This window comes from Spinacia oleracea, chromosome 4, assembly GCF_020520425.1.
Source record: "Spinacia oleracea cultivar Varoflay chromosome 4, BTI_SOV_V1, whole genome shotgun sequence".
NCBI classification, from domain to species: Eukaryota; Viridiplantae; Streptophyta; class Magnoliopsida; order Caryophyllales; family Amaranthaceae; genus Spinacia; species Spinacia oleracea.
This window is the reverse complement of record NC_079490.1, coordinates 187,653,160-187,717,517: the sequence shown is the minus strand read 5'-3', so window position 1 is coordinate 187,717,517 and position 64,358 is coordinate 187,653,160. Positions and strand designations below refer to the sequence as shown.

At 35.4% G+C, this 64,358-nt stretch overlaps 4 protein-coding genes across 4 annotated transcripts; 2 read left to right on the top strand and 2 right to left on the bottom strand.

The window, feature by feature from the left end:
- Positions 1-7,300: 7,300 nt before the first annotated feature.
- On the bottom strand, positions 7,301-18,583 carry LOC110782707 (universal stress protein A-like protein). The gene is made up of 5 exons (XM_021986925.2): positions 18,427-18,583; positions 16,662-16,873; positions 15,746-15,867; positions 15,455-15,573; positions 7,301-7,662 (listed from the first exon to the last, which is right to left on the bottom strand). Exons 2-5 carry the CDS (start codon positions 16,840-16,842, stop codon positions 7,554-7,556), a joined length of 531 nt encoding a protein of 176 aa, XP_021842617.1. The 5' UTR covers positions 16,843-16,873; positions 18,427-18,583; the 3' UTR covers positions 7,301-7,553.
- A 2,267-nt stretch (positions 18,584-20,850) lies between these two features.
- On the top strand, positions 20,851-31,619 carry LOC110782706 (uncharacterized). Its single transcript, XM_021986924.2, has 7 exons — positions 20,851-21,747; positions 25,111-25,347; positions 26,110-26,199; positions 27,857-28,006; positions 28,160-28,284; positions 28,949-29,078; positions 31,239-31,619. The coding sequence occupies exons 1-7, from the start codon at positions 21,184-21,186 to the stop codon at positions 31,362-31,364; spliced, it is 1,422 nt and encodes a 473-aa protein (XP_021842616.1). The 5' UTR covers positions 20,851-21,183; the 3' UTR covers positions 31,365-31,619.
- A 2,681-nt stretch (positions 31,620-34,300) lies between these two features.
- LOC110782705 (dolichol-phosphate mannosyltransferase subunit 1) lies at positions 34,301-37,897 on the top strand. The gene is made up of 5 exons (XM_021986923.2): positions 34,301-34,514; positions 36,571-36,670; positions 36,757-36,790; positions 36,871-36,947; positions 37,351-37,897. Exons 1-5 carry the CDS (start codon positions 34,405-34,407, stop codon positions 37,759-37,761), a joined length of 732 nt encoding a protein of 243 aa, XP_021842615.2. The 5' UTR covers positions 34,301-34,404; the 3' UTR covers positions 37,762-37,897.
- Positions 37,898-39,728: 1,831 nt separating this feature from the next.
- LOC110782703 (probable LRR receptor-like serine/threonine-protein kinase At1g53430) lies at positions 39,729-54,548 on the bottom strand. The gene is made up of 24 exons (XM_056843368.1): positions 54,312-54,548; positions 47,661-47,835; positions 46,666-46,737; positions 46,469-46,537; positions 46,284-46,355; positions 46,123-46,194; positions 45,731-45,802; positions 45,583-45,654; positions 45,428-45,499; positions 45,078-45,155; positions 44,916-44,987; positions 44,685-44,756; positions 44,528-44,593; positions 44,363-44,422; positions 44,226-44,264; positions 44,070-44,119; positions 43,242-43,603; positions 42,506-42,701; positions 42,287-42,421; positions 41,908-42,020; positions 41,591-41,801; positions 40,941-41,178; positions 40,646-40,796; positions 39,729-40,554 (listed from the first exon to the last, which is right to left on the bottom strand). The coding sequence occupies exons 1-24, from the start codon at positions 54,418-54,420 to the stop codon at positions 40,129-40,131; spliced, it is 3,054 nt and encodes a 1,017-aa protein (XP_056699346.1). The 5' UTR covers positions 54,421-54,548; the 3' UTR covers positions 39,729-40,128.
- Positions 54,549-64,358: the final 9,810 nt, after the last annotated feature.

Below are 64,358 nucleotides of genomic sequence, written 5' to 3'. Positions count from 1 at the left end.
ATAAAATCAAACAGATACACTTTTTTGGGGAAAGTGGTTTTTGACGGGAAAACACACACCAGGATTTGACACGTGTTATTCCTGGTGTCTCTTTTAGTATATAGTAATAGATTTTACCAAAAACATAAATTGACGTTAAAAAACATCGAGTGTTGTCTAGCTTGTCATGTTAGTAAATTATCGACAAACACATTTTTCTTAAGTGAAACTAATAATGTGACGTTTATGATTAGTTAAAAAGGATATTAAATTATTAATAGTGTTTAAGACACATTCGGAGGAACATATACTATATTCAATCCGTCATGTTGTGTTTGTCATTAAGATTTAAGATGGAACAAGAGAATTTTAGATAAACCACTTTTCATGCTTGGTTGTTTGGAATAAATTTGGTGCCTAAAGTTTCGTTAAGTACGTGTTAATAATAGTTGAGATATTTGACGAACGATGTGGTAATTATTAATCACTAACAAGTAGTAAAGTTGTTGGCCATTCTTATAGCAATTGACACCTTTACCGATTAAGCCAGCATAACATAAAAATAGGGAGGGAAAACGTATACTATAAATAAACATCTATATCTAGTCTATACCTAGTATTTAAAAAAGAAAACCATATACCATTAGATGACATGTGTTACCATTCTTTCATAGATCATTAGATGACATGTGTCACCCCATACTTTTTTAAATACTAGGTATAGACTAGGTATAAATTGCAGTTAGCTAATTGCATATTTTATCCCACATCCAGCTACAATTTTACACTCTTGCACAATTTTCTTCATCAAATATTACACGTAGTATATACTTATCACTTATGTGTAGAGCATATGAACAAAGGTGTAAATTTTTACACCTAGTTGGGTGGTGAAATTTAAGTGATACCCCTGCCGACTAGAAAATTGTCCAAATATAAATTCTTTAGTACGGAAACACGTACTTAACTCCTTAAATTACAAACTACAAAACACAAGATAAACAAAATTATTTCGAATTGTGGGTACCTTGTTGTGTATGTATTTCCTATATGCAATCAGTGTTGCGTTTTGGACAACTTACAATCAATATGAATAAACTTATGGTCGGATTTTGAATAACATTGATTGTACCTATCAAGATACAAATGATTAAGTTCGGATTTTATTTTTATATATATATAGTTTATCCATTAATATAAAGAATGATGGCAAATATGATAGATCTTAGTGATAGATTACAAGATCATTCGCCACTAGGAGTTGAATAGTGAGGTACATCATAATGATTGTCACTATGAATGTGGATACTTGTGTCTAAATTACTCCCTCCGTCCCAAAATTATCTTCTTGTTTTTCTAAATGAGCGTCTCAAAATTATCTTCTTTTTTCTAATTTTGGCTACTAAGATCCCCACTTTCTCATGTACTATATTAATTAAAATTGAATTGAAAACCCCACCCATGTACTATATTCCACTTTTCCCCTGTACTATATTCTTTTTCACATGTACTCTTTTATTCCACTTTTCCATACAACTCAATCATCATTTGTACTTTATTCTACTTTTTCATGTACTATATTCCACTTTTCTTAAAATCCATATTTTTTGTCAAACAGGAAGATAATTATGGGACGGAGGGAGTAGTAGTTAACCCACTTGGTGGATACACAAAAGGGAAAAGGCACCTAAATGTGGTCACATGGCCTAAATCCAAGGACCCCCAAATTAATAATGGTGTTCTTAAAGAAATCTACTAATAGTTTTAATGGGACCTACGATATAAAAAAATAAAAATAAAAGATCTACAATTTTTTTTTAAACAAGTAAAAGTATTATTCAAAATTCCCTAATTTAGGTAAATTTTGTCTTTTTTAGCATAAAATCTTTGAGATATGCTAAATACTAATCACTAGAGGGGCATGCATGCTGCAAACTAACTGCTTGCACTCCAAAACTTGAAACATGACAATTATGTACTTTGAAACACATGATTTATGATCAATTATTTGGCAAAGAATTGCAGATCAACCATTTCTGGATCTATAACAACTACCTATCAATAACCATAAATTCATAACCACTAGCATTTAAATTACTCTGTTTTCTGAATCTATTGCTCATCATAGATCAAAATCAGACCATTTCATACTGTGCATGGATATAAGTTCGAATGCACATGGATAAAACAAAATGGTTCTTATTCATCGATTCAGGATATTTTTTGCCATAAAATCTAACCTTAAATTACCCTAAAAATTTTTTGTGACGTAAAATGTCACTAAGGAGTAAGGTTTACTCCGTATTAACTTACAATTTAATCGTGTTCCCTCATAGGAATGATTGTCAATCTATCTATCTATACTAATATATTAAAAGGCGTTTGTAAGAAAGTATACAATGCCACGTGGCGCCTTTCTCTTTCAATTTGACACATGTCATTACGTGTCATCCAATATTATTCAAAAATTACAAATACAAGATTCGAACCCATGACTTGATTGGAACCACTAATGACTTATCCACTTGGCTATGCAAATTTACGTGTTATATTTTGCAAGCAATATATAATAAAGTGATAGTAAAGAAAGAAAAATGATTTAATAAAAATAAGAGTTAATTATGATTTGTTTTTATTTATTTTTACAGAAAAATAGGCATAGTTACAATTATTTAAGTGATGACTCTGCCTTCGGGGCATCGCCCGAGCCCAAAATCTAGTTAGTTTATTAAAAAGTAGCAAGGTGGTGTTTGATTGACATGAAAAACCATGGGAATTAATCGACTATGACTTTAAGAAGTGGTATAATGTGGTATTGTTTAGTTGACAAAACATGTGAACTCACACTTCTCACAAAATGGATAAAGTTGCTTACCTAGATCCCTTGGTAAGCGGAACTTCCTATGGGATTTATTTCCCATGTTCAACCAAACAAGTTCTTAAGAAATGCTTATACGTGGGGAATTTTTTCCATATGGAGTTCTACTTTGTATGATCAACCAAACAACATCTGCCTTTATTGAGATGACACTAGGTCTAGAAATCAGATTTTAGTGTTGTCAATGTTTTTTTTATGGCTCAGTCATGTATGTAAATAAAATGGGTGTCTTTTGTGGCTTCGCTATATATACCTATAGGAAAAATATATATGCACAAAAAAGGTTGGAGATTATCAATATGGAAAAGTAACAAAATTGTTTAAAGGCATAATAGTGTAAAACTCTAAAAACTTACTCCCTCTGTCTCAAAAATTGTTGTAAAGGAGAAACTTTTCAAGTATGAAAGCTCATCACTTTACTAATCATTTTCGAAATAAAGCTTGAATCTTGCATATTGATATTGATATTGAAAATGTGGTTAGAAAATCATTTGGGGAGAGTTTCAAGAGTGAAAACCTCCCCAAATATGGCACTTTTGAACATGTTTCCTAGCTAGTCATGAGTATGAACACAAATGACAACATCCTTGGAATTGTGTATTGAATTTTAGAAATGTAAAAGAGTAGAAAACATCATAATGATTTGATTAGGGATTCGGAATTACCTATTTAGGATTAGGTTCGTTTTCCGATTAGTGCTCCCAATTGTTTAAGTATTTTGGAAATTGTAGATTTGAACTTGAATTTTGTATTTGATTTTGAGAGGAAAAATGGAGATTACGACGTTGTATTAGAAATCTCTCCTCCTCAATGCTTAGGAAATGAGGGTTTATATAGGGGATTAAGAGGCTAAACGCCAAGACCCACCATCGCCTGGAGCTATTGACGTGTCCCAGAATCCACCAAAACAAGGACGATGACACCGTCCTTGGTTTATTTTGTATTGATGTACCTTCGTACGATTTGTACGAATTTGGCACGTAGTGTTGCTTGGAGGATAAGGCTTGGGTTTGCGTCTAAAAACACGCCTTTTTTGAATTCGGATTTCGTGTTTGGACTCGGTTTTACGGGACGGGGCGCGGCATGCTCGATTTTGTGGGTCGACGCCCGATTTTGGATTGCTTAATGTCATTTTGACTGGAAAGGGCCTTGTAAAACCAATGGAGATTTCCATTGGGTGAGATTGTGTATGGATTTTGAAATTGATTTTTGGAAATTGAATTTTGTACCGAGTTCCGTAATGGGAACGGGCTCTGGAATTGGACTTTGGATTTTGGATTTTGGAATATACTTTAGCAATTGGGACTTCCGCACGGAGTTCCACCAACCACCTAGCAAGGATAATAGTATCGTCATCATCGCATTAGGGGAGACACGAATTAGGTGTCAACAATTGACAAAATGCATCATTTAACCATTAAGGTAAATTTGTCAAAAACTACTTTATAAAATTGTGTTTTGAGGAAAAACTACCTTATAAAAAAATATTATAATTAACTAGCTTATAAAAAAATATGTTTTTGTTAAATACGGGTTTGGGCTGTACCCGTCAACAAGAGAAATAGTCCACTTAACAAGTCCAAAGGAGGTTCCACCTTAAAACCATATGGCAATAAGGAAAGTAACTCATTGACCTTATTAAGTGATTAACGGTCTTCTCTTTTATCAATGTGGGACTTTCACAGGTGATATTTCATGAGTCAGATCTTAACAGTTTTTTTTGGAGAAAGGATAAAATAGATAATTGTTTATTGATAACGTACAAATAAAAGTGGGTGTGGGGATGAAAAGTGGAAAAAGTGTAGAATGTGTAAAAACAAACAATCATGATTTATGGAAAAGTGAAAAAATTGTAGGTCCAAAAATAGAAAGTGGACATTTATTAGGGAACGCCCCGATTTAGAAGTATGAACACTTCTTTAGGAACGAAAGGATTATTTTTTTCCGAATTATGAAGGTTGACTCAAAATCCCGGGATTGACTTTACCATATGCATCTTACATGTCACTTAATTACCATTTTTTCCGTTAGATACCACGTGAGAACATCTAGTTAAGTCAATCCCGGAATCTTGAATCAATGTTCATAATCCTACGAAATGTAGTATCTTACAACATAATTTATTTTTTTTATAAAGTACTCCCTCCGTGCCAACATGTTCTTCACGTATTCCATTTCGGGTGTCCCAAATGTTCTTTACATTTCATTTTATATTATCACATAAATGCTTTAATATTCTATCAATATTTGTGTCAAGGATTATTTTAACTAATTAAATTCATTGCGGTATTTAATCTCTCCCACTTTTTCTATTGGTACATTAAATATTTTCTATTTTTCCAATGTCAAATTTTTGATAAAAGTAGAAACATTATAAATAAACGTAATTTGCCTTGTTTAAATAAACGTAATTTGCGTTGTTTAAATAAACAAAAAAGAATCTCAATGCGCATTAATTAGCCGTCAATTCGCGTGCAAAATACAAACGTAAAGAACATTTTGGACGGAGGGAGTTGTTACTTAGAACATTTTTCTATAAGGTAATTTTCCACAAAAATTCAATTTTATAAGGTAGTTTTGACAAATTTGTCAAACATTAAATATCTCTAATTTCTATTTGTAAACATTGTAAAAAGTAGATATTATGAAAATAATATAGTCACTAATCGAACAACATTTTACATAATAACATTTGATTTTTATGTATTAGCAACAAACTTAGTAAATGAATAATGTTAAGGTCAAAGTAATGACATTTACAAAAAAAAAAAGCGGAGGAAGTATATCTTTCACCTGTAAAATAACATGATTTGAAAGGTTAGGATGTAAACTAAGGGCCTGTTTAGTTCACCTTATTTCAGGACCTTATTACTTATTTTAGATTTAATCAGATCAGATCAGACCAGAAAAAATATGTTCAGATCAGATCATATCATATCAGACCAGATCAGACCAGACCAGATCAGATGATTATTATCATTATTATTATTGGTATATATTTATATCATTGTTATTATATTTAATATTTTATTACTATTATTGTTTTAATAAAAAAAAGAATGTTGTTGTCATTGCAATTAAAATCTATTACTTAAGGCATTAAAGAAACATTAACAAAACATTCAAATTCATATGTCCAAATTAAAATCATTAAGTCCATATCAGAAACGACATGATCAGGTCATGTCCATATCAGAACTGATATTTATAGATCAGAACCATTATATATCTAGACCAGAACTTATAGGATCAGATAATATCCAGATCATAACTGATCTGTACAGATCATGTTCAAATCTGCAAAGATCTTGTCTACATCAGAACCGATCCTTACAGAACCGATATGTTCAGATCAAAACCGATTTGTACAAATTAAAATCATGTCTAGATCAAAATCGATATGTCTAGATTATAACAGGTCTAGATATCGACTCAGTATAGATTATGTTCAGATCAGAATTGATCTACAAATATCATGTCCATATCAGAATTGATTTGTACAGATCATGACTAGATCAGAACTGGTTTGTACATATCATGTCCAGGTCAGAACTGATATGTACAGATCATGTCCAGGTCAGAACTGATATGTACAGATCATGTCTAGAGAATAATTGATCTGTCTAGATCAGAATTGATATGTCCTGTACAAATCAGAACTAATCTGTACAGATCATGTCCAGATCAGAACTGGACTGTACAAATCATGTCCAGATCAGAACTGGTATGTACAGATCATGTCTAGAACTGTACAGATCATGTCCAGATCAGAATTGATATGTCCATATCATGTCCTGATCAGAATCCAGATCAAAACTTATATGTCTAGATCATATCCGATCTATGTAGATCATATCTAGGTCTATCTAATATAAGAAATAGTTAAATCATGAGCAAAGACAAATAAATAATAACAATATTATAAATTTGTGTAATATTTATTTTACAAATAAGTCGTTTAATATTAATAAATGTAGATTTTTGTTTAAACTTAGTTATGAAAAATCAGATTAGATCAAATCAGATCAGATCAGATCAAATCAGATCAAATCAAATCAGATCAGATCAGACCATATCAGATCAGGAAAAATAAGTTCAGATCAAATCAGATGAGAAAAAATAAGTTCAGATCAGATCAGAAGAAATAAGGTGAACTAAACAGGGGCTAATACTCATTTGATGCATTCAGCATAATCTATTTATAAAAAATTTAAATGTTGCTCAACGTTTTTTTTGTCTTTTCGACTAGTGTATGTAAGAGTCTAGGCTTGCCCTTCCAACTCAAGTTTCAAGGACATGCCATTAAAAAGCCTGTGGCATACGAGAGGAAACAAGGATGCCTAGACCTTGCTCTCAGTCACCAAGTCTCCAACCACCTGACTTCTATCAGTGTATACTAATAAACCTAAAGTGATTAAGCCCTGCAGGGATCAGATCAGAGTATTCAGTAAATAGAAAAAAGATATAAAATGAATAATTTACAGTGTGAGTGTGTGACGATCTTAAAGCAGTTGTTCAAGAGACCACAACAATTCATCTTCAATTCATTGTCATACACACAAAATAAAACCTCACACACCCATATTTGACTCGAGATCGTCTCCATAAAATTAACAGAATTTACAAATTGTTCACAATCTTGAAATCAGGTCTATATACAAATAGTTCAGCCACGGTTCGGCCACATCATAAGCACTTAGTCATCTACAGGGTCTTGAGGAGCCTCCTCTGCACGTCGCTTGATTGTAATGACAGGGCATTCAGCATGCTTGACACAGAACTCACTCACAGTACCCACAAAAACCCTGCACAACACACCATCAAGACCGTATTATTCACAGATGTATACCAAGTAGAACTATTTACTGAAAATTGATAATCACCAAAAGAACAGCAGATTCTTTTAGTACAATTTTTTTTTTTTTATCATTCTTCGGAAGTTGGGAAAAAGAAAGGGTGATCGTGTGATAACAGCATCATTTTAAGCATTTTACTCCCTTATTCCCAGTTTACAAAACTATTAGATATCATTTTAAAGATTTGTTTACTTATACAAATGGCAATGTTGTTACTAGTAAGTATTTTACCTAGTTCACCTTAATATCTAAAAGTGTTTTGCAAAAACATAATTTTAGACAAAAAAAGAGTTGAGTCCAACAGAAAAGATAACGCACAGCCCAAGATCAGTTTTTCTCTCTATTCTTGGTCCAGTAGCTTCAATCAAGATATGGTCGACCAAGCACAAGTCAAGAAAAGAAAAAGAATAAGACAACGAAGGATTAGCAGACGGCAGACCACTAATCACGTCTGTCCCACAACGTTCAAAGGCTAGATTAAATACGAAATTAATTTTTGTTTCGGGAGTGGAGGGAAAGGACTTCACATGAATAACTCGCATGGATGATATTTTGGTCCATGTATTAAGGGGTAGCCACTAACAGAGCCGCTCCTGAATAATTCAGACTTGGATCGCCTAAAAGGTCAGATAGACTTTCACTCTCTTGTGAATGTAACAAGTTTGAAGTCAAAGTAGGAGAGAATTAGTTAAACTCAAAATTAGTTGAATTAGGCCAGTGAACCACCTAAAAATAGTCCTTACATATCTTCTAAAATTTAATGAGATTGTTGTATATCTTAGACCCTCGGGGCTAAACATGGGGAATAACTACAAAAATAAGATATTTCTTAGCACGACTTGCCGGATTCAAATACCGCCATAAAGCAGAGGAGCAATAACAACAATACTTCATCATGTTTATTGTTTGCACATTGTTTATCGAGTTGGGCTCAAACTCAATATTAAACATTCAAGCCAAACTCGAGCCAACCTATGTAGTTCAAGGCTATGTTACTCAAACATGGCTAAGTGTCAGACAGCCATCTTACGAAAATTTTGCATGATTTCGGTCCACAACGTAGCGCCTAAGTGGCATAAAAATGCCCAAGTAAGGTGAAAAGAAGAGTCGGAGTAAAATATGTACTCCGTATGAAACAAGCTTGACCATGAGCTAACAGGTGAAGTTGTGTTAAAATGAGCCGAAACATGTAGGAGTTCAGCTCGATTCATCACCGACCCTGTAGGAGTTCAGCTCGATTCATCACCGACCCTTAACAGATGCTATCTATGTAGGATTATGGGTCTCTTTAATATTATGGTTTATAGACTTGTATTATATTATAGTAAAATTGTATACAAATCAAATCACTTACACCTTGAATTTGCCAATAGTCTTGCTTTATACTACTATTCTATACTTCATTATTATAAAGATTCAAATTGTAATGCTTCATAGAACATTTATCTAACATCTTTTATAGAATGTGTGCAAATATCTATCACACAAATGTTATACACACATAGTTGGTAGTTCAAAGATAGCTTTACCATGTTTCTAGACAATAACATTTAAAAGTCCAACCAATTCTGAAATGAGATAGTAGTAGTCATTTTGAAGGTCAATTAACGTTGAGTAACAAGACTAGTATAAGTATAAATAAATTCAGCAGCATTGTTGACTTTTAGCGTAACTCCATCTTAAACCACCCCTCGTGATTCTAAGTTTCTTATATTCCATTTCAAATCACCCTACTTTGTTACCCTACTCGCCAACACTCTGGCTAACTACTGTCACTATGAAAATGACCCACCACTCACAATGCCCACTTCCGACAAGGTCTGTTGTTCCTTTCCTTCTTTCAAAGTCGTAAAGCGTACGGAACTTACCTAGGTTATCAATTAGACCATACCCTTGTCATAATACCCTACAAATTCTAACACATGAAGTTGGAATACTCCTCTTCCTTACAGAAACTAATTTCAGTGTACATGACCAAGAAAGTGAGTGGAGGACTGGAGGTACAATCTAGATAAAATGATACCTACCTCCTTGCTGCTGTACTAGTGAAACAGTCGGTGGTTACTGGCTCAACAATGAATGAGAGCAGTGCAACTAGGAATCAAGGCATGTAAAGCTGGCGGTTTTCTGCAAATGGTGACTTGGGAAGCTAGATATGCAGAAGGTAATACTTATGATCTAGATTTTCATCTAGGAGAGAAAATGAAAAATGGATTCTCAACACTAAAATGCAAGCATAAAATATTGAATGTTTCTTTCCTTCAATCTATGAAAAGACCGCAACACACAATCTACGCCATGTTAAGGGAAAACTAGAAATAGAAAAGTCAAGGTGTATAATTTTGTTGACTTTTGTTGACTTTTGTATGTTTGACCTTTTAAAAACAGATTGTTGAAATCTGTTATAACTGATTTGCCACATCAGCTTTGATAGTTGAAGTTTGTTAGGCAAGCTAGTATTAATAATCAGTTAGATTGTTTTTGGGCGATTATCATAATAAACAATCCTAATTCTTCTCTCTAAATTCTCTCTTAATCTTCTTCTCTAATCTCTCTCTTTTCTTATCTCTTCCTATTCTCTCTCTCTCTCTCAATTTCTGTTCGAAGCTATATTGTGATTCACCATTGTTGAGGTGAATCATAGCAGAGAGTTTTACTCCTGCATCAGTGGTATCAGAGCCAATTGGCTGCGAAGAGTGAGGATACTCACTGCAGTAAGATTTGGGATTTTGGGAACGAGTTCGAATCATTCTTGAACTGAATTGTCAATCTGGCACCATCTACAAGAAGAGCAATGGAGGATCAGATGAGGCAATTGGAGGAAAGATTGATGGACCAATCTCAAAGAGTTGAAGGTCAATCTGCGCAATTAGGGGATCAATCTAGAAAGATTGATGGGATGATGGATATTCTGCTGGAGTTGAAGGATCAGATGAACCAGTGGAAGGATTCATCTTCTGAGAATGGTCAACAGCAGAGAGCATCAAGTAAAGATCTGAATTCAGCCAAGAAATTGGGGTATAATCCTAAACTCAGTTTTCCTCAATTTGATGGTAGTAATACTAGAATTTGGATTAAGCAGTGCAGTAGATACTTCAATTTGTGTCACATTAATGATGATCAGAAAGTGGACTTAGCTTCCCTAAATATGACTGGCAAAGCAGAAAAATGGGTTACAAGTTATCTAACTGCCAGGAAGAATGTGGATTGGGGAGAATTTTGTCTAGACTTAATGGCTAGGTTTAAAGATACTAAGGGAAGTAACACTGTGGAACAGTTTTAACAAGCTTAGTCAAACTGATTCAGTAGAGTCTTATTTGGATGAATTTGAAGAGCTGAAATCTGATGTGTTGAATACTCATCATACCTTGCCTGAGGAATTCATTTTAGATAGCTTCATTGGAGGATTAAATCCTGTAGTTAAGCCTTTTGTTAAGGCTTTCAAACCCACAAGTATTGCAGAAGCAGTGGAGTTTGCAAGGTTACAGGAAGAACAAACCAGTGCTTTGAATCAAAAACAATATTTTACCAGAACACACTTTAATTCTCAAAAACCCATTTCAGCCATTCCAATAAATACAAACAAACCAGCTTTACCAGCCTTGTTGCCAACACCTGCTGTCAAACCACAGTTGCCAATGACTAAGTTCAATCCTAGATATGCTAGAAATTTTAGGCATGTTCCAGCTGATGTTAGAGCAGAAAAAATAGCTAAGGGACTTTGCTATTATTGTGATCAACCCTTTGACAGAGGCCACAAATGCCAATTCAAAGAACCCCAACTTTTTACTGTGGAGATTTCTAGTACTGAAACTGGATCTAATTCAGTGAGTGATGGAGATGTTAGTGAAGAGTTTGAAGAGGAGTTGGTAGGAGATCCTATTCTGTCCTTGAATGCTTTGTCTGGTAACCAGACCTTCCAAACCATGAGAGTTAAAGGGATGAAGGGTAGCAAAATGTTTCATATCCTTATTGACTCAGGCAGTACTCATAACTTCTTAGACCTAGAATTAGCTAAGAAGATGGGATGCAATATTGAATCCATTCCATCCCAGGCAGTTACAGTGGCTGATGGGAATCATTTAGCCTGTAAGCATGTGTGCAAAGCTTTTAAGTGGGAGATGCAGGGAAACAGTTTTGTAGCTGACATGATGCTGATATCCCTTGGTGGGTGTGACATGGTTTTAGGAGTACAGTGGTTAACTACTTTAGGACCTATTTGTTGGGATTTTAAGGAGTTATGGATGAAGTTTGGTCAGGGCAGTGATGAATTGGTTTTACAAGGGGAACATCCTCAGAAAGTCAAGGTCCTAAATGGGGCACCAACTGCAAAATTGATTGATAGTGCAGTACAGTTGTGCTTATTGCAAGTTAGGGATCTTTCTTACATGGAAATTCAGACAACTGACTCACCTGTTGGTTCTGTATTTCCTGAATTGGAAGAACTGAAAGTCAAGTACAGTGATATATTTGCAGACCCTGAGTTGTTGCCACCTCATAGAGGAGTGTTTGACCATAGTATTCCCCTAGAAGCTAATGTTAGGCCAGTTAACATTAGGCCATATAGATATCCATTGAAGCAAAGGGATGTGATTGAACAATTAGTCCAAGAAATGTTAGACAGGGGGATAATCCAAAATAGTGCAAGCCCTTTTGCATCACCAGTAGTTTTGGTAGGGAAAAAAGATGGGACTTGGAGGCTATGTGTTGATTACAGGGAGCTGAATAACAGAACCATCAAAAACAAGTTTCCCATTCCTGTTTTAGATGAGCTTATTGATGAGCTGGCAGGAGCCACTGTGTTCAGCAAGCTAGACTTAAGGGCTGGTTATCATCAGCTAAGGGTGAATGACAATGATGTATACAAAACAGCATTTAAAACACATACAGGCCATTATGAATTTTTAGTCATGCCATTTGGACTAACAAATGCACCAGCTTCTTTTCAAGGATGGATGTATAGTGTGTTTAAACCATTGCTTAGGAAATGTGTCCTAGTTTTCTTTGATGATATCTTGGTTTACAGCAAGACTCCACAAGATCACTGGAAACACTTAGCTCAAGTGTTTGAACTTATGAGACAGAATTTGATGTTTGCCAAAAGTAGTAAATGCAGCTTTGCCATTAAGAAGGTAGAATACTTGGGTCATTACATTTCTGAACATGGAGTTGAAACTGATCCATCTAAAATATCAGCTGTAGATAGTTGGCCTGTACCTAATTCAGTTAAAGAGCTTAGGAGTTTTCTAGGCTTGGCTGGTATTACAGGAAGTTTGTGAAGCATTTTTCCATCATCAGTAAACCACTTACTGATCTTTTGAAGAAAGGAGCTTTTGAATGGTCTGACTGCTCCCATAATGCCTTTATCTTGCTTAAGAAAGCATTAGTATCTGCTCCTGTTCTAGCTGTTCCAGATTTTTCTAAGACATTTGTGGTAGAGACTGATGCCTCACAAATGGGAATTGGTGCAGTGCTGATGCAAGATGATCACCCTGTGGCTTACATCAGCAGATCTTTAGGTCCTAAATGGCAAAGACTGTCAGTGTATGAGAAAGAGCTTTTGGCAATGATTTTTGTTGTACAGAAATGGGAACAATACTTGATGAGTTCCCACTTCATCATAAAAACTGACCAAAAGAGTTTAAAGTGGTTGTTGCAACAGAAGATATCCACTCCCTTTCAGCAATTTTGGTTATCCAAACTGATGGGATTCAGTTATGAAATACAATATAAATCTGGGAAGGAAAATATTGCAGCTGATGCACTATCTAGGGTTCAAGGGTCAGAGATTTTGTACTCAGCCATTTCTGTGGTTGCTTCTGATTTGGAAACTCTCATCAAAGCCAGTTATATGTTGGACAATACTCTTCTTCCTTTCTTACAATCAGCTCAACAAACTTCTGTGAACACAGATTACAGTGTGGTGGATGGTGTGATAAGAAGAAAAGGGAAGATTGTGGTTGGACCTGATTCTAATTTAAGAAGTAAAATCATTGGTTGGCTTCATTCTGCTCCTGAGAGTGGACATTTTGGTAGAGAGCTTACTATCAGAAGGGTTAGAGGCATTTTCTACTGGAAGGGTCTCACTAAGGATGTCAGGCAATTTGTCAGAAATTGTCATATTTGTCAAAGTTCCAAATATGATTCTTCAGCCAAACCTGGTTTGTTACAACCTTTGCCTATTCCAAAGGCGGTGGCTTGATATCAGTATGGATTTCATAACTGGTCTTCCTAAATCAGCAGGCAAAGATGTGATCTTTGTGGTAGTGGATAGGTTGAGCAAATATGGACATTTTATGTCTTTGTCACATCCATTTACAGCTGTTCATGTAGCACAAGCATACTTAGATAATGTGTTCAAATTGCATGGGTGGCCTAGGACTATAGTCAGTGATAGGGATGCTGTGTTCCTAAGTCAATTTTGGAAGGGTTTATTCAGCTTGCATGGAACTGAATTCCTTCTTTCTTCTGCTTATCATCCAGAAACAGATGGTCAAACAGAAGTTGTTAATAGATGTTTGGAAACATACTTAAGGTGTATGTGTAGTGATCATCCTAAGGAGTGGAATGCCTGGTTACCCTTAACTGAGTGGTGGTATAATACACATTTTCACTCATCCACTCAGTTAACTCCTTATGAAGTGGTGTATGGACAACCTCCACCACTACATTTGCCTTACTTGCCTGGTGATTCTGCCAATGTGGAAATAGATAGGAGCTTGCAGAGGAGGGAATTGATGATAACACAACTCAAACATCAGCTATTGAAAGCTCAAAATAGAATGAAGAACCTAGCTGATAGACACAGATCTGAAAGATCTTTTCAGGTGAATGATTGGGTGTGGCTTAAACTTCAACCTTACAGACAACATACTGTTCAGGTTAGAAGTAATCAGAAGATCTCACCTAAGTATTATGGTCCATTCAGAGTAATAGCTCCTATTGGTTCTGTAGCTTACAACTTCAATTGCCAGCTACTGCTAAAATACATGATGTTTTCCATGTATCCCAGCTCAAGGCTTTTCATGGATCTTTACCTATGGTGGCTCATATTCCTCCTTGGTTTCATGGTAAAGATATCAGTGCTAGCCCTGTTCCTGCTGCTATATTGGGCAGAAGGGTTGTCAAGTTCCAAAATCAAGCTCAGGTTCAGTATTTAGTCCAATGGGAGGGACTTCCTGCTCATGAATCTTCTTGGGAGATTGCTTCTGTGTTTGAAGAACAGTACCCTTCTTTTCTAGCTGATTCGAACTTGGGGTCAAGTTCTTCCTAAGGGGGAAGGAATGTTAAGGGAAAACTAGAAATAGAAAAGTCAAGGTGTATAATTTTGTTGACTTTTGTTGACTTTTGTATGTTTGACCTTTTAAAAACAGATTGTTGAAATCTGTTATAACTGATTTGCCACATCAGCTTTGATAGTTGAAGTTTGTTAGGCAAGCTAGTATTAATAATCAGTTAGATTGTTTTTGGGCGATTATCATAATAAACAATCCTAATTCTTCTCTCTAAATTCTCTCTTAATCTTCTTCTCTAATCTCTCTCTTTTCTTATCTTTTCCTATTCTCTCTCTCTCTCTCAATTTCTGTTCGAAGCTATATTGTGATTCACCATTGTTGAGGTGAATCATAGCAGAGAGTTTTACTCCTGCATCACGCCATATATTAGAACCGAAGATTAAACCAAGAAAAAAGAACAACATTGGAGAATAAAACTACTCAGAGAGACAGAGAGTCTAACATACCTCTGGAAAGGTCCAAGTCCCCTGCATCCCACAACAAGAAGATCAGGCCGAACCCTCTTCACCTCATGGCAAACAATATCTTGTGGATCACCCTTCCGAATCCAAGCTTCACAAGCAACCTGCAGGAATCACGTAAAAGCCAAAAAAACATGTACATCAAAAAAAATGAAAGGAAAAAAAGCGGTACACAAATATTAGCAAGCCTACTCAAAAAATACTAAAGCATACAAAAGAAACCCGTGCAAGGGTGATAGCTGATAAGTTCCAAACTTTGAAAAAATATCACTTTACCCCAATTTCATGACATCTTTGGACAAAGTACTCCAAGAGATGCAGTCCTTCATTCTTTTCTCTGGTGTTCATGCTTTTAAAATCATCAGGTGATGCAAATATGCTATCCATATCATCAAAACCTAGCAAGAACAAAATGTCAACAGATATGTGGGATATTCCTTAAAAAGTTCATAGGCAAAGTAGAGCTTCTAAAGTTCTAAAGGCGACCCACATATATATAACCAAACGCTTGGAACAGAAAACCTTTGCAAATACATTAGGGAAAATATTAGGCAAAAAAATTATGCATGCATCAGGATTTACTACTTCACTGATATGCTCCCAAAAAAATCACTTGTAGTCATATGAATGCAGTTTTAAATGGTAAGTCATGTGCAAAATTACGATTCCTCCATTCAAAATCACTAACCCCCTTTGCTATAAAAGTGTGTTTCATATCAAGAAAAAAAGAATACAAAGGGAAAAGGTGGCATATTCCCTTTAGACGTCATAAAAAAGAATGTGCAGATTTTATTATGTGCAAAGGGTCGGAGTATGGAAAGCCTACAATAAACCTAATGAGTTGTAAGAAGAAGAATGAAAGCACATGTCGATGACAAACTCGATTCCAAACATCAGAGCAAAAATGCAAGAATATCATTGTATGTTTCAAACAAAGACAGACTTAAGGTAAAAACATATGTAGTAATTCTTCATAACGTAGGTAATAAACACAATGCAACATCAATTAGGCAAACCTTAAAGCCAAAAAGACCGAAAATACAATTAAATACATATGCTGAGAAATAAAATGCCACATTAATTTACCCCCAAAATGCGCAGCTATAAAACCTTAAGAACACCATGAATAGAGAAATCAACAATCAGATACTAAAAGAAACATATATCAATGAGTTGGAGAGAAAGAGAGAACCATCTTCATCGGGGACTTGCACATGGAGAAAGAGGAGCTTGAAGCCAGAAATATTGTCTCGAACAATCTTTTGGAGAGTCCATTCAAAAGCACCTTTGGAGCTGATGGAGGCATGAGGGTAGCCTTTAATGCTGGATTGATTCACCCCTATCAGCACTCGAGTTGGCTCACTCGCACTCATGTTTTCACTTTTCTCACTTGTCAAGAAATATCTGCAAGAGAAGGTATCATTCAGATGTTGGAAACAGAATGGAACAAAATCATGTCTGGACAGAACAATAATCAGGGTCTAAAATATACCAAAAGCATAACTTGATTCGATTACAGAATTGAATTCAGTAGTATCTTTTGGTGCGGAAATTTTCAAGTGACAACCAAACACATAAGCAAGTTCCTGGCTACTAGTTTGTTCATGGTCATATACTCAAATGCCTAAAATAAGTATATACTGTGTCCCTCAAGCTCAAAAAAAAACCTCCAGCAAAATCAACAAACCAACTCAACCAATAATCAGAACAAGATAAGCAATGAACACTATAAACAATCAAGCAAAGGACACAAGGATTTTGAAATGGGAAAATCTGTCGTTTGAAGTGAAGATTAAAACTCTAGAACACAATCAAACCCAAACTCCGGAACACAAATGTAGCAGACCAATCAGTTTTAGAATATAACACTAAAGATATGGTGTATTGTTGTCAACATTACTATATTGGGTTGAGCACTCAAATTCTAGATTAGAATGCGTCATAGGACGGGCTTTGAGCGGGCAGCTTTTTCTGACGAATGGCCGGGCTTGCTCAAAAGAGTCACAGCTTGTCAAAATCTGGAAACTCCAGAATACAAACGTAATCCAATCAAATTTAGCAGGAAACTAGAGAGATGGTGTATTGTTGCCTACATTCGTGTAGTGGAATGAGCATTTGAATTCTGGATTAGAAAGTAACACTAGAGAAACCGTAGACTATTGCATTGAAAAGCATAATTGGACTCCTACATTTCTAATCTAACTCCGATTGGACTCTACATCTGAATGCTAGTTTGCTACATTCAAATGCTCACAACTTGTCAAATACATTCATAAATACAGCCTTCTCAGTCTTAGTTTTTTCTATAAAACATAAAACACCCCGATAATTTCCTCGACAAAAGTAGACAGGAAATTCAGTCAAATCACTCAAACGCGTAATCAAGAATGTGCTAAGTTTTAAACTTTCAATGAAACTAGCAAGGCTACACCCCAACTTTAGTTAATTGAAGCACCGAAATTAAAGTGTCGACTGTTTAATCAAATTAAGCAAGTTCGTCATCATAAATCACGCAACTGAGATTAATCAAGACAATAAAATAAACAGCACAAATTAAGAACAAAATTAACAAATTAAAGAAGATGAATACTCGTAAACAGAAACAAGAACAATTTTATCCATAAATAAGACAAAATATCAATAATAATATTTGGGGAAAATTAAGTGGTAAATATAATCACAGAAATTAGAGTTTCAACTGTTAAATGAAAGAATGCAAGTTCGTCAAATCCGCATAAAAAAGAACAGAACAAATTAAGAACAAAAAATTAACAAATTAAAGAAGATCAGTATCAAAATCCAAATTAACCATGAACAGCAAAATGAACGCGAAGCCTAAAACAAATTGGGGTTTTGTTAGTGAATCAAACAACAGCATTTCAGATCAAATAACAAAAAACGAAATCAAAATTTAAGAAAAAAAAAGAGTCAGATGACGATGTAAAATGGAAACTTACCAGGTAAGGATTGTTGTGTAGGAAAGAGGAGAGAGAAAATGAGAGTGAAATGAATGTAGAAGAAATTGAAAAGGAGAGTGTTCTGGGTTTTGGATTTATATCGTAGACCAGTATAATTACGTTTTAACGTTTACGCAAGCAAACAATTCAAATTCATAAACGATATTTTATTTTATTCTGACGAGGGGTTGGAGTTTTTGGAGGGAGGATACACCGCTGTCCTCCTGGCAAAATATGGTTTATACATTCGGATGCACAATGCTCACTGTGCACCCTGTTTTACAAAGAACATATAGTGTAAATACGAAGAACATATTGTTCATACACAAAGAACATATAGTCAATGAACATATAGTTCAAATCCATAGAACATATAGTTTAAATACTTCGCTAGTACATGTACATTGAAATCGTTCTCAATGTTCATTAGATTTTCAATAAATGTTCAACAGGGTGCACAATGAGCAGTGTGCACCCGGGTGTATAATCCAAATTGCGGTCTTCTAGGAGGTATGCTAGGTCGCTGGTAATCAGTGGGTAAATATATTGTTGGTTACTTTTGTAGTTTTGTACAATTTTGACAGTAATTAGTCGAATTTTGACAGTATAACTATAATTATTACAGTAACCCAAGATGTTTGACACAACTAGCTACATAAACTTCATATCAAGTCATGAAGGCTTCAAAGAGGTGCTCTTTGCCTTCAAAGGATAAAAACTTTCCAGCTTCTACGTTCTCTAGGTACTCATGGAGTGGTTCACTATGAGTCATGCCTTCTTCAAGGTACATTTTCATCATCATTGGAGCTACTACTGTGGTGTTTCCCCCATGAATTATTATAGGAGGAACTTCAATTATGCACAAGAACTGATTGAGATATTGAGCTATGTAGAAAAATCCAAATGCTCTTGCTTTAGTAGGATTTCTCACTCTCCTTTTAATTTGTTTAACACGAATAGGATCCTTCATTCTATATTTCTCCCTTCCGAAGATCATTAGGTAATGAGGAGACCCTACTTTTCCTTCAACAACTTCTATATTAGCACATTGTTTCGTGACATCCAAGTAGTTATAACCTTTGGCAAAGTGTTGAGCTCTTCTGAATACATATTGTTGGAACTTTGTTAGTCTAGGGAATAAATCATCATTCGGACTAGGAAGTGGACTGATATTGCAAACCATTCCGTAGCTCCATGCCTTATAATGTTCTTCCATATATGGGATAATATTCCCATGAATATCTCTATTACCGTTCGGATAAATAGGTAACATAGCCACTCCAGTGCTGTTAGGGAAATAGACTCGTTGTCTCCAAAGGTCTAGAATATCATAATAAAGATTTGACCTTGATACTACTATCTTGTACCAAGCTCTAAAATCATTATCTCTTATTTTGTTAATTATAATGTTTTGTAAATCAGGGATAAGTCGGAGTATCATATTTAATACTTCGAACATCAAGAATCTCATGACTTCTCGATGACAACCTTTGACAAGGTCATCTCTCGACCTCTTTTTAGAGGATATTTTTATGGCATGCATTAAGGCCCAAGTGGAGGGTAAAACCCACTCCTTAGCTTCAACAGTTTCTCTAATGAGAGTGTTTCTCTCTGCAACCAGTTTCTCCATCTAGTTCGCAGGAGTTTGTTGTGTCTTCTTGGATTTTCTTGCCATTTGCTAATTCCCTGGTTAGGTTGTCTGCTAACGAGTTCTTCGATCCCTATATGTGTACAGCAGTAAAAGAAGACTGATTACGCCATAATTGCCAACGCAAGAGTCTCTCTTGCGCTTGCAAATTAGACCAATTTTTCTTAAAAAATCCAAGTATGCCTTTACAGTTTGTTCTCACTAAGAACTGCTTTGGGGATAAGAAGATTAAGAACTTCTCGATCCCTCTTATGACTGCAAGGATTTCTTTCTGCATGGTAGTATAGTTTAACTCAGCCTTGTTAAAACCTCCATACATACCTAATAACTACACGATGATCCTCTGCGAATTGGAGTGAAGATCAATCGCATGAGGGAAATTGAAGCTCGAATTTGCAGAATTTTATTACCTTTTGAATCCGATCGCAATTTCGTTAACAAATCTTCTTCAATCTCGTTCTCTTCTTCAATCTTATCGCCTTATGAAAGCATTCAAATCTTCTTCAATCTTCTTCAAGTGCGATTGGAAATTCGGAATTGAATTTGCAAAAGTTATCAAGTTTTCTCTCTCCTCTGGTTTTAGGTTTTATTTTTTAAATTTATTTTCTCTCTCCTCTTCTTATTTTGCCAGGTGTAAGTCAAATTTTGTGAAAGACGACAGTTTCAAAAAAATTCGCTACGTTAATATTAACGTATACCTGTTGCGCGCAAGACCTTTTGTTCTCGTAAACAGTTTTCTGAGTCCACATAAATTTATGTCGTACGTGTCAACACCGCTTAACCCCTCTTTCTGTCGCCGACTTTCTGCGCGCTGCGCCCATCACTCCCTTCTCCTCACTACAATCAAATCCTTATCTTCTCCTCTACTTTCATCTTCCGCTTTATCCTCCACAATTTCCTCCGAATCCCCCCAAATCTCCATCATCAAAACCCTAATTTCCGCCATTTTAGGTCAGATCGTCGGGTTCAGTTCGATATTTGTCAAATTTGGATGTGTAATTCGTCGTGTATGGTTTTTGTGACTTCCTGACGAAATTCAGAAACCCTAATTTGATTTGAAGGGCGGGGGAGAGGGAAAGAGAGAGGAGGAAGGTTGAGTTCCGCGGCGAATGTCGGTAGAGAGATCGTTTGAAGCATGGGAGGAGGTGCAGCGGCACGGCCAAGACTTGGCTGATAAGCTAGCACAAGGTTTTACAGGTTTGATTCAATCTCATATTGCCCCTCCATCATTTGCGTGGCCTAATCCTCCGAGTACCAAGATTTTCGATGTCGGATTCGATTTTCCTACCCAGAATTTCATGCCCAGGGACTTTGGACTTGCAATTGATAACTCGGGTATTAATGGGATTTTTGATATTGGGAATAGGATAGGGCAAGCTGGGGCTGATTTTGGGGCTTGCGTAAATGGGTTGGTTCAGCAGTTTTTCCGGGTGATTCCTATTCCGTTTATGCACTATGATAGTGATAAGGGAACGGTGAAGCTTCATCATGGTGAAAATGGTGGGGAGAGGAGTGATATGAGTATAATGGCGAGGGGGGAGTTAGGTTCTTTGGCTGAGCAATGGGAGGATTTGACCTTTTTTGAGAACTCCGAAGCTGGCGTTGATGGAGTTGCTGATGAAGAGCTTTCAGGGTTTAACCTTAAGATTGCTGGTCTCTTTGGTAAATCTCAGGTATACTACTGTCTATTATATATTGGTATGTCTATTTATAGTTTTGATTTGACAGTAGGGAAGTAAGTCGTTTCACCTGTTTTCTTCTTGCCCATTCATGACGATATTGCTGTGCACCTGTGGGATCCTGGTCAAATGCACGGATGCATATTGTATGAAATTATCATCCATTGTAGTTATATTGTGGTGTGCGCTCACACCAATATCAAGTTCTTAAGGTGACCTGGATAGGCTTGTTGATGCAGCGGCTTTGCAAAGTGCTTCTCCCTTTGCTTGACCAAGCATAAGCATTGTAGTTTTTATGTGTTTGGTGATTGGAATTAGGCTGATATAGATTAGACTGCTAGGTACTACTCAACTTTTCTCATGTGGTGTTTGATGTAGTACGTTTATGCAGGCTTTAAAATGCTTTTTGATCTCTTATATTGGTATCACGATACATTTGCTTATGCTTTTATCTAGAAGTTGCTATATAGCCCATGTGATTTTCAATTGTTTGACCAAAATTTTAAGAAAAAGAAAAAACATGTATTAATCCTATGAACCCTTTCAGAAATGAACATTTGGCAATCTTCCATAACCTTGGTCCAGGCTGTTTTCTGGAAAACGTGTGGTCTTAATTAATAGAGAAAAATCATTTTTAACTACCTTTTATCACTATTTTGAAATGACTACCTTTTATAATTCTATTTTGATTTAATTACCTTTGTTTTTAACTATGTGCTACCAACTAATGTTTTCTATCTGTTTTTCTTTTTTCTGTCATCCCTGGCCCACATATATATTTCCCCCTTAATTGCTTGCATTTCCCGCTTGATTTCTATACAAAGAGTTGTAAGTTCTTTGTTTTGGGTTAACTTAAGTTATTTCATTAAAACTCAAATTGAAATATTACAGCCATAATTTCCATTCATTCCATCATCTTGGGAATCATCCATAACATTTAAACTACAAGTACTACAACCAACCTATAGAGGACTTCCAAAAGTAGTTTTTGTACTAAGGGAGGGGGTGATTAAATTGAAAATTTGGTCCAGCTTTGACCTATCTTACTCCCTCCTTGCTTGCCTTGCTAGCTTATCAGCCACTATGTTCTTCTCCCGCCTTTGAAAGACAACTCTCACCATCCTGGATTTATGGTTACTCAACCTCATTTAATTTTCTCACTCTCTCAATTGAATAGACACTTGAAACTGAAATTGGGGAATTGTCAGTCCAAGGTAAGGTCTTCCCACAATTACCAAAATTAGGGCAAGAAATTGGGATTTTCTTAAATTTGTTATTTTAGACAATTTGAATGAAACAGGAAGTATGTGTTGAATATTTGGTATTAAAAGAATTAGCAGCACTATTCCAATTTAATAGTACTTAACTGGAATATGTAGTTTGTACATGATCAATTTCAGAACTTTAACTAAGAGTATTAAAAAAGAGAACTTTACCTTCAATCGTTGATTTTATGCCGCCAATTACCATAACTTAATGTTAATATGGTTCTTTCCCATGAAAGTGATGCACCACCCCCGTCAGATTCTCTGGTGTCCCTTTTGCTACTCTTTCTTCTACAGAAACTCCATACGTGAGACGGTGAGAGAGGAGGCATTCATGGAGGTGAAAAGATGATGGTGGTTGTGAGAAAGTGAAAGTGGAGTCTCAGATGGATATTGTGAGGGAGATTCAGTTGGCAGGAAGTAGTTAGGAAGGGCATCTAATTATACGAGGGTATAATGGTCAATTCATAGGTATCACAGGAAAAGAACCGTATTTACATCAAGTTTTGGTAATTAGCGGCATAAAAGTGATGCAACTCCCCTGTTAGATTCTCCTTGTGGTCCCTTTTGCTACTGATTTTTACAGAGAAAGGAAAGGTCCATACGTGAGAGAGAGGAGGCGTTAATGGAGGTGAAAAGATGATGGTGGTTGTGAGAAAGTGAACGCAGAAGAATAGAATGAAGGGCTAAGCAAAACAATAGCGAGGGAGAATGAGAGGTAATTCAATTGGCAGGAATTAGTTAGGAAGGGCATCTAATTATCCAAAAGGCCTTTCAGGAATAAGGGGTACAATAAATTTATTATACACCTGAATAACTTTTACCCAGTTTTTTGTAACTTTTATCTAGTTTTTTGGTAACTTTTAATATGTTTTGATTAACTTTTTTGGTATTAAATTGTTTTTATGGATACACATTTTAAAGGGTTAAACTAGTTTTTGGACCCCGGACGATGCCCCTGGTTACTACATTAATAACAATTACATTACTTATATATATATTTTTTTGCAATGATAACATGAAACATGTGATACCTTAGTGGTAAAAGTTTTATTGTTTAAACTCAAGGTCAGGGGTTCAAACCTTACGTAAACCATGTTTGACATTTTTTTATGTATATAAAGACTACTTGGAGCGAACGACCTATAAGCAGAGCGGCATGTATCACGTATACTTTGCCTTTTATTATATAGTATAGATGATTAATTTTATACATTTTTAGTGATTTTGAAAAAATAATTTTTATTAAATAAAAAAAAGTTATCATTAAAAACCATATAACTTTTAGATATATAAGCTTAACTTTTAAGCATTTTGAGTTAACTTTTAGTACGGTGTACAATATTTATTGTACACCACTTGTAAATAAGATTTTGTGCTAATTATATGAGGGAATAATGGTCAGTTCTTAGGGATCACAGAAAAATGAATGAAAAATGTTAATTGGTAGAACAATCAGAAGTTAGGTTATCATTTTTTTTTAAAAGGTACTCCATCCGTCCCACATTAGTTGTTACGCTTTCTTTTATTGTCCGCCCCACATTACTTGTTACACTTTTAATTAGAAATGGCCCCACAATTATTATATTATCTCCCTCTTCCCACTAAAAAAGTTTGGTCCCCACACCACCTCTCATTCCATTAAAAAAAATACCCCACTAACTCCCATCACACTTACTTTTCAGTAAAATAACAATATTTTTTTTTTGACAACAGTAAAATAACAATCGATAACCCAACAACTGCTTATCACCTAAAACTTAGTGCAAAGGTAAGTGTTACGAGTAATGTGGGACGGAGGGGCTAGTTATTTCAAAAGAATGATAAAAAATGTAGTTTAAACAACTTTTCGCTAATTAATACACCAAATCAAATGCGCATTTTGTTTGTTGTTTTACTTCTTCTACCTTTTGCCTAAGTGATACACAGAACTTATGCTTGTTTCTCACTGTTGTGATTTCTCCTCTGATATCTCACATTTCCTTCTGTTTTATCGACATTTTTAGTACCAACTAAGGAGCATATTCCTATTCTGAGCATGCCTAATTCTTATCTTCGTCTAATGAAAAGGTCTTTTCTTTTGTAAACTCAGGGGACCATAAATGTCACATCCTCATATGACAGTAGAACCTCTGACGTACAAAGTTCTGTTGTTGCACGTGGAGATTTATGGAGACTTGAAGCATCAAGTGGTAGTTCCACGTCTGGAACTCAAAATTCATCTCTGTTTCTTGTCCAGCTTGGACCTCTTCTCTTTATTCGTGATACAACACTTTTGCCAGTACATCTGTCAAAACAGCATTTGCTTTGGTATGGTTACGATAGGAAGGTGCGTTAAGACTTAAGATTCTTATGTGTATCTTGCTTATAGAACATAATTGAATGGTGAATTTAGGACTTCATGTATATCATTGGTTTGAAGTACCGCGTCTTAAACAACTCCAATTTATAATTAGGTTGTTATGTCACTTTAAAAAGCATTCTTGCTCGCCTTTCTGGTGGCGACCTTTGCACCCCTTGGGAGTGTGGCAACATGCGTCATTGCTCCAAAACAAGTCATGTTCCTGCCATCCCTTCAATTTCTTCCCTTCCCTTTTTACCTTTTTTTTTAAATATTTTATTTAAGAGTGATTAACTCATTGATTACTGTGTGTGCGATCCTGATGTCCCAGTATCAGTTAACCAATTAGTTCTTGCTTCGGAGAAAGTATGTACTAAAATGATTTAAGCAATCTTGCAAAACTCTGCACCTCGAATTTTTTATGCATCTCTCTCCAGTTTCAAACATTTTACTTGATTTTCTTTTGTGCCTTTTAAACCGATAATTCTAACTTTGTAACTTATAATCAACATAAGTAATGATTTTTTCGTACAATTGAGTATTGACTCCAATTTCCTTCAGCATGATCAGGGGGTGGGGAATTCAGATATGTGAAGGGTTTAACCTTTTGTTATCACAGACTCACCAGTTTCAAGTGACCCTTAAACAGTAATGTAACAAACATATTTATGAATTTAGGTTTTATCTTTATCACGTTTCTTATATTTTTCTAGATGGATTTTAATCACCTATTTATTTCATTTGTTTTAGAATGGTTTGCACTCCCTTTGTCCAGCCATTTGGACTAAGCACAGAAGGTGGCTTTTGATGTCGATGATCTGTCTCAATCCTTTGGCTTGTGTAAGTTCATCTTTTCTGGCGTAAATTTAAAGACATTGCATTTGATTTGTTACTTTTGTTGTATTTAGAAGGGAGTTCTATTTCATCAAGCTGTAGTTAATCACTTAACCCTATCTTTATAAGTTGCTATATATCTTGAGGCATCATCTTTCTCTTAAGTTTAGGTGTCGTTGTATGTTAATAGAGAAGAGAGGATTGAATATCTTGTGAAAAATAACGCTAAGCAGGTAGTTTTTTGCATTTCTTAAAACAATTATTTTAATTGGTGAATGCCGCAATTGGCCTTGTTAGCTTAATAGGATTTATAGACACCTTAAGTAATATAGTTTAGTTATTTCACAATTAGTTGGTTAAAGGTAGCTTGAGGAGTAAGATAGTCCACTACAAATAAGGGAGTGTGGGCAAAGAGAAGTCATGCAGAACTATCGAGTTGTTATCTTAGTGTTGTTTAGCATTTTTGGAGTGAGACGAGCCACTCAAAAGCTTGTGTGAAAGTGCAACAAGCCACTCGAAAGCCTGTATCTATCAATTCGTTCTTCTATTTTCCGTTATAATCAATCAAATCTATTTAGTCTTCCTTTAATTTCTGTCCAGTTATGTTAATTCATAGCATAATATCAACCAGTCAGTTTAGCGATGGGGTGCGACAAAATGCGTAAGTAGCACCCCTAATACTCCTTTCAGTTAGAGATGCTTTCTGGATTGTGCAGTGGTCACATTCAAAGGTTTTGGGTGAAAAACGTTTGGTGCTGGTTGAACCGTTGAAGTGTTGAACCCTTTGTTGACTGAAAAATAGTTAAAATGCTGGTTGTTTTCTGGCTTTTTGGTGGGGTCGTGTAAGTTTTTATGTTACTTTATTTTATGTTTCCCCTTATTTTATTTACTAATGTGAAGTTTCAGTGCACGAAAGTTCCTAGCAACTTCTAACCGTAGGCTATAAAGGTGATCCAAATGCCCTGAATAACAGTTTTCTCTGAAAAAAAAATGTTATTTCGCTGGCAAAAACTGCTGAGCGTCAATATCTAAGGGGAGGGGCACTATAGTAGTAGAATTATTTATTTAAATTTTTTGTAGCTTAAAGAATAAGATAGGTATTTTGTTAGTGGAAAAGCTCTATGTAGCATATTACAGAGAGAGAGAGAGTTATGCTGAATATTGATTAATGTTGTGGTTAGCTTTTAGAGAGTTATTTGTGAGAGAATAAGCCTCACGAAAGCTTGAATGTCATCTACATTTTCTGTAATTTCAAGTTTGAATATCATCAGTCTTCTTCTGCCATTAGTTTGTGTCTAAGCGAAGTTAATTTTTATAAAAAGCCTTGCATTTGTACCAATAGCTTACAACTGTATACGCTGTGTGGTTATGTGAAGTGGGTGTTCAAAACTATGTTTGGTTAATTTTCTTCCCTGCATCTATACACCAGGAAAGCCCATCAAGATGCCTGATCCAATAGCTTATTACTTCATTAATTTCTTGTAAATAATAAATGCTTATATTGTCTTGATAGCTTCTTTGAAACATTTTTGTAATAGTGTACCTTTTGTTATAGATGCAGCTATTGGATGATGATGTATCCTGAAGGATGGTTAAAGTGTAATTTGATGCTGCCTAGTTAAATAGAATCTAAAAGTGGTTCTGTATGTGTGTTTCCATGCAGTCATTCATGGATCTACAGTTCCCAAATGGGCAGCTTACTTATGTTGCGGGGGAGGGACTAACCACTAGCACATTTGTTCCTATTTTTGGGGGTCTGCTTCAAGCTCAGGGTCAGTACCCTGGTGAGATGAGGTTCAGTTTCTCTTGTAAGGTTGGTTAGGGACTTTTGAATTTATTAAATATGTGAATTTTGTCAATGTTTACTTTTACTTTTCCCCCCAATTTTTGCTATTTCTTTGAATGTTCTGTTTTTTTAGCTGGTTTTTTGCTTACGTTCTTCAATTTATTTTTCTGGTTTTTGCAGAATAAATGGGGAACTCAAATTACTCCAATGATACAGTGGCCTGATAGGTCATTTACTCTTGGTTTCGCTCAAGACTTAGCTTGGAAGCGTTCTGGTCTGTTGGTAAGGCCAACCATCCAATTAAAGTAAGTACTGTAATAATATAGTTTCCCTCTTGTTTTCCTTTCTTTTATTTCCCGTCTGATTTCCAGTGGAATTTCCCATTAATGCCTGCTTATGATATTTTGGATGTTGTTCCTCTATTTTGAAGATCATGGCTGCATGTGCACATGCGTGGTTTCTCAATATAATGCGAATTAGGGTGGATAGTGGGTTATGAGAAGATAGAATGGTTTACTCTTCTCATAATAAGATAGTGGATAATATTTTGGCTCATGGTCTCGTACTAATAGAGTAATAGGAGAGATAAACAAGTGTTTTGAAAACCTTAATCTACAGTAAGAAGTAATATCTAAGTATGGATTTTATTTTATTATAGTTTCTTAAGCATTGAAGTAGTAACTAGTAAGAGTGATTTCTTATTTGTCAAGTAGTTGTAGGTCGGAAATGCTGTCGCAATACTAGATTTTTTCAAACTTTGGGTTTCGGAACCTAACCTAATTGAAGGGTATATTAGATTTTTAGATGTATCTGGGCAGATGTTTCTTATCACTATGGCTAGCTTCACATCAGGTTTTAGATAATAAGATCAGAAGTGCTGTATATTACCGCTTCTTAAGTATTAGGGCCCAAATTGTGGGGGTTTCTGCTTTGCTGTATCAACTAAATTTTCTCTATTTTGTGTGTCAGCCTATGTCCTACTTTTGGTGGAAGTGATCCTGGAGTACGGGCAGAACTCGTTCATTCGGTTAAGGATCAGTTGAATCTAATATATGGGTGCTCGTACTCAACATATTCGTCAGCATTTGCATCTGTATCAGTAAGTTGTTTGATAACCTTTGTTTTCCTATTCTATTTCGCTCCTGCTTTCTTCTCAACTCTTTTCTCCTTGGTTACATTCTGGAATTTAAGCTTGAGGTAGTTCAGCGAAATGCGAAGAGAATAGAGCCTTAATCATCTTGTTAAATTCTTGTGTATTTATGTAGAGGTCCTTATTAATCCTAGTTCTGAACTCAGAAATGTTTAATCATCAAGTTGTATCGTAGAACCTCTTCTTTCGACGACCCCTCTTAATTGAGACTCCCATCATTCTACATGCCGTCAAATTAGAAGTAATTGATGAAGAAAAACATCGCTAATGGCACTGAAGATGTGGATGTCTTCACATAGAGTTGTGCTATTACTTTTAATATCTGTTCTCTTCCCTATCTGAAGTTTGAGGGTGAGTTGCAGTGTTACCTAATCCTCCAATCAGCCCACGAACCGCGAACCGAAAAAGCGAATTACAACATCAAAATGGTATAATTTTGGTCTAATTTAGCAAATTAGGTAGCGAATTGCGAACCCGTACCCAATCTCATACTAGCGAACCAGGTAACACTGGTGAGTTGTATATTCAAATGACTGTCGTGTTACAGTTGAGATTATGATGTGGTTGGACACTTTACATGATATTCTCTTGGAAATATTGACAAAGACAGTCCCAACTATGGATGTTCATCTTTAAAAGGGCTCAACTACGGATTAATACTAGAAGGTCCCAACTTTTGGGAGTCTCGATTTTCATTGCGTTTTGTGACTTACAACCTGCTGAACAAGTTTTTCTTTTAAAAAAATAATCTTTCTAATATCACTAATTTTATTTTAACTTTTTTCAAAAAGAACCTTATTCAATTTCCAAATTCCAAACCACGTCTTCATTGCCGGAATGCCGGCCTTACCTCTTCCTCTATCAACTTCAAGAACTCAACAAAGTCCCATCCCCTCCATCAACTTCAATTTCCAAACCACTTTCTGCATCACCTCCTTAGTCTAACACTTTGTTACGAACAAACCAAACTCGAATCACCTTGCAAATACGTAGTCCATTCCCACACCAATCAGCCCCAACCCCGATCACCCTGTCGCCGACCAAACCATCCGGTTGCTGCTCTCTTACTCTAGCTTCTCCTCTCTCTTCCGCCTTCCGCACATCTATGATCTGACTTCCAAATCCAATTGCCAACATTAGACAAGTAGATGGGTAAATTGGGGATTGCCGCAATTGCCCCGATGTTCTTCCATTTTCCGACGACATAACTCGATTTTTGTTTTCCCATTTTTCGGCAATATCTCTTGTGATCGAATTGCCTTCCCGTTATGTTCAAAATCGAGGTTCGGGGTTTTAGGTAAATTTTGATGTTAAATGCCGACGCATGGTTAGGTGGGCTAAGGAGGGAGGTATGGTTCTGGGTTTTTCGGAGGGAGGTATGGTTCTGGGTTTTTCGGAGGGAGACTGCAATTGTTGTTGGGGAGGAAAAATGAGTAGCATGTTGGTATTGATGATGAGGGATATGAGTTGGTTTTTTGTGTGGAAGAGGTTACCAGGTACAATTGGGTGGCTAAGGAGGTGGTCTGGATGTGTTCCCGATTGCCATAAAGGTGGGTAGATATGATTAAGGCGAGGGTGGGTTGGGGTGGTTTAGTGGATGGGGTGATGTTGAGGGTGAGCAATGCACTGGTTTAGTGTATAGGGAGGAAAGAGTTCTTGACTGGTGATGTGGGTTTGTGGGTGGGCAAATGGTGATACAGTGGAGACGACGATTGGAGGAATTTGGGGGTGGGTTGAAGTCACCAATCATCATTGATCTTTTCTGGTGGGTAGAGAAAGAAAAAAAGGAATATTTGTTTACAAAAAAGAAAAGAAATAAGGGAATATTTACAACCAACTATAACGTGACACATGCCATTTTAAGGTTGCACTAACCGTACACATCATTAAATTTATTTGTTGCAGTTGGTCATTTTCAGGATGGGACCATGCAAAGTTGACAATCCATATAGTTGGGACCTACCAGTAATAATTCGTAGTCGGACCCTTTTAAAGATAAAAGTCGATAGTTGGGACTTGCCTTTGTCAAATTATCTTATTCTCTTTGTAATTTTCATGCAGAGTTGTAAACTTTTCTATGCTGACTCTTTTTATGCTGGCAAATTTCAGCTAGGTAGGTCTAAGTGGAACGGGAATGTCGGAAGCACTGGGATCGTCCTTAGAGCCGAGACTCCTCTGTGCAATGTGGGCAGACCAGCGTTCTCTTTACAACTGAACAGTGGCATCGAGTTTTAGCCTCTCCTTGCCATATCATGTATCAATGTGAACTGTAAATAGTACCACACTTGTATACATAGCTCACAACCACCTGTAAATATTGACATTTAGTAAATACTGGTAGCGTGTATCATCTAAGGATCCATTTTATGTCTGGATTCTAAAATTTTGTGGAATTATCACTTGTCATGCTTGCTTGGAAATGATATGTGTAATATGATTAATTTCCAAGCAGCTTTAAAAGTAATAATGTAAGGTAGTGTTTGGATACAAGTATTTGATTTCAAATGACTCATTTTAAATCTAGAATTTCAAATGTTGACATTCAAATCCAAGTTCTTTGTTTGGAAAAACTAAGAATTTCAAATTTGTCATTTCAAATCCACTATATCTTTTGGAAATAATGGAGATTTAAATTCCAAAATTTGATAAGTTGAACTATTTAGTTCGTATGTAATCCAAATTAAATTATGCTAGTTATTGTATACATTTTCAAATTCGGTTCAAATATTTAATTAAATTACATGTTACAATTATTTGATTCATTTATCATTATCATTACCCCATTGCCTCATTCTCTCGTAAGAAGCGGGGTAAGAGGGGGTCGGGTATACACAACCTTCTGCAATTGCAGAGAGGTTGTTTCCAATTGATCCAAAAGTGATAACGGGACGATAATGTGACGACCGTCTTATACTTCATGGAAAGGAAGCAAAGAGGTTTTAAGAGGCCATTTTGATTTAGTCCATTACATCCACAACAAAAAGAACAAATGAATCTTTGGCTCCATCGGAAATGGACAAGTTACAATTATTTGATTGAATTCAAATAATACTCGAGTTCAATTATGATTTGACAACTATCTTTTGTAATTAATGTAATCCATCTCCATCAATTAATTAAGATTGCGACTCTCTGTCAGTAGCTATATAATTTCTAAAGCCTTATCTTGCCGTCCACCAAAACTGCCGCAACCTCTCATCCTTGCAGCACCATTCCATCTGAAGAACTCCATGAACTCCAGCATCTTCATCACTAGAAGAAGAAGAGCAATAGCATGAAGAAGTAGCTCACGGGGATTCACATCATACGCGGTAGGAGGAGGAGAAAAAGTCGGCGAAGTCTCTTTGTCGATTGTTCAATTGCTTCGATGCTTTTAGTGTTAAGCATGTATTTGATGTTGGTTTTCAGGTGGGTGAAGTAGAAAATTAATTGCAAAAGAGGAAAGAGATCGAGTGGCGTAGTACAAGTGGTCGAGGCGAAAGAGAGGGAGGTGGTTGAGGCGGAGGAGAGAGAAAAGAATTGAGGTTGAGGATGAAGCCAACGTGGAGGTCGTGGTGGTTACACTCTTGGTGACGGCGAATCGGTAAATGGTGGTTGGCCGCCAAATGACAGCTATTCATATTGCATTTCAAATTCCAAGTCCAGACTTATATTTCCAAATAGCTGGATTTGGGCAAAATCCAAATACAATTCTTTTTCAATTCCCAAAAATGTCATTTGGTCCCATCATTTGAAATGAAATGACAATTCCTAAACAAGCCATAAAGCTCTCCCTCGACTGCTTTTGCAATTTTTATAGTTGAATAATCTTTGTGAAGCTTTTAGACACTTGTTTGCAGGTTCAAGTGTTTTATCAGAGGCATTGGAGCAGTTGTTAGGGCTCAAACTCTAAACTAAGTTCCGATTACTCTGAATGTCATGCACAAGTATTGGAATTTATTGAGGCATTTCCCTAAGTTTTTAAAACTATCAAAAGCTCAATACTTTGTGGTAGTTGTAAAAAGGCCGTGGAAGACGGGAGGAGTTGTAAATAACATCAAAAGCCCTGCGCCAAAATCAGAAGTTGAATCGGTCTCTCTTGCTGTAATAACTTCATAGTGAGAGAGTCGTGTGAGAGAGTGCTTGCGTCGTGCTTACATAATGTCTTATTAGGAATTTAAGCTGGGAAATTAAAGATTCTTGGAATTTGGAACCAATCCATGTATGAGAAATATACTTCATATTTTTTACAATGGTGAATCATATGGAGCACGAAGTTAGGAGGTGGAGTATTCAGCTTGTAAAAATGTCAATTGATCATCTAACTTATGCATGAATTAGTAGTTCAATTCATATCTACTGCTGGGTGATTTGAAGCGGGGCTTTCTTCACCTTATCCCCCTCATCTCTTGAAGCCTTACTATCTTCCCAATCTTAGGAGCACATAAGATTATAAGCCTTAACTCTCATTAAAAAAACAAGAGTTCATAGCACAAAATCTTATTTACAATGGGTGTACAATAAATATCGTACACCGAAGTAAAAGTTAACTCAAAATGCTTAAAAGTTAAGCTTATATATGTAAAAGTTACCTATTGTTAAGTGATAAAATTTTTCATTTTAGTAAAACTTATTTCTTCAAAATCACTAATAAGGTATAAAATTAATCATTTAACCCTTTAAAATATTTATCTATCAATTTTTTTTACTAATATAAAAGTTAAACAAAATTAGGTTAAAGTTACAAAAAAAAGGGGTTAAAGTTATCTTGGTGTACAATAAATTTATTGTACACCTTGTGCGCGCAAGACCTTTTGAGTTCATCAATAGATCTTGCGCGCACAAGGTGTACAATAAATTTATTGTACATCAAGATAACTTTAACCCTTTTTTTTATAACTTTAACCTAATTTTGATTAACTTTTATATTAGTAAAAAAAATTGATAGATAAATATTTTGAAAGGTTAAATGATTGATTTTATACATTATTGAAGAAATAAGTTTTACTAAAATGAAAAAATTTATTACTTAAAAATAGATAACTTTTACGTATATAAGCTTAACTTTTAAGCATTTTGTGTTAACTTTTACTTCGGTGTACAATATTTATTGTACAACCATTGTAAATAAGAATTTGTGAAATCCATCACAAAGCTAAACCAGTCAGACCCCCACCTAATCTTATAGTTCATTTTGGTATGAACAAATAATCAAAATTCAAAAGTGGACTTTGTTCTCGCTCGCAGAAAGGCTTGAGCCAATCCAGAATTCTAGGGTTCATCCTCCAAACTAAAAATGGCAGAAAAGCAGGAGAGAGAAAAGAGCAAATTCAGCATAATCGTGCCTACTTACAACGAGCGTCTTAACATTGCCCTAGTCGTTTACCTCATCTTTAAACATCTCAGGTTAACCCCTTCCCCTTCCTCATCATCCAAATTTCTACTAGATTTCGCTTTTTGACAAATTTGTTTCATGAGTTTTGCATTACTTTTTATTGGTGTAAATCTCCCTTGATTGAGATCTAGATGCTAGAATTATGTATTGTATAAGGCTTAGGTTTGACTGTTTGAGTATTGATCTGATCAGAGATTTTATAGATCATCATGTGATCACTGATGAGCTCTTGATGGATATAACTTAGGGTTGCCAGTACTTCAGAGAACTTTTGTGGATTATTGGATGTCTGATTGATTGAATTCAGGCTTGAGACCATTTTTTATATTTTGTAAAAGACTTGAGGGGGGGGGGGGGGGGGGGGGGTTTATGCAAGCTGGTAGGGTGACGGGTGTTAAGCAGGTTTAACTGATAGTGGGCTGGGATGGGGCACTATTTTAGGAATGGCTTCAATTGGGTGGTAGTCCGGCTCAGGTTTTATGAACTATAGGATGTTAAATGGAGTTTTAAACTATATATTGATTGTTGATGGTAGGTGTTGTTCTGTTTTGGTCTTTAATAGGTAGGCAGTTGGGTTTTGCTGCGGTGTTTTTGACCGCGGTATCATTTTCTCATGATTTAGTACCCGTGATTGCTGTTTCCTTAAACATTGGTTCTGTTAGTGTTATTGCAAGGATGAAGTTTGTGTGTGTGTGTGGGGAGGGGGGAGGTTTGAGATAGAAATGGAAGCCTTATTAGCACGAACTGTGTGACAGATTGTACCTATCAATGTCAAAGTTTAATGAGTTATAGAAAAGATAATATGCCAATTCATAGAATCATGTTGTCAGGAAGAATTTTTAACTTGTGAGCTTAAGATTTTTTGTTCATTTCCGATGGAGCCAAAGATTCATTTGTTCTTTTGGCTGTGGGATGTAATGGACTAAATCAAAATGGCTCTTAAAATCTCTTCGCTTCCTTTCCATGAAGTAGAAGATGGTCGTCCCGTTATCGCTTTTGGGTCAATTGGAAACAACCTCTCTGCAATTGCAGGGGTAAGGTTGCGTACATTGGACCCCCCTTACCCCGCTTCTTGCGGGAGCCTCTTTGAGGCAATGGGGTAATGATAATGAATGTGAGCTTAAGATTTTATTGAGTTATCTTCCTTGTAAAGTGTAGTTAGTTCTCTGTTGTAAACCATGTGTTGTTATGTAATGCTGTTTTCAATTTGCAGTGCTCTATTCATCTGAAAGTTTCCTCTTTTTCTTTAATTATACTGGACCAGGGATGGGGTGTTGTTTAGAGTGGGGAAGAGAGCCCGGGAGTCTATTAGGTTTCAGTTATGATGTACATATTATCTTCCATGCTAACAAAGTGTACATTTTGATTTTTTTTTTGTTTGTCCGGTGTGCTTTTTTTTTTTTTCCATTAGAAGAAAGGTGAAAATAATGATGAAAGAAAGTGGTTACAACTTACAAGCTTTAAGAGAAGCATGTATCCTCTTAAAAAAAATTCTCTGGCGAATTAGGTCTTTCAAGGGTTTCATTTTTGGTCTTATCTCTCCTATAAACTTACAGTATTCAGTGAGCTCAACTAATCTGAGGGTCATTATAGCTTCAGCAACAGCGCCAACAAGTTTGGTGGCCCCTCAAAACAAGAAGTAATATCTGCTCAGAAAATACGAAACGGAGATCTTATTTAGAAATCTCCCTGCTATTCATCATATTATCCAGGGAAACAGAGGAGTAGCACATTAGTACAAACACTACCCATCTCATAAATCCATCCAATCACATACCATGTTTGTCGGATTTGTACTGGGTATATTTTGTGACAGAAACTTAATGGACTGGGGCTTTTCCATGCATTATCCTCCCTTTCTAACAATTCATCTTTGAGTTTTTTGCTAGCTTATTTGTGATTTGAATATGGTAAGCTGCATGCCTGCATGTAAGCTAGGAAATACTTAGTTGCTGTGGAGATTTTGAGGAATTGTGAAAAGCGCAGAACAGCACAATTGGCATTATTACTTTGCATTCTTCTGAAGTCAAAGTTCATGGTGTAGTGTTTGTGGATTCCTGTATGTAGGGATATTGACTTTGAAATAATAGTCGTGGACGATGGGAGTCCAGATGGTACTCAAGAAATCGTTAAACAGTTGCAGCAAGTGTACGGGGATGATCGGATAGTAAGTGCAATATATTCCTCCAAATTATATATTCGTACTGGTTTGATTCTGTTGTTCTGATCAGTTTTGTTCTTTTTACCTTCCAGATTTTGGCAGCTAGACCTAAGAAACTTGGGCTAGGTGTGCACAAACACTTTATGTCTTTTTACACTTGTTGTTTAATTGAAGGAGAACCGTATCATATTTTATGATTCTTGCAGGAACTGCATATGCTCATGGCTTGAAGCATGCATCTGGCAATTTTATTGTAATTATGGATGCTGATCTCTCGCATCATGTATGTTTCTCTTTCCCATGTTTGAAGTTTGTTATTTGGACCCAGTTTGGATTTAAGTTTACCTTGTCGGGAGAGGTTTCTTTCATTCCTTCTATGGGACATAAATGAGAACATTACGCTGCATCCGTCTTACCTTTAAGAAAACTGATGATATTTAAGGCGACAACTGCTAAGTGCTAACTGCTGAGTCATCCTTTTGTTTTCTAATTTTCTTTCAATAATAGGATCTTGTCTTTGTGAACTCATAAACCTTAGATCATTATCATAACATTTTACCAGTATACAGCAATACTGGACAGTGGAATATCTGGTTGGCTGTTGAACAAATTTCTTTATGTGTTGATTAATTGTTATGAAATTGAGATTCTTGAATAGGCCTGGAATTTTATGTTTTCTCTTTCAGCCAAAATATTTACCAAGCTTCATCAAGAAACAGATGGAGACGGGTGCAAGCATAGTAACCGGAACTCGATATGTAAGCGGTGGTGGTGTACATGGGTGGAATCTTATGCGCAAACTTACAAGCAGAGGGGCAAATGTACTTGCACACACAATTCTTTGGCCAGGTGTTTCAGATTTGACTGGATCATTTAGGCTTTACAGGAAATCTGTTGTTGAAGATCTCATTAGGTCTTGTGTCAGTAAAGGTTATGTGTTTCAAATGGAGATGATTGTTAGAGCGTCAAGAAAAGGCCATCATATTGAAGAGGTTCCAATCACATTTGTTGATAGAGTATATGGAAGCTCAAAACTTGGTGGATCTGAAATTGTGGAATATTTGAAAGGCCTTGTATATCTTCTGTTCACAACATGATACCTGTAATTAATCAGTTTTTCGGGATTCAGTATTGGAAATGCATATGATGAAACATTAAAGCAGGGATGAGAATGGATGATATCCTGTCCTTGGAAATTTTATGCCTTATCATACAGTTTTGTTTCTGAGTTAAGCCCTGTTATTTAACCTTGTACCATTGTGGAAGCTTTTCTAACTTATACTTTGCACCTTTGGTATAAGTTGTTTCTTCTATTTTTCAAACACAGCTGGAAGTGTCTTTTCTTTCCTCATCTTGGATTCTCGAGGGTAACTACTTTTTTACAAGTTTTCTAACAGCTTTGATTTTCTTTACTTCATTTTAGTTTTAGCTTTGAATGAAACATTTATATATATAATACTAGATTAGGTCCCGTGCACGCACGGATATTTGAAAATTATTATTTGACCATCTTTTAAAAAAAAATTAATTGAAATATTTATCCCTTAAAGCTATTGCGTAAATAATAATCTCGAATGTACTCATTTTATCATATTTTAACTTACTACGTATTATATATTTTATATGTTTAATATGATGATCTGATTAAATATTTGATATATTTAATATGCTAATTTGACCAAAATATCGAGTAAGAATATTTTATATTATTGATATGACAGTTTGACTAAAATTTTACCTAAATTTTAATAATGGCATATTTCATAATCCTATATTTTTTTCCATGTATAAACATTTATACAAAATGAGAGAAAATAAAAAAAGAATAAAATAAATATGTCTTTTTAGGAAAGAGTTTTTGGCGGGAAATTTTTTCACCAGGAAGTGACACGTGTCATTCCCGGTGTCTCTTTTAGTATATAGTAATAGTAATAGATGATTTCGTCACATGCAATGCATCTATTAAAGGTAATTGATAATCCGTACTTGAAATAGGGAAATGTAGCAATTGGTTGGTGTTGAATACCTCATAATTTATATGGTTTCACAACTGATGACAATATTGGCCTGAGCGGGTGCACAATAGAGCATTAATACAAGCGACCCGTAAACCAGAAAACTATAAAGCTAAACAAAGCTGATACTCAATAGCTAACCATTTCAATAATTTGTCATACAACTATTCTTCAATCCATTTGTGGTCAAAAATTTACATCTTATGTACAGTATGAAGTATAATATGTTACATCAAATGAATAGAGTGGTTAAACTAAGGCTCCGTTTGGTAAGGCGTAAAACGTTTTCATTGTAAAACGATTTTCCATGGAAAATATTTTTCAAGGGAAAACACAATTCCAAACTAGTTTTCCTTTGTTTGGTAGCTTAAAGGAAAATGGGAGAAGATGGTGAAGATTGAGGGGAAGAAAGGAGAGGGAGGTAATGAGGAAAGAAGGAAAAGTGGTTTCCCTCCCTTTCAAATGGAAAAGGGTTTTCCACCTTTGAGAGAGTCATGGAAAATTGTTTTCCACCCCTTATCCAACCAAACAACATAAAATGATTGAAAAAGGGAAAATCGTTTTCCATAAAAACGTTTTACGCCCTACCAAACGGAGCCTAAATGATTGCGTTATATTACTTCTAAATCATCACTGACCAGAACAACACAGCATGAGCTTAGCAGCAAGACAAGTGGCAGACCACAGACATAAAGCTTCACCATAATTTCTTTAGGCAAAAAACTGTTCCATTTTATCACACAAGTAAAGCCAGAGAAGAACCCATAGAGGATGAATTGGTGGGCATCTCAGATAGTCAGAAGCTTACCAAAGAATAAACCAGAGAAAATCGGACAATGTTATCACCATTAAAGACTTCAAACAGGCCATCCAGGAATAATCTATACAAGACTGACTAATCTGATTTCAGATTGCAGGGAATGGATTGGTCAAATGTGGGAGCAAAACTGCAGTTTGGATCAAACACTGTTTGTAACAAACTATGGTTTCTATTAATTAAGTTATGATGCTTCATATGTTACTCCAAAAAAGAAGCCAGAGAAAAAAAAGGTTTAAATCTTTCTACAATTTCAAAAACAGTTTTACTTGAATTATCGCAAGAATTCAAAAAAAGAAAAGAAAACAACCATATCCACTGGTGTGTCCAGTCCTTTGATAAAGAATGAGTTCTCAAAGGTTCAGAGAATCCAGAAATCTTATACTGTGTTATTCCTTTAAGTACAATGCTACAGAATAAGAGTACCAAGTGGGTATCAAGTTAAATGCCCACCATCTTTCATGTTACAGAAATCAAAATTCCAGATGAGTAACTATTTCATGAGCTTTCTTCTCTCCACTTGCAGTAATTATGATTTATGAGCAGCACCTTGATGTGCTTTGTGGCTATGGCACGGCTCAGCAACGACAGGCACCAACCCACCAAACTGAGTGTAGTAATAATTGGTAGTGTTACTCTAGCTTTACATCATCAGGAAGTAGCCTTGAAGTTGAGACAGACATTTCAGTGATCCCATCCTTGCTTTGCATGGAAACTGAAGTGTCTGACCAAAGACCATCTATAGATATGCTCCTCTGCACTTGGCTAGACATCGAGCTCCCTGACACATGAGTTTGACTGTCTTGTGACAGTCTTTCGAAAGCCTTAAACCTTAAATCATCGTTTGCCCCACTACGTTTCACAATTGGTGCTTGGATCGGGGTTTGGCCTTCAATCATACTTGTAACTGAAGACATTGCGGGTCTAAGACTAGGAGATGGATTTGTACATAGAAGAGCTATATTCAGCAATCTCAATGCTTCATCTTTTGGGTAACTCGACTCAAGAGTTGGATCCACAAGCTCTAAGAGGTTTCCTTGTTCTTGTAACACATAGGCCTTCATATTCCCAAATGGTAAACACAAGTCAAGTCTTAAACAACAAAATTATCAGTAAATGATACACAAAAGCTGTTTAATTATTACATACCCAATCAAGAAGATAAACAAACTCTTCCTTTGGCCTATAACTTGTGTTGCTAGTTCCACTCACAACCTCAAGTACGACAACCCCAAAGCTGTATACATCTGCCTTATCTGTTAGATACCCTCTCATTGCGTATTCAGGGGCCATATAACCTCTGAATAAATCCATATACAATATAAGAATTATTTCGAAACACCAGTTATTATCTTAACTTTCAGATTCAGAAACACAGATCCTATATTCCTATGTATGGGACATACTGTTAGTTAACATAACAAGAGGGAGGGATTTAACTCACATTGTTCCGGCAATTCTCGTGCTAATATGGGTATTTTCATCTTCGTCGAGTTTTGCCAAACCGAAATCTGATATTTTAGCGTTCAAGTCTTTATCAAGCAACACGTTTGTTGCCTTAATGTCCCTGTGAACAATCTTGAGTCTTGACTCCTCATGAAGATATGCTAACCCTCTTGTGATTCCCAAGCATATCCTCTTTCTTGTTTGCCAGTCCAAGTGCAACTTCTGGTTCTCTTTACCTATATATATATATATATATATATATATATATATATTATATTAATGTTCAGAATAAAACACTTAAAGAGTTACTCCCTCTGTCCCTTAATACTTGCACCGTTTTGACTGGACACGCTTGCCAATGCACAACTTTGACCACCAATATCTTTAACTACTTATTATAAAAAATTATAAAAATATTAATATTTTGAAAATATATATTAAGTTGAAGCCAACAATAAATTATATACTAACATTTGTTTTCATATACTAGAAATAAAATAGGGTCAAAGTGAATTATGTGAATAGTGTAGAAAGTCAAAACGGTGCGAGTATTAAGGGACAGAGGGAGTATATTGTCAGTATGGAATCAAGCATTCTAGTACAAAGAAACAAGTTGATATAATATAAGATGCTAAAAAAGCCACTTGCCAAACAGTGCGCGGGCAAGGGAGTTGTTTTCCATGTATTCATATACGAGCAACAGCTCTTTTCCTTCAATACAACACCCATAAAGCTTCACTAGGTTCGGGTGTTGGAGAGCAGAGATCATGCCTATTTCATTCACAAACTCACGATTCCCTTGCTTAGATTTCGAAGAAAGCTGCTTCACAGCAATCACTTTACCATCTGGTAGTACACCCTAAATTCATTTTTATAAATTATGAGAATATATATCCCAATACTACTAATTAAGAAAATGGAATTTCTATTTGCAGTAAGCTAGTGTAAGATGATTCATAATTTACCTTGAACACAGGCCCAAAACCTCCTTCACCTATTTTGTTTCTGTGATCAAAGTCATCAGTTGCTGTTTTAATTTGCCTCAAGGTAAAATATCCCGTACCTAGCCTTCGGAGTTCTGTCATATCAAGTATATTAATGATGTTATCCTAGACAGATTGCTAAAATTATATACTCAAATGATCAAGGAAATATGGTTTAGTCTTAGTAAAGTTGTATCAGAAAAATTTATGGTAAAAAGTCATGTCCAAAAATAGAAACAAGAAGATCAAATAGGAACGACATTTATAGAAACAGGAATATCAAAAAGGAATGGAGGGAGTAATTGGTTTCAGTCCCAAACCTCACACTCTCAAGTTTCAATAGAATATAACACATATTTACCTTCATTTTCTTCGCTTTTCCCACCAAAGTAACCCCTCTTCCATAGAACTACCAGGACTAGTACAAGAATGGCACAAGAAGCAAGCACGATTCCAACAATGGCTCCAGCAGACAACCCTTGGTTAACTTTGAAGTCTTCAAAGTGATAAGATTAAAACGATGAGCCCATATAATTTAAGATGAAAAAAGTAACTCTTTCAAAAAAAAAAGTTTACTCACTAGGTGTTACTGCAATCCCAGATATAAGAGGTCCATATACACCTCTGTCAGGAGAACCTGTAGTTCCTCTTCCAGCCCAGTATAAGTAAATCTCAAGAGTACTCCCAGTTACATTGACATCAAACTCCTTAACTACCGCCTTGCCTACCCCTCCAGCTTCACTTTCAATATTGAAGTCCTTAAGCTTTACATCCCCCTATCAGACCCCCCAAAAAACAAACATATTAATTAATACTAGATTAGATCCCGTGCACGCACGGATTATGATAATTTTTACAAAATATTTAACTAAATATCGCCAAACTACTGCATAATTATAAAAAAAATTAAACATACTCATTTATATTTATATTATCTAATATGCATATAATATATGTGTAATATGCTACTTTGACCAGCATATCGAGTGAATATAATTTCCATTATTAATGTACCGATTTGACTAAAATATTATAAAAAAAAAAGTATTTAGCAAAATTATTTTTACGTGGTATCTATTATTGCCATAAATTATAATATAATATAATATTTTTTCCATACATAGGTAGTTTATAAAAGGGTAGAGAATAAAATAAAATAAAATAAACTATATATTTTTGGAAAATATTTTTAGGCGGGAAAATTTTACACCAGGAATTGACACGTGTCATTCCTGGTGTCTCTTTTAGTATATAGTAATAGATAGATAATATGAATTAAAAAAGGGAGAAAGGAAAGGGTAAACCACTTGATTCACCTGTATTGCTACATCAAAAAAACGCCTGCCAATGTTGCCAAAATTCTGTCCATCAGAAAACATTATCTCTGCAAAGTGGAGTTTCACTTTGTAACTTCCTTGTAGTAAGCAAAGGCCATAATATTTAAGTGATAATGGTGCCAAGCGAGCTGTTTGGTAAATGCCTGTCACATTGTGGTTGGATGTTTCCATTGCCAAAAAGTTGCCATTGTCATCATAAAGAAAAGCTCCAGTACTGCTATAAGCCCACTTTTCACCATCAGCGAAGAAAGTGGAAGGGCTTCCAGGAGAAGAATCCTCGTCATAATTATTCCCTTGGAAACTCAACTTAGTTCCACCACAATTGATGAACAATGAATAATCTGTACAAAAGTGGATGATAAAATTCAGAGTTTTTCTCTTTTGTTTTTGGTTTTAGTACACTTGGAGATTAAAGGTTATTGATAGAGTATAAAACTAATCTTGGGGCTTCAACCATCAGCTTAAGCTTTTGGTTGAGTTGGTCCTTTGACATGGTATCAGAGCCAACATGACTCAAAGGTCACGGGTTCGAATCTTCATCCACCCCTCCTTTCAAAGTGGAATATTTCGCGCTGGGTATGAGGAGGCCTATGCTGCATCCACACTTCAATCCCAAAGGGCTTTCATATGAGGCGGTGTGATAGAGTATAAAACTAATCTTGGGGCTTCAACCATCAGCTTAAGCTTTTGGTTGAGTTGGTCCTCTGACAGTTATGCTAGCAGCAAAATTTAGAATTTAAGGTAAATATGTCAAAACTCAAAAGGAGGTTAGCTGATACCATCTAGAGTTCCTAGAATAATACTTACATTGAGGCTTATTGGAGCATGGAAGGTCCCTCCTCAAGCACCAATTTACTCTGCATGCATAAACAAAATTCAATTCCATAAAAATCAATATCATATGAATATTGATGGCTCTTCTAATTCGATGGAGAAGAATTAGTAGTATTAAGAAGAGCTTACGAATTGCTCTTTGCAGATGAATAGCTAGCAACAAGGTTCCTGTTTCATAATTGAAAGGAAACAAGATTACATCGTGGAACAAAAGGTTTAACACTTAAAAGCATAAGCTGCAAGGTTCCTGTTGCAGATGATCTTACACGTTTGACTGCTGACAACTAGCTGGAGATGAGCCTGTGAAATTGTTATAAGACACATCGCTGCAACAGTAAAGTTGGAATTATAAGATTTTCTTTCATTGGAAAAATTCACTACTACTAGTACTAATAAGTCGCAGCTAAAAAAGAGAGACGAGAAAAACTGACAAGTTATGCCTGCTGTTTAATATCCAACTTGGTAATGTCCCGGAAAATGAGTTGTTTGTAAGGAACCTACATCAATAATGCCAATTTGGGAACTCAAAAAAGCATATGGTAAGAGAAACTAAAATGAAACAATCAATAGGCAAGTATTTTGGCTTACAGATTTTCAAGTCTTCGCAAGTTTTCCATTGACTGTGGAATTTGACCACTCAACTGATTGTAACTGAGGTCCCTGCAAAAGAGATATGGTCATATTACCATGTTTCAATTAGTATATTAACTTGTAGTGTACGGAGTAGGCATTTTACAGTTTATATCACGGTGTGCATTAACATATACAAGTTGTCAACTTTAATTCATGGTAGACATTCAGCCAGATGCCAAAACTCACATAAGCTTCAAGTTTGCCAAGGTTCCAATAACATCAGGGATTGAACCAGTAATTGAGCAGTTCCTCAGTACCCTAAACACACATTTTAAAAAAGGGTGTAATCAACCTGCTAATCTTACACGCAAGATTCATGCTAAAAGGACCATATAAATAGATACTCACAGATATTGTAGATTCGCCATGTTTGTCAGGTTTGGGAAAGTGATGCGAAAACTTCTAGTATTGATATCTGAAATTCTCCTGAAAGTCAAAATGAATCAATCACAGGTTTTCTACTTGAGTTTTATCCTATTTCTAGCTTTTACATTACTGTCCTGAATTGTGTTCAAGTTCTTTACATTGTGTTCAAGTAAGGTTTAGTTGTCCACAAAAAGATCCTAAACATTTTGTTATATTTACACTAGCCAGTTAGTACATTCAACTGAAGTTAGTCGTGTTAGTCAATCTTTGTCAGTCTTGAGCCATTTTAAAAGTATAAGATGAAAATTTTAACCAGTAGAAGTAATACTCACAAAATTGTCAAATTTGTCAAACTGGATATGGTAGACGGAATAGGCCCCTCCAATGAAGTGCCTTGAATATCACTGTAAGGGTAATCCATATAAAATAAAACGTACACTACGTGTGAAATCAAATTTACTCCAAATATAAACATGTTTTCACTCACATTGAGTTAAGATTTGTTAAATTGCCAAGAAAATCAGGTATCTTCCCAGATAGCACGTTTCCACTGAGTCTTCTGCAAGCACATAGCAACTCTTTAGCTACCAGAAGTGCGGAGAAATTAAATTTTTAAACATGAAACAGGAACTCACAGTTCGGTAAGGTTCTTCAGATTGACAAAAGTTTCAGGTATCGTGCCATTGAAAAAGTTTGCAGCAAGCACCCTGCAGAACATAAGTGAAGTGGTCTAAAAGGCATTTCGAAATAGCAATATGAAGTGTAAGCAACAAACCCAAAAGATGTAATGAATGTTGTGAAGTAAGCCTCAACTCACACCAAGAAAGAAAACGGAACACGTACCCTTAGAACTAAACATACTGCACAAGGACTAAAGTCACTAAACAAACGAGTAGCTAATACCATCTATGTTGAAATACAATTAGAATTAAAGCTTGAGTAATGAAAGATGACTCTGGTTCATTTCTTTTTTGAATGTTTAACGCCACAATGACTAGGAACAGATTTATGCAGAAAAGGTACTAACATTCTTCTCAAACTTTTCAAATTTCCAAGGCTCTTGGGTAATGGTCCTCCTAGTTGGTTATCTTCCAAGATCCTGGAAACAGCCGTTTAAAGATAAGAAAAAGGTTCATATTGAAAGCTGAACATGAGAAATATTTGTCACGGTTAAATAAAACTTCTTACAACTCCTCTAGGGTGGAAATTTGTCCAATTTCTGTCGGAATGGGACCAGTATTCCGGTTCCCCAACAGTGATCTGCGTTGCATAGAAATATCATTACAAAATGATTGCCTTGAAAGTCTATCATTAAAATGTTCAAAAGATACAACTACACATAAATCAAACTAGAATTTGCAACTTATACTTACAAAGTGACAAGTGGGATCTTCGACAGACTTTTAGGGATCGTTCCATTAACATAGTTTCTAGAGAGGTCACTGCATTACATGTTAACGGTCATTAGGATCTTCAGTGCTCAATGTTATAGAGAAAATAACAATGAAGAGAATAATCAGAGAACAGATATCTAAAATATTCAATTTCACTACGAAAGAAGTTAATTTACATTTCTTGCAGCTGAGTAAGGTCTCCGAATTCTTCAGGCAAAGATCCAGTAAGATTTAGACCCTTCAACTGGCTGCAAAGATCCAATGTTAAGCGTTTTTATGAATGAGTTCTTGACAGTATCTTGTAGAGAGATAATGGTAGAGAGAGAGAGAGTGGAATCAACCAATGTTAAGCGTTTTTATCTCATGATCATTGCAATCACAAACGGATGTAAGAAAAACATTTGAATGTAGATTATGCTACTTTGTTTGTCGATTTAACAGTTTAAGTCAAAATTCAAGTTTGAGGTGTAATTTTTAAGGCCACCTTGTAAACTTCTTTTAACAAGTCCATTTTATATGAAAGTTATAAACTTGGTGACTTAGAGGCAACTATTGATGGAAGGTGATTCTTTGAAACATAAACAAATAATTATAAGATGAAATCCGATAACTATCCACCCTCTCACATGTTTTCAGATTTCACCCAATTATTCCAAGCCCCAGTATAATTTGTCACCTAACGACCTGGCAAACATAAGTGAAGAACCACAAAGCAGTCAATATGATTTATGCACCCGGGTGCACAATGCTCACTGTACACCCTGTTTTTAAATGAACATATAGTTCAAATACAAAGAACATATTGTTCATACTCAAAGAACATATAGCCAATGAACATATAGTTCAAATGCATAGAACATATAGTTTAAATATTTCACTAGTACATGTACATTGAAATCATTCTAAATGTTCATTAGATTTTCAATAAATGTTCAACAGGGTGCACCATGAGCACTGTGCACCCGGGTGTATAATCCAAATTGCGGTCCATACGCCTTGTAATCTTACCTCAAAAAATACATATACTTCTATGGAAGACAAGTACACTACAAGCGCGCGCGCACACACACAAATAGAGAGATCGTCAAATATGTCATACTTGCATGGTAGTTCAACCAAGAGATAGTAAATAATTTAAAAATATGAAAAGGGAGATCAATGAAGAGCTTACATATGTGTGACATGGCAAATCTTGCCGCTGTTAAATGAACAATCACAGGTAACGTTGCTTAAAATGTTGACACCGATGCTTATATTGAAGCTTCGACCTCCATCACTGCAGGAATTTTGAGTGACTTTCCAGTATGTATTCTCCAATTTTTGAGATATTATTTCCAGAGTTTTCACTGCTAGGCCACAAGTATCACAGTCAAACAAAATATTATTCCAACAAAGTCGTCTATTTTGCACCAAAAATTTAACTATGTTTGATCTTCTAGTTCTAAATGTTGGAAGTTCTTGTTGGGAAGCATTGGAAACACTCTTCATATTCTCATGTTTATTTATTTATTGGGGGTGTAGGTGTAGCTCTTGTTTGATAAAGTGTGAGAGTGGTCGCGCGCGCCAGGTTGGGCCTTGTGCTCTTGAAAATGCGGTTCGCGGGCGTGAGGTGGGTTTTGTGAGCCTTACCCATTCTTTTTGGTACCGCGTTGTTTTGGTTAAGTCATTGTTACGGGAATCTGTATTGATTACGTAATCGTTGGATTAATTAGCATTAAGACGACTGTTACAGCATTGATAATTTTTGTCTGTTTTTTTCCATTACAATCTTCACTGTTTCAGCCGTTTATGTCTGTTGCTCTACTTAATTCTGATTACTTAATCAGAATTTCGGTTCATTCCAAAACACATAAACATTCAAACACTTTTCCAGAAAACTCAAAAACACATTACTCTCTCTCACACAATATTGCTCCCGGTTTTGGGCATATATTCTGGCTCCATTCTGATTTGTGAGTGCACACAAATCCGGAGTTGCGTTAATCCTGGAGGGCGACCGCATTTTGTTCTACTAAACCGGGAGGTAGCGCTGAATCGTCTTTTAGGACAGTGGGTAGACCTGTCAAAAATTGTCTCGACCCGAAAAACTACCTAAACCTGACCCGAAAATACTGGTCTTGAACAAGATTTTGTTACCCGTAACCCGATTTTACCCGAACTCTAGCAACCCGAAAGTAATGGGTCAAAACCCGACCGAACCCGTTTTTGACCCGACCGATTGAAAATCGTTGAATTTATAATAATAAATGTGATTATGAGGAATTTTAAGCATATTAAACACATTGTCTTTTATTATTGTTGGGTGTAATATGATTTTGATTTGAATTATACATCATTTTATAGTTGAATTTGAATAAATATAAACTTGTGTAGGAAAAATTGTAATTATGTACCCGTATTTGGTATATGTATTACCTAAATTAATGAAAATATATTACGCGTTTTAACATCTTTGAACCCGAAAGTTCTGAGTCTTGAACAAACATTTGCAAAACCGGAACCCGAAAGTGACCAACCAGATTTAACCCGAACTCGAAAATAATTTTTTAGAACCCGACCCGACCGACCCGTTTAACAGATCTAACAGTGGGTGTCCACGACGCAACAATTACTCATCACATCATATAAGTTTGTTGTAATTTTCGTATTATCACAACACAAAAAATAAATATTACGTATATACTCCCTTCGTATTTATTTAAGAGATACACTTGGTCGGGCACGGGTATTAAGAAGAAGAATTGAATGAAATAAAATAATAAAGCAAGTGGGATTGGATAGATATTTTAATAATTAAACAAGTGGGGACCATGTCATTTTGGTGGGTAGGAGGTGGGTTTATGAAATTATTTGTTTAATAGGATGGTGGGTCATAGGGTAAATTAGATGTATTAGTTAATTAGATGGTGGAGTTGATAAGTTATTAAAAATGGCAAGTGTATCTCTTAAATAAATACGGCCGGAAAAGGCAAGTGTATCCCTTAAATAAATACGGAGGGAGTAACTTATATGATTTCACTAATAAATTCGTTACATTGCAACATATTTTCAGTATTTCTTTATAGAGAAATAACTGAAGTTACATTAGTGAGTAAAAAATGCTCTCCGATTAATAATCCACAAAATTAATTTAAAAAATCGATTCCAGACAAGAAATTATTGATACTTTGTACTCCGTAGTCCATACATCAGTATCTAACTTAAAGATTGTTTGAGCATGAATTTACAAACAGCAAACTCAGCTGCCTGTGTAGATAAACAATAAATTAATTTCTAAACGAAAATGAGTCTTGTTTTATTAACTTATTTAAGTCTAAGTCTAAGGATGCCAATTTGTTGTGGAATGTGGATTGACTACGCGACGCAAGTGTTATGCATTTGATGCTGAAGCCCACAATTTTGAACAATGTGAAAAATAATATGTTACTTTTCTACAATTTTATGCATTTGATAAGGATAATTGGTAGGACTACTAGTCCACTAGGAGTATTAATTATTGGAGTAATGCACACAGTTTTGAAACGAAGTCCGCATATTCCTTCCTATGTATTGTACAAAGGTCAGATTAACTCTAACTGAACCAGCACCTAACACAGGTGAACCAGCCCAGCTCCGTAGGTCATCGCTTGAGCCACTTCCAAGCATTTCGCAGTTGATGGGGCTCGAACTTGTGACCTCCAAGTCACAAGGTGAGTTCCCCACCAACTCCACCAACTTATGTTGGCTGATGAAACTGAACAAGTGTTTTTCATACTTTTACTCCGTATAGCATGTAAAGTCAAGGAAATCTTTTATACAACCCGGAATATCTAGTTTGTTTGGTTGTTGATTGGTTTCTAATTTAAAATAGAATCACATTTCATTTTCTGTTAAATACTGTACTTTGAAATATAAAAAACGAAAATTTAAAAACTAGATTAGGACGAGTTAATCTCTGTCCTTAGGGTAATATTAGCTCCCACTATATTGCTGATGGGATTCAAAGCTAATCTACCCCCAAGATTCCCTAATCAAGAATGGAATACAACAAATTAAACTATTCTCCATGAATATGTATTTTTGGAAGAGACTGACATTGTGAGAGATGTGAAGAACGTAATTAACTTTAACCTAATGCATTGGATTAAATAGGAAAACCAATATGACAGTTACTAAATAACTGCCCTTGTTATTATCCTATTTAAATTAATTAATTAATTAATTAATACCGAAGTATTAATTAATTAATAACTGCAAAAATAATTAATGTTAAGTATGTCATTAAATGGACCGTGTGCGTGCCATGCAAAGTGCTAAGTCTTGATTAATAATATATAGCTATATTACTAACCCAATACTAGCAAACCAAGCCCAATGCTCCGCTAAGGCCCAATAACCCAAGCCATCTCATATTCAATATATGAGACGCATGGATATATTTAAAGACAACCAAAACTTCATTTCTCTTCCATGTGGGAAAATACTCCTACTCACACAACTTGAAGACTAATATCTAATTCCACTCTTTCTTGTAGAAAATATTACTCCGTAAGATTCTTTTTTGGAAATCATCACCATCTTTGTTACATGTCATTTTCAAAAACTTATTCCAAATATGGGAACACATATGACTTTTATAACACTACATAAACAAGTGACAGCCGTACAATTTGTGATTGGTATTAAATTGGCCGACTACAATGTGGACCTTTTTCTACAACAGAATGTAGATTTAATACTCCATACATATATTCTTTACAGATTGCTCATTAGCTCTAAGATTGTATCTAAAGATTAAAGATTTCTCTTTTTTCTCACCGTTTTACGGAGTACTCCTTCTGTCCCTATTTATTTGCCCCACATTTTATTTTAGTTCGTCATTTAAAGATCGACTCATTTCCTAATATAGAAATAGGTTCCACCATTTACACCAATTTTTTTTACACATATCACACCCAGTTCTCCATTTACCCTATTTTACCCCACTTGCATAACCTAAAAGTTAGAAAAGCAATGTCACCCTTGTTTCCATATAAAGTTTTGGCTCAAACCTTAATAAAGCGCATTTTATAAGGATCCAGGGAGTATCAATTATTCTTCGGCCACTACTAATAACAAATTTACAACAAGTTGTACTCACCCCGTATTTAATTAAAAGATACAGTTTGCCCGGCAAATAGTTTTCTTAAAGTGAGTTGAATTTATTAAATTAAGATTAAAGTGGGGTATTGAGTTATTATATATTTTAAGAAATTGATAGTAGGTTAATTATTTAATGTAGTAAAAAATGATGTAAGTGTGGGGACTACAAGAAGAGAGAAATATTAATTCAATTGAAAGTGTGGAGACTATAACCTGTCAAAAATAGGAAATATCTTTTAATTAAATACGATCGATTATAGAAAGTGTATCTTTTAATTAAATACGGATAGAGTAATCTTGTATTCGGTATGCTAAAAAAGTGTATCGCTATTCGAAGTACTCGTACGCTAAAAACGCCCGTGTATTTTACATGAAATGACATTTGTGCCCTTATAAAATTAAACTTTCACCCTCCGTCTTTCTCCGGTTTGTGAAAATATTTTCCGGCAGCCCCGACTCCACCACCACAAAAATATTTTCCGGCAGCCCCGGTTGGATAGGTAGTGAAGCGGCAGGAACGCAACGACGGGGGCGCACGAGCAGGGCCTCAGCAATTCCGATGCGGTGTGTGTAGTGGTGGTGATTGAGGTGTGGTGCGGTGTGTGAAGTGGTGGTGGTGATTGACGGAAAGTGAGGAGCAAGTGTAGTGGTGGTGGAGATCGACTGCATGAAGGGTTGAGGTGAGAGGGAAAGGGAGGGAGGGGGGATAATTTTCATAAGGGTAGGTATGTAATTTCACCATTAAAATGAGGGCTTTTTAGCGGAATAAGACGTCAAATAAAAACCCCCATAAAAATTGTGCACACCCGTGTAAGACTAAGTACTCCAGTTAAATCGTTCATCTTATCGAACTTAAAATATCTCTTTTTGTATTCGATAGTGTATACTATTCCAACCTTTTCACTACTACAGTAGTACTACTGTCATTAACTTTAATAATGTTGGTTTCTTTTTGGTTCAACTGAATTCGACTATAATTAACTTATTTGAATTTATTTTTACTGAATTTTTTTTATTTATACGTGAAATTGTTTGAAAAAAAATATTTATTTTTTTGTTAAAACTTATACTCCCTCTGTACCAGATTAGTTGTTACACTTTCCTTTTTCGTCCGTCCCAGATTAGTTGTTACACTTTTAAATTAGGAATGACCCCACAATTATTATATTGTCTCTCTCTTCCCACTAAATTATTTTTTATCCCCACACCCTCTTTACTTTTTTAATAAAATAACAATCGATAATCAAACAACCACTTATCACCTAAAACTATGTGCAAAGGTAAGTGTAACAACTAATGTGCGACGGAGGAAGTACGTATTATTACAAAAGGTCTTGCGCGCACTAGGTGTACAATAAATTTATTGTACACCAAGATAACTTTTACCCAATTTTTTGTAACTTTAACCTAGTTTTGATTAACTTTTATATTAATAATAAAAAAGTTGACAGATAAACTTTTTAAAAGGTTAAATGATTAATTTTATACATTATTTGTCATTTTAAAGAAATAAGTTTTACTAAAATTAAAAAAATTATCACTAAAAAATACATAACTTTTACATATATAAGCTTAACTTTTAAGCATTTTGAGTTAACTTTTACTCCGGTATACAATATTTATTGTACACCCATTATAAATAAGAATTTGTGCGTATTATTATCTAAACTTATCTAAATTATACTCAACTTATTTTTACTTATCCTGGTCCAAATGAGTTAAAACAAACATGCCTTCTGTAATTTTGTAGTCTATTTTGAATCGAATAATAGAGGAATTGAGGAAAACAGTCGGATAATGCAAATGTGGTACACAAACTATTTCAGTACTTGCTTTAAAGAAAAACTATTATTCAGTACATTATTGAATCAAAATCGACCGACATAAATGGGCCCATTCTAGTATTCCCTCCGCCCTAACTATTTTCTCCGTGTGTAATTTTACGCTATTATTAAGAATAGAATACTACACGATTAACTATTATTGTTGTATTTTTATGGAAAATTATTGCTTTTTGATTCATTTTCACAAGAAAACAAAATAGTTGTAAGGATTGTAAGCCAATAGAATTTAAGGAATAAAAATCTCTAATTCATCGTTCAAATTTAAAACAACCAATAAGTGAGCTCCAACCAGTCAATCCCCTTGATTGGCAAGTAAACATATCAAGGGGTATTTTCGTAAATAAATTATCAAAAATACAATGTACGTATTTAAGTGTACAATATCTTTTTATATTAAAATTATTTTCTTTTATTTTTAATTTTTTTAAATATCAAATATGTTGTACATTGTAATTTCTAGATTGTATATTTGCTTATTGTAATTACGAAAATGACACTTGATATGTCAATCAAGGGGATTGTTTTGAAATTTCTTCCAATTAAGTGGTCTTTTGTCAATAAACCAAAAGAGTTACAATAGAGTTACAAAGTTAAGATTATAAAGGAAAGAAAATAAATGGGAATATGATGATGGGAACGGGAAAACGGACGGAGGTAATAGAATGTAACAGACAAAAATATCATTTTACCAAATTTTAAACTTTTTAAAAAATAAAACAAATAAAGATAGAAATTGATCACAAATTAATCAGACATATTAACATCAAATTCTTTCTTATTCTGATAATTTACATGATTAATATGTAATCAGTACGGAATTAGCAAGAAATGAATGAGTAAAATTGTAAACATCATACCTTCAATTTGAGGGATGAGTTGAGCGTCGGATCCGAAATTAGTGAAGAAAATGATGAAAAGTGAAGTTAATTGAAAGAATAAGAGAGAAGTGAAGAAAAATGGCGCCATTTTTAGAGATGAAGTTCAACTACGAAGCCGCCATTGAAGAGAGGGTTCGGTTTGATGATGGAGAAGAAGAGTGACAAAAGGGGAGAGAGAGAGAGAGAGTGACGATGAATTTAAAGCAGTTTTTTTGAGGACTAGGAGAACGTATTAGTTGACGCGATTATTCAACGGTACTCCCTGGAGGAAGTATTTTCGGATATCAGATATGTGTGGACAAATGCATATCATAGTAAAAGACAAAATAAGAAAAATGACAAAAAAGAAATTAAATGGTATTTTTTAAAACAAAAATGGTACTTTTTTTAACTGAATGGTACTTTTTTTTACAGAATGGTACTTTTTTAACATAAATGGTACTTCCTTTTTTGTCTTTTAGCTATTTGTCTTTTAGCTGATATCCGAAAAAACAACCTCGTACTCCCTGCGTCTCTTTTTGTTTTTTACGTTTGGTATTTTTCACGCGTTTTAACGAATAATTAATTTGCATTGAAATCCCTCAATTTTTTTTATTTAAACGAGATAAGTTACGTTTGTTTATAATGTTTTCACTTTTATCAAAAATCTGATATTGGTAAATGAGAAAAATTTAATGTTCCAATGGAAAAGTGTGAGAGATTAAATGACCAAATGAATTTGATGGTTAAAATAATGATTGAACACAAAATTTGATAGAATACTAAGTTATTTATGTGATAATATAAAAGAAAATGTAAAGAACATTTTAAAATACCCAAAAAGTAAAACGTAAAAAACAAAGAGAGACGGAGGGAGTAATTTAGAATAAGGAGTAAAATTTGAATTGAATACAAATATTAGTTAAAAGAGCTTAATTAAAAATGGGAAGATGGCAGATAAATTTAGACGCAAATTTTTTGCTGTACCCTTATCCAAAACGAACATTTACTATTTTGGAAATGAACATTTTTTATTTATTTGAAAATGAACATTTACTATTTTTGGAAATAAACATTTACTATTTTGCAAATGGACATTTATTTATTTATTTGGAAATGAACATTTATCTACTCATTCGAATATGAACGTTTATCTAATTACTTTGGCAATCCTCATTTATTCAGCCAATTTAGAAACGAACATTTATCTAGCTACTTATTGTTAAATGAGTAGTTACTAATTTTAAAATCAACTTAGTTATTGCATTACTATGTTATTACTTTGAACATATATTTACGGAAAATTTATTTTAAATAATCCAACATTTAAGCCATTTTCCATTAGAACATGCACCGAGCTTCAAAATTAGTAAATTTCTTATGCTTATTTTGGGAGCAAGGGTTTGCATTTGGTGTACAAATCCATGCTCTATGAATTCTTGATTGGTTGTTTAACAACCCTACTGACATTGACGACCCGTTTAGTAGCCGGTTATAAATGATGTCAATGAGAATAAATTTGTATGTAAATTGGTAAGGAAAATTAATAATCATTCCCATGATAATGCTAGTTCACTCAAAATTATCTTTTTTTCTTCACAAATTTCCATAAATATTCATTACCATTTGGGGAGTGGTATTAGGTGGGAATGCAAATTTATGAAGAAAAACGCGAGTTTAAGACAAAATTCATTACCATGGATATCATCATGTCAATTCTTGCCAAATAACACTTAGATTTATTTTCATTTCCATCATTTATTACCGGCTACCAAATGGGCCGTGAAGGATACATAAGCCTGAATGTATTATTTTTGTTAAAACGGATGCAAAAAAAGATTAAATAACGTAAATAAAAAATACAGAGATTTAACGTGGTTCACTAACAATGTGTTAGCTGCGTCCACAGGAGAGGGGAGGAAAGTTTTATTGATCTTGACGAGTACATATTACATAATACGACTAGGTTATGACCTAGGGAGTTTATATAGTACTCTCTAGACAAATGCTGAAAAGCCTATAAAATAGGCCCAAAGCAGATAATCCTAGTCCAGAATAACGTACACGTACCGTAAAGTTCAGGGGAGTTGACAGTAGAAGATCTATGGAGGAGATGTACCGTAAAGTTCGAACATATACCGTAAAGTTCGGGGGAGTTGACAGTAGAAGATCTATGGAGGAGATGTACCGTAAAGTCCGAACATATACCGTAAAGTTCGAACATAAACCGTAAAGTTCGGTACCAAACACTCTGTATCACCTCCATAAGTCCCTTTTGTGATAAGAAAAGCTTCTTCTTGCTTCTATCCTTATAAATCTTCATCCCTAGAATTTTTCGAGCCGCACCCAAATCTTTCATCTCAAACTCAGCACTAAGGAGATCATTCACCTTTTGAACATCAGACTTGTTCTCTGCAGCTAACAACATATCATCCACATACAGACCAGATAAATCAAGGAACCATTAGATGCCTTGTAGTAAACACAACAATCATACGGACTCTTGGTGTAGCCAATCTTTATCATATAGATGTCGAATCTCTTATACCACTGGCTCGGAGACTGCTTTAGTCCATACAAGGACTTCTTTAACTTGCAAACATAGCCTTCCTTACCAGGAACCTGAAAACCATCTGGCTGAGTCATGTATATCTCCATTTTCAACTCTCCATGCAGAAAAGTTATCTTCACATCTAGTTGTTCAAGCTCCAAATCCTGATGTGCAACTATTTCTAGTAGCACCCTGATGGAAGTGTGTCAAACCACTGGTGAAAAAATCTCATTGTAGTCTACTCCCTCGCTCTAAGTGAACCCTCTAGCTGCTACTCGAGCTTTATACTTGATACCCTCAACATATGTTTCTCCTTCTTTCTTCTTGTAGACCCATTTACAAGTGACAATCTTTCTGTCTCGAGATCGCTTGGTCAATTCCCAAGTCTGATTCTTATGAAGTGACTCCATCTCATCTCCCATTGCAGTAAGCCATTGGGTAGACTCAGTACATGTAATTGCTTCTTTGTAGGTGGGTGGCTCATCAGAGTCAGGATCCACCTCTTCAGCAACCTGTAGTGCATAGGCCACCATATCTTCAAAACCATATCTATTGGGAGGCATCCCATAATTAGCTCTCTTTGATCGATCAAGAGCCAAACTGTGCTGATTCACTACTGGTAATGAAGAACCTGATGGTTCTGATTCTAACTGTGGTTGGTTGACTTTCATCTTGTGGTTCACTCTCATCTAGAGTGACTTGCTGCTCTACTTGTTTCTCAACACCACCACTTTCTGACACAACAATAGACTCTACAGTAGGATTAAACATAGAATTTTCATCAAAGACTACATTTCTACTTAGTATAACCCTCTTTTCAGATGGGGACCAGATTCTATACCCTCTAACCCCATCCCCATAACCTACAAATACTCCCTTTTTAGCTCGTGGCTCTAATTTACCCTCATTTACATGATAATAAACAGTATAATCAAAAGCTCTTAAACTAGAGTAATCAACAAGCTTACCAGACCACACCTCAATAAGAGTTTTAAGATGTATACGTGTGTGATGTTTATGATTTATCTGATAACATGTTGTACTAACAGCTTTTGGCTAAAATCTTCTAGTTAATCCAGCATTAGAGAGCATGCACCTATCTCTCTCCTTAAGTGTTTGATTCATACGTTCTGCTACACCATTCTGATGTGGTATATCCCTGACTGTATGATGCCTAGCAATCCCTTCATTCTTGCATAACTCATCGAACTCAGACGAACAAAATTCCAGATCATTATCAGTTCGCGGCCTTTTGATCTAGCTTCTCCCCTGTTTGATTCTCCACTAACGACTTCTACTGCCTGAAATTCTTAAAGGCTTCACTTTTATGCTTCATAATGAACACCCAAGTCATCCTTGAGAAATCATCAATAATTGACACAAAATATATGTGGCCCCCTAAAGATTCCACCCGGGAAGGGGCCCAACAATCAGAATGGATGTAACCAAGTGTGCCTTTTATTCTGTGTATAACTTTAGGTAACTTGCTGCGATTTAGCTTCCCAAAAATACAATGTTCATAGAATTCAAGATCCGTGACCTTGTGACCACAAAGAAGATCCGCTTTTGACAGAATTTGCATCCCTCTTGCACCCATGTGACCAAGCCTCATGTGTCATAACTTGGTCATGTTTTCCTTATCAACCTCCGATGATGCAACAACAACAGACGTTGATAACATAGAACCTTGAAGAAAATACAAGGTACCACCTTTTACACCTTTCAGAACCACATTCGAACCCTTGCAGACATGTAAAACTCCACCTTCACCTTGCAAATTGAAACCCTAGTTGTCTAACATACTCAAATATATCAGATTCTTTGTCATAAGTAGAACATGCCTAACATCATTCAATGTGCAGAATTTACCATCATGTGTCCGAATTTTAATCGAGCCTACTCCAACCGCCTTACAAACAAAATTATTAGCCATAGAAGCATTGACACCGTCTACTTGCTCATAGGCTGAGAACAACTCCCTGTGCGGACATATATGGTAATTCGCTCCAGAATCAAGGATCCACACATCATTGTGATGCGTTTGCTCATCAGCAACTAGAGAAATATCCTCTTCAGAATTGGTATCAGCTACCGCAGCAGTACCTGACGATTTATCATGTTGCCTCTTCTTCTTGGGACAATCAGATTTCCAGTTACATTAGGTTTAATTAAGACCCTTAGAAACTGGTTTCTTGAATTTCTTCTTCCACGAATTTCCATGTCCATAACTCCCACTGGCTACTAACCCAGCAGCCTGATTATATGTACCTATACCAACCGCCCTATGGCGGAGCTCTCTAATATGGAGGGACGATCTAACCTCCTCTAGAGAAATAGTATCACTACCAACAATAAACGATTGCACGAAATTTTCATACGATAATGGTAAAGAAACTAACAGAATTAAAAGAGCATCCTCATCTTCAATTTTAACATCAATATTATGCAATTCTAATAAAATTGTGTTTAACTGATCTAAGTGATCTCAGAAAGGAATACTTTCCTGCATTCGCAAACTGAACATACGTTACTTCAGAAGCAACTTATTGGTTAAGGACTTTGTCATAAACAAACCCTCGAGCTTAACCCACAGACCTTGCGCGGTTTCCTCCTCCGCGACCGCGGTGATGATATCGTTAGCAAGACACAACATAATCGTCGAGTGTGTCTTCTCCTCCAAAACGACCATCTTATCGGTGATTGGATCTGCCGGATTCCTAGCAAGCGGCGCCCACATCCCTTGTTGTTTCAACAAGGCTCGCATCTTGATCCGCCATAAACTAAAACTATTACTCCCGGTGAATTTCTCGATCTTCACGTTAATACCAGACATCTTTCTCAACTAAATTTCAAACCCTAGAACAGATGATGCTCTGATACCAGTTTGTTATAACGGATGCAAAGAAAGATTAAATAACATAAATAAAGAACCAGATTTAACGTGGTTCACTAACAATGTGTTAGCTACGTCCAAAGGCAGAGGGGAGGAAAGTTTTATTGATCTCGAGGACTACAGATTACAGAATACGACTAGGTTATGGCCTAGGTAGTTTATATAGTACTCTCTAGACAGATGCAGAAAAGCATAGAAAATAGGCCCAAAACAGATAACCCTAGTCCAGAATAACATATACAGTAAAGTTCAGGGGAGTTTACCACGAACCCCTAAACCAGGGGTGTCGCCCCTGGACCCCTGTCTCGCTGGTCGGGCAGCGAGATTCCCGTGTTGGCGCGTTACAGTAATGGGTTTGACCGATTCAAGGCATATTCTAACAATTTTGACCATATATCTTCTGCTGAATAAGTCTTCGTGGGAAGAGGTTTGCTTCTTATCCTTGATTTGGTGGATTGCCTAAATCTACTAAGGCTACATGGTGGCTCCTTATTTATTTATTTTAATTATTTATTTATTTATTTGTCCAATTATATTTAGTTTAATGGTGGCCAGGTCTATATCAGGTTTGATTCTTAGTGATCCTAGTTTTGGCCAGGTCTATATGCCGATTCGAAATGAAATCGGTTCATCGCACTTGGATGGTTAAAAGAGTTTTAGAGTAGATGCGGTCTCAGGTGAATTAATGTGAGGACCCCCACCCCCAAAAAAAGGCCTTAAAAACCTAAAAAGTCCTACATAAAAACTACGGGTGTCAATTAAAACCATTATATTGTAAATAGATGCAGGTTGCTAAGACTTAGTTAGTGAGGTTTCATGTGGTTTGGAAGTGTATGTATCAGTTGTAGGGGTTTGTCTTGGCATGACTAATAGGAGCTAGTGCTAAGCGAGAGTAACTGTACAGGGGTGTGTTTGTCTATGTGTGATTGTGTGTGTTCTAGTGATTAGTTGTTCAGGTAAAATGTGTTCTGTGTCGGATCATTGCATACTAGTACCTGCAAACCCAATGTGTATATATGTTGTTGGTGGCGATGGGTTATCGTATGTAGCAATGTGTCACTGTGTCGTGTAGAGATGTTGTTGAGGTTGTTTGTGGCTTGTTTACAGCGTAGATTCTTGCATTTTGTGTTACTCCCTAAAACTTACATGCAAGAGATAAGGGAAATGGGACTTCATTTTTACTATTTCATGTTAGATATTCTTTGTGAAACTAGTCAGTTGGGCCGGGTAAGTTACGGTCGCTTCATGGTTTTTTTGTTGCTAAGCTTTTTGATGGATTATAATCGAGTTTTCGGGTCTAGTAAAATATCTGTATTCTTGTCTAGGTTGCTAAGAGATCATAATTTTTTTTGTTAGTTTAGCGCAATGGAAGACATGTATCGAAATTATTACAACATTCTGGTCTATTTTTTCTAGTATGTATGACTCTAGATGATGTACTCTTTTGGGATATATGATTAGATGAAGCCTATATTCATGCGGAGGTTGAACAAACAAGGCAAACAAAATTGCCCTACTTAAACTATTTTAGAGGGCGAAAAATAATCAAAGAGGGCGAGATTTAAGTTGCTTTCCTTGTTTTCAAACAAAGAAGGCGAAAATTATTTGCCCTCTTTGGTTTTGATCAAAAAGGGCGAATAAATAGAGTTGCCTTGGAAAGCTAATAGGACGAACCTAACAGGGCGAGTTAAGGCGATTTTTATTTCTCCCTTAAAAGTTAAAAGGGCGATAATTTGATCAAAGAGGGCGACTTTTTTCGCCCTCTTTGATCCTGTTTGTTGTAGTGTGAATGACTGAATGTATGCCTTCTTACAGAAGTATAGGTTTCATGTCCAAAAGTGTCAAAGGGCTAGCATCACCACTCTATTGTCAGCTGAAATAGGAATGGATAGTGAAGATCAACTTGAATTGGTTTGCTCGACAATTGAAGCTCGCCAAAAGGCCCACTTCACTTGAGGGGTTCGAGAAAATGTAACTCTTTCATCATGGAAGAAGACGAGGAGGAGAAATCTGATGACAAAAACTATTGTGGGCTCGACTCATTTTCCGTCCTGGGTGCTAGAAATATAAGACTTAAGTTAACTTTAGAAATAAAATAAGTGAAAATACTCTTTACTTATATCCAAACATTATGTTTTAAAGTTTAGAACATATGTCATATTACAGCGCGTCTTTGGTATGACCGGTCACATCATCAACTTGATGATGTGACAGGCGCGTGGAAACCAAACGGAAAAGAAGAGCGTGCGAAATTAACGGACCTTTAACGCCGTTATAAAACAACCCTTTCTCTCTTTTTACGCCGCATCCATCTAATTTCGAGCTGAGTTTTTCCAGAATTCTAGATCTCATCTGCAAAACCAAGGTCTTAGACAAAAGTAACAGGCCCAATACCATACTAGTAATTGGTATAAAAGCTCTAAGATTAAAATTAAAAATGTAAGCAACAGTCCTACTTCTATAGAGGTAATTGGATTTAACAAAACAAGTAACAGGCCTAACACTATAAAGTACCATGCATTACTTTTATAAGTAACATCCCTGATACTAGGATAGTATTTATTAGCATTCTTTTGGTTATTTATTATAACACTGTAAAAATACCCCTGACTAATTGTTTAGATAACAGCACTAATTCTATAAAAGTACCGGCACTTAATCTTACAGGTAACAACCTTAGATAGGTAATTGTCTTAGACAAAAAAAAAGTAACAGGCCCAATACCATACTAGTAATCTCTACCCTTTAAAAAGCCAAAACTTAGCCTTAACATTTTTAATATATTCCCATAGTAACCCTACAATCCTTCTTTAAAAAAATCAGATTTTTCTTAAGAATAATGTGGAGACGGTATTGCCCTTGTGACTCTTCAATGACGTGTATGCCTTCTCTTTTCCTCTCTTTGCTCCCTCTCTGCTTCCTTTCTCTTTCCTGCTTTCCCAGCCCCGATATTCCACCATGTGCAACCTTTCCAATCACTACTTTCAACAATTATAGAGAGAAATTTTGAGAGGAGTTCGAGCTCTAATCTTGTGAAACAATTTGACCGCTTCGGTAAATATTCATGTGTTTGATTTACTATGTAGAGTTATTTAGCGACTATGGAGGATATCAACACGTAAGATAAATACTCTGTAATAATTTAGAAAAATGTACTCCCTCCGTCCCTTAGTACTCGTCTCACTTTTCTTATAAAGCCGTCCCTTAATACTCTCCGTTTCTATAAATGGCAAAACTTAACTAATATTATATCATTTCTTTCATTTAACCATGACCTAGATATATTCCTACTTCTTAAAAAAACATAAAATCATTCAACCTCACCCCATATCCACCCCTTTGTTTGATACATTTCCCAATAATTATATTAAAAAAAATACCACATTATCAATTACCACATAATAAACTTATACTTCCTCCATTTTTTAATAATTGCACCATCTTGGTTTTAGCACTATTCACATATTCTTATATAGTTATTTTTTGTGAATTATATGTAAAGAAAAATATATTCATGTGGGATCTTGTTAGATTCGTCTCGAAATATACTTTCAAATCATCAAATTTTTATAATTTTTTGAAATGTATAATGAGAGATATTAGTTGTTAAAATAGTGCATTGGCAAGCGTGAAATCCCAGATGGTGCAATTAAAAAAAATGGAGGAAGTAATAAGTTAACTAAATTGCCTAAAATTTTATGTCGGACAACCGGAGCGAGTATTAAGGAAAAGGGGGAGTATATAAGTAAACTTTTTTGCTTAATTAGAGGATATCATTTAACAACCCCTTAAAACATCAAGTTCCCACCCCAATTGAAAATCCCTAAGGCCGCTAACACTTACTCCCCACGTATTTTATTGTTTGCACCATGCATATAAAATGCTTTATTAAGAATTGAGTTAAATGGAATTGAGAAAGATAAAAGTGGTGGGAATTATGTAAGAATCCGTCTTGTTTGGTCTAAATTTTTTTAGTCTGAATATTTTATATGAATGATTTTTTGGTTTTTTTTGGTGAGGTCTGATCTAATCTAGTTGAACTTTTTAATTTTATTTTTATGGTATAAATTGTCTTCTTTTAAAAAAAGGTAACACGAAGTAAGTAATAAGCCATAAGAATAAGGTGAAAATCGAGAATAAAGCTTAAGTCGTGATCTACACATCTATTGTAATGGGACAATCTTTTAGGAAAGACCAAAACGACAAATGCGATAAACAAAAAGAGACGAAGGAAACTAAGAAATAGTCCATTATGACTCTGTTTGATTCAATTGTATTTCACTTAATTTAATTCATCTTAACTTATTTAAAATTATTTGAAGTTAACTGAACTTATCTTATATATATATATATATATATATATATATATATATATATATATATATATATATATATATATATATATAAGAGGCATATTTGCTGAAATATTAGAGCGCCACCTAGGACTAATATTGGTTTCGGCCAATGAAAAATAAGATTCTGATTTATTTTTGAATTAAAAAAATCAATAAGTGCCACGTAGATAATTAATTAGGTGCCACATAGTAATTTCAATTAAAAAAGTGGAGTGCCAGTGTGCCACGTAGATAAATAATTAGGCGCC

What these genes read in the sequence shown, in the direction of transcription:
- LOC110782706 (XM_021986924.2), top strand. Translation starts at nt 21,184, where the DNA reads ATGTCGGTAGAGAGATCGTTTGAAGCATGGGAGGAGGTGCAGCGGCAC. An exon ending in GTCTCAATCCTTTGGCTTGT is followed by an intron (nt 26,200 to 27,856) that starts GTAAGTTCATCT and finishes GTTTCCATGCAG; the next exon opens with TCATTCATGGATCTACAGTT. An exon ending in CAGCATTTGCATCTGTATCA is followed by an intron (nt 29,079 to 31,238) that starts GTAAGTTGTTTG and finishes GGCAAATTTCAG; the next exon opens with CTAGGTAGGTCTAAGTGGAA.
- LOC110782703 (XM_056843368.1), bottom strand. Translation starts at nt 54,420, where the DNA reads ATGGCGCCATTTTTCTTCACTTCTCTCTTATTCTTTCAATTAACTTCA. An exon ending in TTAAACAGCAGGCATAACTT is followed by an intron (nt 44,423 to 44,527) that starts GTCAGTTTTTCT and finishes TTACTGTTGCAG; the next exon opens with CGATGTGTCTTATAACAATT. An exon ending in TTTTTGATGTAGCAATACAG is followed by an intron (nt 42,702 to 43,241) that starts GTGAATCAAGTG and finishes GGGGTCTGATAG; the next exon opens with GGGGATGTAAAGCTTAAGGA.
- LOC110782705 (XM_021986923.2), top strand. Translation starts at nt 34,405, where the DNA reads ATGGCAGAAAAGCAGGAGAGAGAAAAGAGCAAATTCAGCATAATCGTG. An exon ending in TGTACGGGGATGATCGGATA is followed by an intron (nt 36,671 to 36,756) that starts GTAAGTGCAATA and finishes TTTACCTTCCAG; the next exon opens with ATTTTGGCAGCTAGACCTAA. An exon ending in ACCTAAGAAACTTGGGCTAG is followed by an intron (nt 36,791 to 36,870) that starts GTGTGCACAAAC and finishes TGATTCTTGCAG; the next exon opens with GAACTGCATATGCTCATGGC.
- LOC110782707 (XM_021986925.2), bottom strand. Translation starts at nt 16,842, where the DNA reads ATGAGTGCGAGTGAGCCAACTCGAGTGCTGATAGGGGTGAATCAATCC. An exon ending in GCAAGTCCCCGATGAAGATG is followed by an intron (nt 15,868 to 16,661) that starts GTTCTCTCTTTC and finishes TGTTCTTGCTAG; the next exon opens with GTTTTGATGATATGGATAGC. An exon ending in GGACTTGGACCTTTCCAGAG is followed by an intron (nt 7,663 to 15,454) that starts GTATGTTAGACT and finishes TGTGTTGTGCAG; the next exon opens with GGTTTTTGTGGGTACTGTGA.